The following is a 69,033-nucleotide window of genomic DNA, read 5'->3' on the forward strand; positions in this document are numbered from 1 at the left end:
TGATACTGAAAACCTAAAACAGGGGTAGTCATGAGCCTAGAGGTGTAATGTCTGCTGCTGTCTGGCTAAATATATATACTATGCTTATCAAACTGTCCAGTAAACACTTCTCTTAATATTCATACCCTTATATTAATGCTACTCTCACTTTTGGTAGAGAACCTTCTCTTTTCAGATGGCAGTGACCTTGGAATGACTCAGAAGGTGTCATGGTGCTAGAAAGAAGTGACCAGAGTGCTCAGTACTGTAATATCTCTATCACACCTTCCAAGGCTCAATATCTAATTTGGAAGAGGTGGCAGAAAGAATGTAAGAGCCAATGGAAGGGTAGGACTCCTTACAACGTGCTCCCTGCAGACACAAAATGGTCTGGATATCTATGACTTCTCAGTGCCTGACACTACCTACAGAAGACCATCATAGTAGGAGGAAAAGATCATGACATCAAAATAAAACAGAGACTGATTGAGATGGAGAGGGGGTATGAGGAAGAATGGAGTTTCAAAGGGGAAAGTGGGGGGAGGGAGGCTATTACCATGGAATATTTTTTTTTATAATCATGGATGTTGTTAATAAAAATTAAAAAAAGAATTTGAAAAAAAATCTTGCTGGGATTTTTTTTTTTTCTCAGTGACGAAATCAAACCAGGACCTTGAGCATGCTAGGCAAGCCCTTCAGCACTGAGCCATATCTCTGCTAGGATTTTGATAAGAAGTTTATTAAGCCTTATTAAGCCTACATATCCACTATACCATTTTTACTATCTGGTTCCCAGCAACCATCATTTTTGCAAACTGTGTATCTATTTACTTAGTTTTCTTTGATTCTTTTTTGTTGTTGTTGTTGTTTGCTTTTTGAGGTAGGGTCTCGCTCTAGCCCAGGTTGACTTGGAATTCACTACGTAGTCTCAGGGTGGCCTTGAACTCAAAGGATTCCTCCTAATTTTGCATCCCAAGTGCTAGGATTAAAGGCGTGCCATACCATGCCTGCTGCTGCTGCTTCTTTTATTTCTCCTTCTTCTTCTTCTTCTTCCTCCTCTCCTCGTCTCCTCCTCCTCCTTCTCCTCCTCCTCCTCTCCTTCTTCTTCTTTAAATCAATATTGGGTACATTCTCTCCTTTTTTTTTTTTTGAATAAATGCGTCTTGTGCATGTTTTGTGGGACATATTTCTCTTCTTCTATCCTCCAATGTGTTTTGTACTGCACAAACCCCTCCTACCTCATCTACAGCAACAACAGGTCCCGATACCCCGGGAGGGAAGGTACAGCAGTATTTCTCTCTAATTTACTATTTAAAAAAATATTTTATTTATTAGAGAGAGAGACAAGCAGAGGTGGAGAAAGAGACACACAGAGAGAATGGCACGTCAGCATCTGGCTTACATGGGTCCTAAGAATCAAACCTAGGTCCTTTGGCTATGCAGGCAAGCGCCTTAATGGCTAAGCCATCCTCCCCAGCACTTATTTACTATTTTCACTTAAATTTTCACTTATTTATTTGCAAGTAGAGAGAGAGAGAGAAGAGAGGCAGACAGAATGGGCACAGTAGGGCCTCCAACCGCTGCAAATGAACTCCAGATGCATGCACCACTTTGTGAATCTAGCTTTCCTTGGATACTGGGGAATGGAATTCAACTTGTTAGGCTTCACGGGCAAATGCCTTAATTGCTGAGCCATCTCTCCATCCAGTACCCCCGCTCCCACCTACCAAGTATTCTCTTTGGTAAGAGATTATATGTGTTGTTTCTGGGTGCATGCAGACACACAGGGAGAAGAGAGAGACAGAGAGGGAGAGAGAGAGAGAGAGAGAGAGAGAGAGAGAGAGAGAGAGAGAGATGGATGGATGGAGGGAGGGAGAGACAGAGCAACATCCAAGCGCTGTATCTTCCCTCCTGGGCATTGGGACCTGTTGTTGCTGTAGACGAGGATGGAGGGCTTGGGCAGCACAGAACACGTTGGAGGATGGAAAAAGCACAGTGCCCATGGGTGCTGCGTCTTGTAGCCCGCTTCACATGTGTGTTACCTATGAAAACACTCATTTTCTATATTCTTTGGAAAACCCTTTCCTTTCTTTTTGAAGCAGGGTCTTACTCCAGCCTAGGCTTTCTTGGAAATCACTCTATAGCAGGCTGGCCTCAAACTCATGAGGCTCCTCCTACCTCCACTTTCCAAGTGCTGGGGCCAAAGGCATGAGCCACCACACTCAACATTTTTCTTTAAACCTATACTCTGAAGGTAACTGAATTCTAGACAAATTGCTTGCCTCATAGGAAATCTACAAGACCAACATACCCTGCCGTGAAAATCTAGGAAGAGCACTGCAACAGGCTATGTACAAAGTGAGTGGATCCCTCTCTGCTCTATGCTTGTGGTTTGGGACTTAGCCCAGGACCTCGCACATGCTGTAGAACAAGTGTTCTACTACTGAGCTACTTCCCGGCCTCTTTCTTTCTTTTCTTCTTTTTCTTGTTCTTTTCTTTCTTTTTTTTTTTTTTTTTTGAGATAGGGCCTCGCTCTAGACCAGGCTGACCTGGAATTCACTCTGTGTTCTCAAGGGTGGCCTTGAACTCATGGTGCTCCTCCTCCTACCTCTGCCTTCCAAGTGCTGGGATTAAAGGCGTGTGCCACCATGCCCAGCACCAGCCTCTTATTTCTGATATTTTCCTTAATTTCATGCCCTGAGAAATGATTTCATAATGGCAAGATGGGGATAGAGAGAGGGAAGGAGGGAGAGAGAGAAAGAAGGAAGGAAGGAAGGAAGGGAGGGAGGAGGGGAGGGAGAAAGGCATCTTATTGTGCACATTCAATGGTACCTTTCTCCTCTTATTTACATAAGGGACTTGGTACTTTCGTTTGCACTGCCTTTAATGACATCTGTCTCCTACTATTTGGGTAAGGGACTTGGTATTTCAATTTGCACTGCACAGATACAAGGAGCACCGGCCCTGATCACTATTAAGTTGGCATTCACAGTTTTCTGTCACGAGTTTCTTGAAGATCTCCAAGCTCCCCACCCCAGTTTTCTCATATGCCTGAACGTTGGGTTATAACCTCAGCCCTGGTGAGTATCTTACTACCCACACGAACATTCTCCTGTCTGTGTGTGAACTTGTTTTAGTTGTTCTTAGTTCTTTATATGAAGACTGGAATACCCAAGATAATATGACACAGAAAATCCAAGTAGAAAAATGTGAGTTGGAAATCCGTCATAAACCAGACGTTAGGATTTAACATTATCACCAACATCATTGTCACAGTCCTGTGTTCATCCTGTGAACATCTGGCTCCCTTGACAAAGATTTTTAGGCCTGAATTATGGCAAGAGTTGGAGGTTAAAGGAACCACAAAAACATCCTGAGAGGAGGATGCTCCACAGTTACATGATACCAAGGCCCTGCTGGGATTTGAACCCAGGATCTCCTGTTTACTAGACAGGCGCTTTAACCAGCTAAGCCACAGAGCCCCTGGGGCGGATGGCTGCTTTCCTCTTATCAGAGTATGGGCTCATAGCTCTGCAGAGGCACGTCACAAGTACCTGGGAATTAAATGATGAATGGAGCTTCTCATTTATTCATGATCATCAGGCCACAGTGACAGATGCTGGAACTGCAGACTCAGCGATGATTCCTTCTCTTTTTCTCAGGGTCATATTTTACAAAATACTCTTCCTCACCCATGTACACACATCATGCCAAAGCAGAAGTGGACTTCAGTTGTCAAGGTCATTCATGAGTGACAAATACATTAAGAATCACCAAGTCCTGAGTTGAATCTCCAATACTGGGGCTAGGAGAGGGAGAAAGAGAAGGGGGGGGAGGGGGGGGAAATTACAGTTATGAATTCAATACGAAACAAAGCTAGAGTATTCTTAGGTGAAGATTTGAACTCCAACATGCCACTGGCTATCAATGATATCACACTAAGATTGTCATGCTATTAGCTCGATAATATTCCCAGCCCACAGCAGAATAATCTTTCTTCACATGGATTTAAATAAAAGCATGCACTTTGCCAAGACCCAGATTCAAACCAGAGACCTTTAGAGCCTAAATCTCATCCTCTCCTAGCTGAGGTGGGTCAGCCATGCAGGGTGGGGCTCTCTTCCAGTTCAGTATCACGTTGTTCAATATCTCCATTGTTTTCATCACTTTTTTCTTTTTTTAGAATGGTTCAGGGTTCATAGATGTGGTTGATTGTCCAATGCAGACACTCTCTTGGAAGGTTCTGGAGTCCCATTCTCTCCCATGCTGCGGGCTCCATCCAGTTCTGGCTGTGTGGACGGACGGACGGATGGATGGATGGATGGATGGATGGACGGACGGACACAGGGAGGGAAGAAAAGTGACATTAGTACCAAAGGCTTTTCTGATCTTCCATATCTTGGTGAGTGATCTAAGCACAGCTCCTAAAATTAAGGAAACTAAAGAAAAAAACTTCTGGAGTCACTTATTTCTCTTATATTCTAAGTACTGAGTCCTCCAGCATCTTCAAAAATGCTGAGAACTCAATGGCTGGATAACTTTGCTAAAATAATACAAAATAGGCAAACATTACTAGTTTAAATATTCATCCCCATGCCCCTAATTACAAGAAGACAGCTGTCATTAAAAAAATTAGAAAATTAGGGCTGGGGAGGTAGCTTAGCAGTTAAGGCACTTGCCTGCAAAGCCAAGGACATCGGCTCCCCAGGACCCATGTAAGCCAGATGCACAAGGTGGCACATGCATCTGGAATTCATTTGCAGTGGCTGGAGGCCCTGGAGCACCCATTCTCTCTCTCTCTCTCTATCTCATCCCTCCCCTTCTCTCAAATAAATCTTGGTGGTACATACTTTTAATCCCAGCACTTGGAAGACAGAGGTAGGAGGATTGCCATGAGTTCACCACATAGTGAGTTTCTGGTCAGCCTGGGCCAGTATGAAACCCTACCAAAAATTAAGTAAGTAAATATAGAAAATTAGCCAAAGGCAGGTGAGAAGTACTTACACTTTGGTGTCTAGACACAAAGTGGCCCTGGTTTTCATGGTCTCACAGTGGCTGACGGCACTTACACAAGACCTGCATAACAGGCTGGAAGAAAAATGATGACATCCTACAGAACAGAGACCAGTTGGAAAGAAGGGATTCAGTGGAGGAGGGATTTGAAGTGGGAAAGGGGAGGGTGGTAGGAAGGGATTATGATCATAGTACATTGCCTATATGTAGGGAAGATGTCAAGAAAAAGAAAAAAATAGAAAATTAAAAATGATCGTTCTGGGGCTGGAGAGATGGCTTAGTGGTTAAGTGCTTGCTTGTGAAGCCTAAGGACCCAGGTTCTATTCCCCAGGACCCACGTAATCCAGATGCACAAGGTGGCGCATGCATCTGGAGTTTCTTTGCAGTGGCTGGAGGCCCTGGTGTACCTATTCTCTCTCTCTCCATCTGCCTCCTTCTCTTTCTGTCTGTCTGTCGCTCTCAAATAAATAAAAAAAAATAATGATCTTTCTCATTGCAAAAGGACTGCTTCATAAAATGGTTTTTCATGAAAACAAGACTGCAACCAAATTACTCTCTGGTTGGCTTATTTGGCCTAACCTTTAAGTCTTACTCCACCCCGTGTCCAGGAGCAGTCTGGACCATAGATTTTTTTTTTTTTTTTGTGACAGTACTTCCTGCAATATTTCCTCTGGTGGATCACCATAGTTATTACCTATCATACCCAAGTTGTGTCTTAAATTTTCAGGCACCATGAATTCGTGAAGTTCAAAATCAAATGAGCACACCCCCCCCCCCTTAGGTTGCCATCTGACAGAAGCAAAAATCCAAGTCCATTCACCACTGGCAGGACTACACGCTCCTCTTTCAGTAGCTGGGTGAAAAGCAACCTCATCCGGACAAGATAAACAGAGTCTTCCTGTGGGACCTGCTTGTCGGGGAAGCATGGAGCCTGACTATGGTGGTGGTGGAACAGGGCAGAGATGAACCCTCATCCAATGCTGTCAGGTAACTTCTCATGGAAACCTTCCCTCAGCAGCCGTGCCCTTGCTGGCATCTTCTGCCTTCTCTCCATCCCCGCCTGCCTTGCCGTCCCCACCGCTTTCCCAGTCATCCCTCTCCTGGTATCTAAGCCCTCAGATGTTACACCAGACGAAACGGCACCGTCAAAGCCACACACGTTCCTCTTGCAAGGCACAGTCCCCAGCACAGGTGTCTGAGCAGCCGAGTGAAGGTGGAAACGTTTAGGTCTGGAGTCCAGCAACACAGGGACACAGAGGGCCGCTCAGACAAAGGGGCTCTTGTGCAAGGTGGGGCGATTCCAGTTAGGCTCAATAGTTTTCTTCTTTTTCTTATTATTTATTTATTTTTTTCTATAGTTTTCTTCTTTTGTGTTCACTTTGTTCTGGAAGGATTCGGTTTGCAAAAGGCTCTGAGTGGCCGCGAGCAGCTGCTGGATCCCCAGGGCTCAGAGAACAGTGGTCAGTCTTTGGGACAGTCTTGATTTCCCCCACCAAAACCCACCTGTTTTCATCTCTCCAAGAACCAGGGTTAGCGCCCCCCCCCCCCCCCCCCCCACACACACACACACTGCCTCTTAGGTATTCTGCAGACACCAGGGAAGGCGATGATGGAGCAGGACACTCCACCCTGCTGCCCTGGTGGGAAGGTGGCCTGCAGCAGCCTAGGCAGGTCCCACATGCTGAGGACCCCAGCAGTAAGGACGGGAGCTTTTGGACCAGCAGGCAACACCAGGGTTTCAGAAGTAGCAGAGTGAAGAGCAGACACTGTCAGGTTCCCTGGAGTCTTGGTGAGCAGTGAGGGCAGCGTCAGGTTCTGTTAGAAGAGGAGGTAAAGTCACAGAGGGGGTGTAGCTCAGTGGTAGAGCGCGTGCTTAGCATGCACGAGGCCCTGGGTTCGATCCCCAGCACCTCCAGTTGGGAGTTGATCTTATCTTTTAGCTCTGCCAGATATAGGAAAAACACTCTTCAGGTACAGTGGGAGATTAGCCTCCTGGGATCAATTCTCTTATACTTCCCCCAACCCCAGACATGTTCGGGCCAAAAGAATTGTCATACTGATGTCATTTGCATAACTCTCTGTTATCGTCTTGGTAGTTCCGGTCTTGTGAGAAAGGGAGAAAGGGAGGGAAGGAGGGAGGGAGGAAAGGAGGGAGGGAGGGAGGGAGGGAGGGAGGAAACCACTGCAGGCCATTCAAGTGACCTGAGCTTCTCTTCAGCCACTGCGAGCCTTCCTTGTTGACCGAGGCTCACGGTACTCTGGATTTATGAAGTGACTGACAGTGGGGAAGAGGGAGCAATAATAATCTACTACGAAGAGAACCTACTACATAGAAAACCGCTCAGACGGTTCCTAACACAAAACTGTGCTGAACCATCAGGAGGCCTGAGTCAAGGACTGAAACACAAGGGTAGAACTGTCTTTAAATGGTTTCCTGCAACTTATAGATCGGGTTTAAGAAGCCACCGATTTTCTTGACAAACAGGTAAGAACGGTTTCCAGTTTTGTTAGAAGACCACTTAGGAGCAGTGGGGGTGTAGCTCAGTGGTAGAGCGCGTGCTTAGCATGCACGAGGCCCTGGGTTCGATCCCCAGCACCTCCAAGTGTATCTTTCTTGATGTTACCTTTTTGTTCTGTGGGTTCAACCCAAGAGAGGAAATAAGATAAGGCCTATAACACCTGCAAGTGTGATGGAGAAGGTGCAGAGCCCCCATAACATAACTGTTAGATCCCCTGCCAGGTATGCTCATTCAAAATAAAGTAATAGTAGTGGTGTAACTTGCACAGCTCTCTGTTCTGTATTTTCTCAGTAGTTCAGGTTTTGGTTAAAAGGAAGGATTACATTTCAGGTGGTTGAAATGACCTCAGTGTCCACTCAACCAGACCCAGCCTCATTTAATAAGCAATTGAACAAGGCTAACAATATGAGGGACATTTGACAAAAAAAATATTATCACAGCTGCAAAAAGGTAACAATAATATTTCATAATACAATTCTGATAAAAGTATGTTATCCAAACACACTTGCACCCACACCCACACCCACAACTCTCTTACAAATTTAACAATAAGGAGGCAGAGGTAGGAGGATCACTGAGTTTGAGTTCACCCTGAGACTACATAATGAATTCCAGGTCTGCCTGGGGAACCCCCCCATGAAAAAAAAAGAAAAAAGCAATAAGAAGATAAGACAACCTAATTACTGTACGGGCAAATGATCTGGATTCTCCTGACAGATTTCCCTGAAACAACGCTAGGTAGGTTACACGCCTACCAACAGCCAAGACCCAACACACGGGCAACACCCACTGCTGGTGAGGCAGGTGTGGAACCGCGGAGTTCTCATTCTCCTGTTGGGACGGACAATGGTGCCAACACCTTGAAAGGAAATGTAGCAGTTTTTCTTTAAAAACTAAACATGTTCTCAACACATGACCCAGCAATTGAGGTCATTAGTTTGTACCCAAATAAGACAAGCACTTTTTTTTTTGGTGTTTAAAAAAAAACTTACCAATGACCTCCATACATGCAGACAATATGCTATGATCATAATTCCCTCTCACCACCCTTTTCCCCTTCCTTAGCCCCCCTCCAGTGAATCCCCCGTCCCAACTAGTCTCTCTCTTTTTTTTCTGTTACATAGGTCTTGTGTAGGTAGTGTCAGTCCCTGTAAGGTCATGAATGCTGTGGCCGCTTTGTGTCTTGAAGACAGTGTTGCAAAGCACTCCTCCGCTTCCTTTGGCGCTAGGACCGCATGGCATGAGCAGAGGCTGGACAGATATTACTTTCTCTGGAGTCTTGGCAAGCAAGTGAGAGTGGCACCCAGTTAGCCAGGAGCAGCAGTGGCTGTTACGGGGGTGTAGCTCAATGGTAGAGCGCGTGCTTTGCATGCACGAGGCCCTGGGTTCGATCCCCAGCACCTCCATAGGGTAGGAAGTTCTCACATAAACAAGAGAGTTCTTTTATCTTTATTCATTAATGGGAAGAGAGAGGGAGGGAGAGAGAAAAAATGAGTGCACTAGGGTCTCTTGCAGTCACAGATAAACTGCATGCACCACTTTATGCATCCGGCTTTACAAGGCCACTAGTGAATTGAACCCAGGATGTCAGGCTTTGTAAACAAGCACCTTTAACTTCTGAGTCTTCTCTCTAGCTCCCCAATTTAACTCAGTGAACTATTTTTTTTTCTTTGTTTCCTTTTGCCACTCTGTAGCCCAGGCTGCCTCCAAACTCAGCAATTCTCTTGCTTCGGCTTCCAGAAACAGCCTATCACTGTGCTAAACTATACTAGCCAAGTCTTTTTTTTTTTTAATTAATACTAGCCAACTCTTAAAAGAAAAAAAAAAAAACCGCAGATAACTAACAACAGTATTTTAAAAAGAAAGCTCCTACCCTTCAGTTATCTGTGGCTCAGTGGCAGGGTTCCTATTCCATACCTGCCGCGTCCCGGTTTCAATTGCAGCCCTTTCTAGGTGGGCGTTTTACCAGCACCGCCGCGCGCACTTTTTCACGGCTCATTCCCACCCCCGGAGGCTCAGCGGGTCCCAGAAGGACGTGCCGGTTAGCTCATCCCAGCCCCAAGACCCAGCGTGTTCTTGGGTCCCCAGCTTTCTCCTTCTCTGCCTATAAAGCTGCCTAAACCGAGACAAGGGTGACGTGGAGTGACGCACAGAAGATGAGATAAATGAGGCCTGGAGTGTTGCAGGTCCTTTGCAGGAGAAGAAACGGTCCAGGCAGAAATACTTAGGAAACACGCAGAGCCACCGCGCGGGCGGAGCAGGCCTCGGGCCGCCGGCTGCGGCTTCCCCGTCCTCCCCTCAACTGCCCCCCACTCCTCCTTCCTCCTTCTCCCCTTACTCTTCCTCCTCCTCCTTCCCTCCTCCATCCTCCTCCAACCCCCTCAACCTCCATATCCCCCTCCCTTCGTTTTCCCCCTCCCCTCTCCCTCCTTCCCTTTCTCCCCTCCTCCTCCCCTTCCCTCCTCGTCCATCCTCTTCCTCCCCCTCCCTTCCCCCTCCTCCCCTGCTCGCCCTCCTCCCCTCTTCCCCGTCCGCCTCCCAGTTGAAAGACCCAGAGGTGTGTAGCACCGAGCGCAGAGACCCCCACGCTTTCTTCGGAAGTCACTATTCTGTGTGACATCACCCCAAGTAGGGGTCTAGCGGCGGGAGGATGAGGCTTGGTATTTAGAAATCTCCCCCGGTGGAGCCTCGACACCTGGTGCGGACCGCAGGGAAGACTTCCCTCCCCCCATTGGCCGCAGGCCGGGTTGGGCGGGCTCGGGCTCCGGCGCGGGTCGGGCTCGCAGCCCCGCGGGGAAAGGCTGGCGGAGCGCTTGGCAGCCCCGGGAAGGCCCGTGCGTGCCGCCGGGTCCCGGGCTCCGCGCGGCGGCCACGTGTCTGGTGGTCAGCCCGTGCTGTGGTGATGGTCAGGCACAAGGAGGACGCGAAGGGCTTTCGTCAACAACCCTTGCTTAAAGGACAGACGATTAACAAAAAGAAGATCAAATGTCACCCTTTACCTAGCCTGTCACAGGGGGTCGCGACAGGGAGCCCGGATAGCTCAGTCGGTAGAGCATCAGACTTTTAATCTGAGGGTCCAGGGTTCAAGTCCCTGTTCGGGCGTTCCACGTCCCTTTTGTCTTCTCCTTTACAAACGAGGGGACAGGTCTACAAGTCTGCAGGCATTTTGTTTCATGAGCAGAAAAGAGATACGGGGCCAGGTGCAGGCGCATCCAGTCACGGTAAGAGGGGTTGTCTTCTGCGCGATGGAAGGCTCTCTTTGCTCTGTGGTTCCAATTGCAAAACTTAGAGCCTTATGGGAAAGTAGGATGACCTGGGACTTTCTCAAAATTTCCAGGAAGCGCTCAGATATCCAGGAAAGGTTATTGCGGTTTCCCTTTGGCCCATATGAAGCTTGTTCACGTTCTTAGCTTTTGACTGGATCAAGCCGCCATCCAAGTGGGCTCTTGAACTTTCCTTATATGAAGCCTCAGCCCTCCCTAAGATGGTCTGCACTCGGCAAGACCTCTAAGGGTCTTTCAGGATCTTACCAGCTGCTAGAAGAGACCTCTTCCCTTCCCGTTTGACCAGGGATCAAATCTTTTCCTCACCGAAGCATCGCGAAACGCAGGTTATGTATGGTTCTCAGTTCTCTCCCACCAACTGTCTTTTTTCTACCATCTTTTATTATTATTATTATTTGTTGTTGTTGTTTTTGGAGGTAGGGTCTTGCTCTAGGCCAGGCTGACCGGGAATTCACTATGTAATCTGCTCTCAGGCTGGCCTGGACCTCATGGCGATCCTCCTACCTCTGCTTCCTGAGTGCTGGGATTCAAGGCGTGTGCCACCATGCCGAGACTCTGCCATCTTTTAATTTTTATTATTAATTAGAGAGATTGAGAGAGAAGTGAGAGAGAGCATGAGGTAGGGCCCTTGCACAAAATGTTTAGGGCTCTGAGTTTGTCACGTGCGCGCACACATGCACATGCACACATCTGTGAAGAAGCAAAAAAGCATTCCACTAAAATCACTTAATTATTCTTCGAGTGGGCAGGCCTGAAGCTTGGTCCTGGATGATGGCTGCTCTCTGAGACTGTAGCCCTCTGAAAAACCAGGTTCTAACTGGGCCTGGTGGCTTGTGTCTGCCATTCCAGCACTTGAGAGACTGAGGCAGGAGGATTGCTGAGAGTTCAAGGCCAGCCTGGGCTAGAGAGTGAGACCCTGTCTCCACATAGAAATATCAATGCATAACTTCATTAACAAATAAAATAAATTCTGAGCAGCAGTTAAGCCCCTTGAGGTCTCTCATGCTTTCTGTGAGGAGACCGCAGCACCATCTGGGCAACCCCAGGGTTTGGTTGCGGTGCGGGACGGAGACTTTGCTGGCCTTAGATCTGCGGTCTGTGGCTGGTCTTGTCATCCCCATGAGTGTCTCTAGAGCCTTCTCTTTCATTTTAATCAAGCCCATCCTGCTGGTCACTGCTTTCCTGCTCCTGTGTTTTCTGACATTTCTGTATTTGCAGAGCGTCTGGGCCTGGCCGATCCTGCTCAGGTGGCCAAGCCTTTATCTGTGGGCCTTGCCTGGATGGAAGCTGCTCAGGTGGGGCCAGTCGAGGCTGTGGGTGGAATTCCTCCTGACATCACCACTCCAGGGCTGGACACACACGCGACTGAAAGGCTGTTAAAAGAACATGATTTCTGCCCAGCTCATGTGGTGTACTGGGGGATGTAGCTCAGTGGTAGAGCGCATGCTTCGCATGTATGAGGCCCCGGGTTCGATCCCCGGCATCTCCAATGTTGCTTTTTCCTTTGTGGCTCAATTCAGTCTTTGATCTAGAATTACCAACTGTTTTGCCTTTTCTTGCTTTTCTCATGATCACTTCCTTTGAATCAAGCTTTTTTTCTTTTTCTTGTGTTTTTGTATTTCTTTTCCCTCTGGTTAATTAACCACCTCTGTCTTGCCTGCTTCCTGGGAGGTTCCCCAGTCTCGTCTGGGGTAACTTCAGACTGTAAGCACATCAGGGGGAAAGGGACAGAGTGGCAGGTGAAAGGATTTAACCTCTGTCAAAGGAGCTGTGAGCCAGCCCCACTCTGCAGGTGGAAACAATCAGGAAACATACTTCTTTGTGTATGTAAATGGATGAGGTGGGGGAGGTGTGGTGGGGCTGGGGGAGTGTGCATTGTACACACTGAGGTTGACATTGCACATCTGTCTTCAGGACGCCCCTCAGTAGAAGAATCTCTCATGTGTTGTGGTCATTACCCCAGCTACTGTTTTTTTCTTTTTTTTAAATTTGTGCATATTTGGTCCTACTCAAGATTTCTGGGTAGGAGAACCTGCCATACCTGTTGTGAGAGCTTTGGGAAAGTTGTGAAGGTGAAAAAGAGCCAGGGGAACCCAGTCTGACGTCCCAGCTCCTCCCGGCAGAGGCATGAGGGTCCCAAGTTCAAGGTCCACTGAGCAATTTAGGGTAAGAACAGTGCTTGTGTAGCATGTACAATGTTCTGCATCAGTCCCCAGGACCACCCACCACCACCACCATGAAAAGAGCCCGAGGAAATGAAAGCCAAGTTGGAAAACCATTACCTGACAGTCTGAGAACTGAACTAAGTTTGAATTCTGGACATTTTATTTACTTATTAAGTTTCTGCTGGTCAAGAACTTGTGTCCTTCTGCCTCATCCTCCAAAGTGCTGGAAAGGAGCTAAAACTTTAAGATTTCACAGAACTTTCCAGCACTATTGTCTCACATTGGAAATTATATCTTAGGAAATTTCATTTGAATTCCTGGTTCCGGGGCTGACGGTGTGCATGGTGGTAGAACAGTGACTTAGCACAGGAGAAGTTGTGGGTTCAATTTCAAAATGATTCAAATGAAGTTAAGTTTTCCATAATTTCTTACGATGTTGTTAATGACATAAATGACACACATAGTTTTAAAATAAAATTTCCATTTCTGCTGGGTGTGGTGGCACACACCTTTAAATATCAGCACTGGGGAGGCAGAGGTAGGACTTTCTGTTTTGTGTGTTCATTTTTGGCTTATTTTGAGACAAAGTTTTGATATGTATTTCAGGTCGGCTTGAACTCATTATGTAGCTAGGTTCTCCACGAACTTGTGGCAATCCTCCTGCCTCAGTCTCCGAGGGCTGACGTTGCAGGTGAGACTCACCATGCAGCAGCCTATGACATCTTAACCGCCAGTGGGGTCACAGCCCTATCATTGAGACAGCCTCGGGGCAGAAGGAAAAGAAAAGCCCGACTTTCATTTAGGGAACTTACTGGTACAAACCCGGTACTGCTGAATTAGGATGCCCTCCCCCAGGAGAGGGCGAGAAAGATTGTCATCTTGTCAAGCTACCTTTTCTCAGTCCCATTCCCCTCTCCTGCCATCCTCTGCCTGTGTTGGCCTCAGCCCTGCCTCAGTTTACCCTGAGCTGCCCAGTAGGGATAAGATCCAATTCTGAGAAGTGGGAAAGGGGCCCGGATGCTCAGAGAGGTGCCGCCAGCCATCAGCAGGGAGCCGGGCTGGCTTCAGAGGCAGAGCAAGGTGCAGCGGCTCCTCATTCCCAGGGTTTGGTTGACATGCTCTGAGTAAAATGTAGATGAGGAGGTGGCGGGAAATAGTCCCGACATCTTGACCCTTTAACTAATTCTCCCCTGGGCTGCGACAGGGGAATTACATTCCGAGCCCTGTCCTCCACTGGCCTCTGGATCCCCGAGCAGGACTCGGAGAAGGTATCGTTGGTCCTTTGGCAAAGCATTTACTCTGTTTCCTTTGCCTTATGGTATTTTTGGAAGAAAGGGGCTCAGGAAGGGAGGAGGATCCGGGAGACTTTCTTGCTAGATTTACCACCGACCCCAGGCTGTTTGCGGCTGGGTCAAAATCCCTTCGTGACAGAAGGGAGGAAGATGGAAATTAAAATAATAATTTTACATTTCATGGGGATGAGTTAAAATCGAGAGTTCTGCGTGGTGGGGGATGTAGCTCAGTGGTAGAGCGCATGCTTAGCATGCATGAGGTCCCGGGTTCGATCCCCAGCATCTCCATCTTTTTGCCTTTCCCTATCTTCACTGTGGGACCCCTCTTCTATTGCATCCTGAGACCCGGGTGCTTACATCTTGCTCTTCTTGATTTTAGAACGGCACTCTTCTCCGTCTTCAGCAGCGTCTACCCGGGCCGATGGGACAAAGGGGCGTCGAGATGCTGCGGGGAAGTGACCCTCGCGGTGCGCACGCCGCGTTGGCCGGCGGGGGACGAGCGGTCGGCCGCCTGGTTTGGGGCCCGCGAGCTCCGGGGCGGGGAGCCGCCGCCCCCTGCCGGTGGCTCGGCGAACTGCGCGTCGCTGTGACGCTGGGCTCTCTGCACCCCAAAACTGCTCGCTGCAGGACTCTGCCTCCTCTGTCCCCCGCGACTTCCTCCCCTATTCCCGGCACCCTCCTCAAAAAACAACAACAACAAAAACAAAAACAAAACCCATCGCTTTTTCAAGCTAGTGCTTTTGTATCACTCCAGTGAGAAGCTTTTTTTTTTAAGCCATTTCAGTGTGGCATCTCTCCGTCTTGGAGCTTTTGTCTCGATTTCCACCTGGTGACGTTGTGTCTTAGCAAATAAAGAGAGTTTAGAAGAGAGTTTTCCTGTGAGGGGGGAAAAAGAAGGAAGCCTGTCGAGTGCCAATATTCGTCTTTTTCTATCTTTTCCTGACCACTGATGAAATATGACCAGCCACCTCACACTCCCATGCCTTCCCGGCCATGGGGCGCTGTCCCTGTAACTGCTGGCCAAACTCTTCCTTAATTTGCTTTTGGCAGATATTGTGAGAAAAGTACTTTTCTTGTCATGTGACCAACATCCCTGGCTTAGACAAGTTAAGGTTGGAAAGATTGATTTTGGTTCTTAGTTCAAGGGGGTGGGGCATCGAGGAGGGGGTGCCAGCACTCAGCTGGCTTTCTCTGCTCTCTCCTCTCCCTCTCTCCCTCGTTTTTCCTGATAAGGTCTCAGACTGGCCCAGGCTGACATGGAGCTCACAGTGATCCTCCTACCTTAGCCTACTGGGGCTTAAGGTGTGCACCACTATGCCAGGCTTACCGGCAATCTCGGGATGATTTCAAGCTCGCTGGAGGTTGTGTGTAGATACATAAAAAAACACTATTTATATATCTTGAATCTTGAGTATCCATGGATTTGGTGTCCAAGGCGTCCTGGACCCAATTTCCCTGTGAACGGGGGTTGGCTGCACCTACCTCCTCCAAGCAAGGGTCCACGGGGAGTACCCGAGAAAAAGAACGCCAAAGCAGAGGGCAGGAAGGTGGATTTCTCAAGGTTGTTGCATCTCCCCAAGGTCTGTGGGTTTTGGCTCTCTTGTCTGAGCACTTTTCTAAGACCTTAGGGGACAGGAAAGGAAGGGCTCTGTAGGTTTGAGTCCTAGGACTGGGGAGCGAGCCAGCCCTAGCAAAGCAGCCTTCCTTCCTGCCCTCTCTTGTCTTCTAAATAAGAAAGGTCTGGTTGTTTAGAGACGGGAAGCTTTAGGAGATTCTTGGTTCTCAGTTCATCTCAATTTATGTGATGCTTTCCATAAACAGCCTTTTATTCCGCTTGAAGAGCAGACACTTGGTGGCTTGGAATTTCCTGGACCTGACAGACTGTGGCGTCCTGCCCCGCCTCTACTAGAGCAGTGAGCTCGGAGGTCCCCTGCCCATCCATAACTTTATCTGCCCTCCGGGACTTGCCCACTGCATTCCCCCATGTCTGAGTGTGAGTGAAGGGAGTGATCTTTGTCCTCACTCCAGAATGAATCCATAGAGCCGTAAACAATCCAGCTTGTCAAGTACGGCTTGACCAGAAAACAGGCAGAGGACTAGGAGTGGATCTGCGTGGCTCCGCTGGCTAAAGTGCCCACCTTGTAAACGGGTCTGAATCTCAATGGAGGGTTGATACTGACTTTTGAGACTGGGGCCTTGATTTTGGTGATTTCAAACAATGTTTTCGCCTGAAGGGTTTATAGTTGTGGTTGTTGTTGCTGTTTCTCGAGGTAGAGGACTTCACAATGCAGTCTCAGGCTGACCTCAAACTCCGAGCAATTCTCCTACCTCTGCCTCCCGAGAGTACCGGAGCGTGAGCCACCCCAGCTGGCTTTGAAATTATCTTTAATAATGATCCAAGGCCACTACTTAATTGAAGGTTTAATCTCTCATTCCTGCCTTTCAAATACTTCCATGTTCTCTAGGAATAGCATATGGTCACTACAGGCACTTAACCAACCCTATTATATTTTTATAAATGTCAATTGAAAGAACCAGCAGGATAAACTCATCAGAAATGGTAAGGGACAAGAGAACCCCTTTCTTCATATGTGGGGATATAGCTCAGTGGTAGAGCGCATGCTTTGCATGTATGAGGTCCCGGGTTCGATCCCCGGTGTCTCCACTTTCAGATGGGAATATTTTGGGATTAGGTTCATGTAATTTAATTACTCAGAGTGTCTTAATATTTCTAACTTCATCTCATCATACTCAATAAAGTCTTGATAAGACTGGGAGTTACTATTTTGTCACGCAAAACAAAAATCACAGGAAACCATTTAAAGATCTAGCTGGCCCACACCTTTAATCCCAGCACTTGGGAGGCAGAGGTAGGAGGATTGCAGTGAGTTCAAGGCCACCTTGAGACTACATAGTGAATTCCTGGTCAGTCTGAGCTAGAGTGAGACCCTACCTCAAACCCCCCACCCCCCCCCCAAAAAAAGAAAAAAAAGACAGTCTACCCTTGTGTTTCAGTCCTTGACTCAGACAGGTACTCTGATGGTTCAGCACAGTTTTGGGTTAGGAACCGTTTGAGCGATTCTCTTCGTAGTAGATTATTATTGCTTCCTCTTCCCCACTGTCAGTGACTTCATAGATCCAAAGTACCTTGAGCCTTGGTCAACAAGGAAGGCTTGTGGAAGGCTCGCAGTGGCTGAAGAGAAGCTCAGGTCACTTGAATGGCCTGTAGTGGTATCCTCCCTCCCTCCCTCCTTCCCTCCCTCCCTCCCTCCCTCCCTCCCTTTCTCCCTTTCTCACAAGACCGGAACTACCAAGCCGATAACAGAGAGCTATGCAAATGACATCAGTATGACAATTCTTTTGGCCCGAAAATGTCTGGGGTTGGGGGGAGTATAAGAAAATTGATCCTAATAAGCTAATCTCCCTCTGTACCTGAAGAGAGTGTTTTCCCTTTATCTGACAGAGCTAAAAGGTAATATTAACTCCCAACTGGAGGTGCTGGGGATCGAACCCAGGGCCTCGTGCATGCTAAGCACGCGCTCTACCACTGAGCTACACCCCCTTTGTGGCCTTACTTCCTCTTCTAACAGAACCTGAAGCCGCTCTCACGTGCTCACCAAGACTCCAGGGAATCTGACAGTGTCTGCTCTTCACTCTGCTACTTCTGAAACCCTGATGTTGCCTGCTGGTCCAAAAGCTCCCGTCCTTACTGCTGGGGTCCTCAGCATGTGGGGCCTGCCCAGGCTGCTGCAGGCCACCTTCCCAGCAGGGCCGCAGGGTGGAGTGTCCTGCTCCACCGTCGCCTTCCCTGGTGTCTGCAGAATACCTAAGAGGCAGTGTGGGGGACCCCAACACTTGTTCTGGGAGAGTTGCAGAGGAAAGGTGGGTCTGTAGGGGTGGCGTGGAGAGGCGACACTGATGTGGAAAGAACCCACAGCGCAGGTGTGTTATGAAGTCACAGCTGCCCACAGGCTGTGACCCGAGTTCTTGTCTGGAAACAGGACGTGGCTTGGTGCCCAGGGCTGCTGCTCTGCTTTGAAAGTGGCTTGTCCTGGGCGTGGGGGGGTGGGGTGGGGTGGGGGGCAGGGAGCAGGGGAAGGCTGGTGCTTTGCTAAACCTTCAGGGATTTGCTAATTACAGCTCAAGTTTTCCCAGCCACTTACTGATGTCCACCTCTATGGGTTGCCTCAAACACACACACACACACACACACACACACACACACACACACACACAGATTAATGAGTTCCAGGTATTTAAAAGGCACTTTATATGGTTCCTTGATCCTACAGGGTATGACTTGTTAGTTCAAGAAAATTAAACAATTGAAAATTAATCTCACTGGATACTTCAATATGTTCTTTTATTTAAAAACATCTAATTTTCACTCACTCATTCAAGGATCATTATTTATACCAACTAAATCCTAACATATTGAATTTTTTAAAAAAGTGGTCTTTCCTCTCTAATTGGAGAAAAAACAAATTGCCTTTGTGGAGAAAAATTTGTCTAACAAAGCGATTGTCTAACAGGGGAGACACCCTTGACGGCTCACAAATACAGTCCCTTTGTAACACTGAGGTGGACTTCTGGACCTCCTTCTTTCACTGGGCTACACTTCCAGCTCCAGAAATGGCCTTGAGGTCACCAGTTTTAAGGACAGAGGAGCAAAAGAAAGAAATCAGAGTGGTTTGACAATGGACAAGTGTCCTAACTCAAGCCTTCTGGAAACTTGACAGTAACAGACTTCATTCAAAAGAATGCACAGAACTGTCAACTGGCTGAATGGATAAGCCCTTAGCCCCCTAAAACAGGGACAGGATGGCACCCCATCATGAGACGTACTTATGTTGAATCTGTGATAATCAATGAAAGCATGCAAGGTAGAGATTTCATTTCATCCCAAGGAAGAAACAATGGCACGTTAGTTAAGAATAAAGTTCTGTAGTTCCTCTTTCCTTTTCCGAAATTAATAAAGTCTCTCTAAACCTTAAACAACAACAGAAAAAAAAAATGCTGCAATTTCAGACCAGTGGGTATCAGAGAATCAAACTCAAGTTTTTAGACTTTACACTGAGGCATTTCCCCAGATCCAAATAGAACTTCCTTCCCTCCTAGTGACAATGACCTTCCAAGCCATGGGCTTTTGGAAGAGGTTGTCTGAAGCTGACAGGAATAAGGGATGCCTGTCACATGTGGACAGGAAGGATGTTGGGCAGGAGGACGGTGTGCAATCATCTCAGGCTGAGAACAGAGGCAACCACATCAGGCATGTGTGTTTTGTTGTTTTTGTTTCTGCTCTTCCATTTTCATCTGCTGCACACATATGCATAACGCAGAAGGATGGCGTCCAATCCCCAGTCAAGGAGCAAGATGTCTCCTAGCTAAGCAAGGACAAGGGGACCTCGGGGTGGGGGCTTCGGAAACTTCCCAGAAAGCAGGAATTCTGGGGTAAGTTGTCGTTGGGAGGAACTGATTGTGGTGAGGATTGAGATAACCTCACCACCTGCATGTGTGACGAGGTGGCCGAGTGGTTAAGGCGATGGACTGCTAATCCATTGTGCTCTGCACGCGTGGGTTCGAATCCCACCCTCGTCGTTTGTATTTTTTCTGCTTTTTAAGAGCTAAATTGACAAATGTGTCCTCACTCACCTCTACCGCAGTACGATTTCCCTATGTCTTCCTATCTTCCTTTCTTGGATTGTTTGAATGTTTTTCCTCTTTGAGGACAGAAGACATGATGTCTTTTCCAGAGTTTTTTTTTTTTTGAGAGAAGGTTTCACTCTGTAAACCAAAGTTGACTCAGGACTCACTGTGTAGTACTGGCTTGCTCTGAATTTGAGGCAATCCTCTCTCCTCAGCATCCTTAGTGCTGGGATTATAGACATGCAGCATCAAACCTGGCTAGAGTCTCTTGGATAAATGAGGAAGTTGTTGGAAACCCTAGCCTGGCAGACTTAAAACAAGTAGTGGAATCACCCACAGGGATGTGTACAAATCAGCAATCTTGCAGGTTATTTTCAGCCTAATTTTAAGCTTCCTGCATTCACCATCTTTGCTAACCTCAAGCCCTCCTCTAATAAAATACTTTTACTTTTATCACTGGTGTTGAAGAGGAGGAGCTCTTCTGCTTGCAGACTTAAGACTGAAAAACACACTCTATTCAATGGTCTCAGTTAAATCCAAGGAGTCCCTTTGTGATCTATGACTTCCTTTTGTAGAGCCTTTGTGGGTAATTCCTCCTTCCCTCCCTCCCCCCACTTTCATTTATTTTTTATTTCTTTTTATTTGTTTTTGTTTTTCAAGGTAGGATCTTGCTTGCCCTAGTCCAGGCTGACCTGGAATTCACTACATATGTATGCACGAGAGTTGCCTCAAATTCAAAGCGATTCTCCTGCCTCTGCCTCCTGAGGGTCTTTCTTGTTTTTGAATAAGCGTTGCATTCACATGGCTCCAAAAGCATAAAAATGTATACAAACATCTTGTACCCATCCTTATTCCTTAGCCACCTAGCCACATTTCCCAGAGATAGCCGAGACTATCCATGATTCTCCAGAATCATATTATTCATGCTTTAACATACATGACATAAGACAGATGTTTCTATTTCGGTCTCATGAGTACATGACACAGTTGGGTGTGGCGGTGCGTGGCCGCCTTCCTAGTATTTGGGATGTGGAGGCAGGAGGATCGGGAGATCAAAGTCACCCTTAGCTACACAGTGAGCTCTGGGCTAGCCCCAGCTACATGAGACCTCACCTCAAAACACAAAAGAAAAGGAATAACACAAATAACATATTTTTTCCCTAACCAGTACACTTTGCCCAGTGGCCTTCCGAATGGTCTTCACCTGCAGTCTCAACCAGCAACGACTGAAGCCCTTGTTCTACTCACCCTGGTGGCTGCAGGAATGTCTGGGGTTATAAGCAGCTTGCATAGCTGTCAGGCCATTCAGAAAAGAATGAGGTCTCAGCACGATACCATGGGCAAGGTGCAGGAAGACAGGATTACCTCAGCTAGGGCAATACCACCAGAGAGAAATTATGCTCTTCTGTAATTAAACCAGCACCACCCTACACCATGCAAATGAGTACAACACCATGGGACTTTGAATAATGTTTTCATAAGATTAACAAATTTGTAAGTTTTCACAAGCTTGATTTGTTACAGTTTCTCTGTGTAACCAATGTTAATTCATAATATGACCTAGAAGTATTGATGGCCCATAGCTACTGGAGAGTAGGCATTGACTTGTTTTCCTGCACATGAGAAAATTAAATATCAAAGTTAAGAAGCTTCTCATGTAGGAGGCAGTGGCATCCTCACACAACTACTGAGTTTCATGCCAATCTGGACTATATGAGACCCTCCAAAAAATCCCAAACAACACACACACACACCCAGAGTCAGGGGGCCAGGGCAAGTGGGACAGCTGAGGTGCATCAGCCTGATTCTCCGAGTGTCTTGGAATTCTGTTCACTTTGAAAGGCAGACAGAGCTGAGGAACGAGTTTTTCTGCATTCAAATGTCAAGCCAGAAATTATAAAAGATATCTCCTCCAGAGGTCCCACCGAGATTCGAACTCGGATTGCTGGATTCAAAGTCCAGAGTGCTAACCATTACACCATGGGACCAATGACATGAGCAGAATATGTATTTACGTTGTAGTTTAATACAATGTCAGTAACGAACTCGGTGGTAACCGAAACTTTGGAAGAGCTGGGTCAAAAAGAAGAGGCTAACCTACACAATATAACTCAGAGATTGCGGCACTCACTTTTGTGCGTAAATTAGCTTTGGGAAGACAGAAGGCAGATCTAGATTTTATGAGGCCTCTTTTAAGTGGCCTCTTGCACTGCAAATGAACTTCAGCTGCATGTGTCTCTTTGTGCACCTGGCTTTATGTGGGAACTGGGGAGCCCAGCCCAGCTGTCAGGCTTTGCACACAGGAGCCTTTCACTGCTGGCTCATCTCCCCAGTCCTTCCCAAGCCTTATCATTTTTTGTGGTGCATTTTACTGTGTTTAAATTATACCCCAATAAAGTTGATTTTAAAAACGAATGAGAGTTGATCATGCTGGCTCACGCCTGCAATCCCTGAACTCAGGAGTTCAAGGTAAGGAGGATTGCTGCTGAAGTGGACGGCCAGGCAGACCAAGAGGTGCTCAGTACGAAGGTTAGCTCTGCAGTCATGCCAACTGAGACATGAAAAATCAGACCATCTTTTAAAACCTTGGATCCACTTACTTGCTGGGGGTGGGAGGACAGTCCAATAATGGACTTTTTTTTTTTTTAAATAAGTTTACCAAAGAAATGCCACACTCGACAAGGATGGGATTCGAACCCACGCGTGCAGAGCACAATGGATTAGCAGTCCATCGCCTTAACCACTCGGCCACCTTGTCATATAATAATGTTTACTGTTTTCTTTCTAGTATACTGAGTTTTGCAATCTGCATTACCTGGGTTGGGGTGGTGGAGGTGGTTGGGGGTGCACAGCTGTCAGAAATGCTTAATCTCTCTTCCTGAGGTGGGATTACTCTGCCTCATTCTGTAGAAATTACATTGGGCCTGTTAGATGCCTTCTAGGACAATGCAGTGTGAACAGATACTATTTTTGGTTTTGTGACTTTTTATCCTCCTTGTTAATGAATCTGGGATCAACTGAAAGTTTCTGCTTTGTGTGTGTACGTTTGGTAGACAATTTATTTTAGACTCTGCCCCTAGTTCTGAGAATATGCCTTTCCCATGTGTTAGCTGACCACTGGGACAGGAAGAATGGAGGGGGCATTTTTAAAATCTCTTTTGGGTGGGGTGGGGTTTCGAGGTAGGGTCTCACTGTAGCTCAGGCTGACCTAGAATTCACTATGTAGTCTCAGGCTAGCCTTGAACTCACAGAGATCCTCCTACCTCTGTCTCTCGAGTGCTGGGATTAAAGGTGTGTGCCACCATGGCCTGGCTTGGAGGGGGGATTTTTTTAAATGAAAAGATATATTAGGATTTAGATAAGCAATCAGCAACATTTCCCCAAATTTTTTTTTTTAAAAAATGATAAGTTGGGTGTGGTGGCTCACTCCTGCAATCACAGGCCACCTTTGCTTAAACAAAACAGACAAATATAAAGTTTGGCCAACAGCTTTATTCAAGGAAAGAGGGTGGGCACCGAGAGAAAGAGAATGTGTCTCTCTCACAGATGCCCACACATTTCTGGCCCCCAAAACTCCCTGTCAAGGATTCAGAACTCAGAGGGAGTTATCCTGGGCTGTGGTTTGTACTCCTCACAACTCAACATCATGGCTCTGGGTCTGATGGGACAGGAGCTAAGCGTTTCTGTGGAGAGACAGCTTTTTTGTTCTTTTCAGGATCTTTCCATGTGGTCCAAGCATGCGAATTGGAATCAATACTTTTTAAAAAATCATAAAAATACATTTAAAAAAAAAAAAAAATCACATGGACATTAGGATTCCAGTAAAAGTTATTTTGCTGAGGCAGCTAAAGCATCTGGCTCCATGGCTTAGTTGGTTAAAGCGCCTGTCTTGTAAACAGGAGATCCTGGGTTCGAATCCCAGTGGGGCCTGTGGATTAGTTTTGGTCGAAAGTTCTACCGGCACTGACCAGTGTCTCTCCACGTCCCTTCTTGAACCACACTTGGGAAATGAGTGAGTTAGTGAATGTCTCTCTTACAGACTTGGTCTCTTTTTCTCTCTCCTCTCTCCCTCTCTTCATTCTCCTTCAGCTTGTTTCCCCAGGTTGGGTTTGGATCTGAAACTTGGGTTAGGAGTTTGATTCTTTTTTTGGGGGGTGGCCTAGATCAGAAGGACTTGGGCCACCATGATTTTTTTTTTGTTTTTCGAGGTAGGGTCTCACTCTAGTCCAGGCTGACCTGGAATTCACTTTGTAGTCTCAGGTTGCCCTCGAACCCCCATGATTCTTAAGATTATGCAATCCTGAGCTTCTTCCTTCCTGCTTGCTTGCTTGCTTTCTTTTCTTTTCTTTTCTTCCTTCCTTCCTTCCCTCCCTCCTTCCTTCCTTCCTTCCTTCCTTCCTTCCTTCCTTCCTTCCTTCCTTCCTTCCTTCCTCTTTCTTTCTTTCTTTCTTTCTCTTTCTTTCTTTCTTTCTTTCTTTCTTTCTTTCTTTCTTTCTTTCTTTCTTTCTTTCTTTCTTTCTTTCTTTCTTTATTTATTTATTTATTTATTTATTTATTTATTTATTTATTTTAGCCTGTTTTTGTTACTGATAGTCGTTGACTGACAAGCTAGTCCGGGTTGCAAACTCCACCTTTGAAAACCTCGGGCTCCCTGGGCCCGCCTCCCCCGCTCACCGTTGGCCTGCTCTTCGGGACCCGCAGAGCGCTGCGCAGTCCCTAGCCGTCTCACAGAGCCGCACACCTACTTTCCCCTTAAGTATGGGCGTTTCCTCTTTAAATAACAATTCATCATTAAGAAGCAATAACCTAGCATCACAGAAAGCACATAATGCTTCTCTCTCTCTCTCTCTCTCTCTCTCTCTCTCTCTCTCTCAATGAAATGCCGAATGAAGAACAGCAGCTCATAGAATAGCTTCGTAATCTGACATGACTTCATTTCTGTACGTTTGGAGACAGGATTTTCTGTCGTCTGTGGATGCTCGTATTTGCAGAAGGCCGAAGGCGGGGACAAGCAGGGCTCACCGCGAAGCCGCGGCTGCGGGGTGAGCGACGGGCCCGGGCGGAGGACGAGCCCTGGCCGCTCTGGGCAGGTTTTCTGACCGCAAGGACCCACGCACGCAGCCCGTGAGCGGACTCGGGGCTTTGACGAGACGAAAGGAATGGCTCTCAAGCCGCTCTCCCCGGGGAAGTGCAGGCCTCGGTGGAGGTGCTCCGGGTGCCGTGCGTGGACCGAGCTTGGTGGGAACGCTCTCGGGCCCGGCTGAGCCCACAGTGGCGCGGTATGGCTCGACCTTGAGGCGGGGAGGTGTCAGCCCGAGCGAGAGCGTGCGAGGGCCGCGCGGAACAACCTGACAGCCTTGCCCAGGGCATGAAGCAGACTCCTCATGTGCTCAGTCCTAAGCAGCTGCGAGGGCATCGCATTGGTGGTTCAGTGGTAGAATTCTCGCCTGCCACGCGGGAGGCCCGGGTTCGATTCCCGGCCAATGCATCTTTTCTTTATCACTGTGCATAGTTTCAGTGAAAGCTTAAAATGCTACTTAAAAGAAAGAAAGAAAGGAAAAAAAAAAAAAGAAAAAGACAAAGCCTCCATATTTAAAAAAAAGAGATTAAAAAAGTTAAAATGCTGCTATTATTTTTTTTTTTATTTTAACTTTCTTGAGGAAGGTTTCACCCTATCCCAGGCATTCACTATATAGTCCTAGGGTTGGCCTCCTACCTTTGGAGGCCAAAAAGGTGTGCTTAGGCCTTTGGCTTTGCAGGGCAAGTGCCTTAACCGCTAAGCCATCTCTCCTGTTTGTTGGTTTTCACTCTGGTTTTTCAGGTCTGAATAAGTTTGGACCCTGGGTGTTGCCTGAGCCTCTGGGTAAAGGGACACTAAGTGGCTTCGGGAGGGAATCTCCAGGTGCTTCCTGGAGGGCAGGAGAGAGGCCATCGTCCTCAGGATGCCGTGTCTACTTAGCGGAGTTTCCAAAAAGTAATTCTGCAGCGCCTCCACACTTTGGGGTAAAGAGCCCCCACGCGCAGCAGGCTCGCGGAGGATGCGCGCCTAAGCAGTAAGCGCGGCTGCCGGCCCCGCGGTGGCCGCCGGTGCAGGGACCCCGGTGTTGGGGTGGGGGGCACGGAGGGAGGTCGGAGCACGCCCCGCGCCGCCGCCGCCGTGATCGCAGCTCGCTCCTCCATCGGCTCCCCTCCCAGCCGCACCCAGCCTCGGCCAGCGGATGGCACCCGTTCCTGGACGTCCGAAGGATGCCCAGGGCACCGCGCGCTGGACGCGGGCATCACTACGAAGGTGTCCGCGTGGGGGTCCACACCCCGCGGTCTCCAGGCGCAGGGCCGGGTCCTCCTTGGGTGCTGGGCGCCGGGGTCACAGGAAGGAAAGGTCTTCCTTGTCCACCCCGTGGGTCTTGACCCCCTTGTTGCTGTGCGCCATTGATTGGAGAAGCGACTGGGCGTTGGTATGGAGGCGGCACCTTCGAAATTCAGTAAACATCAAAGGTCGTGCCATTCGGTTAAAACCGCGCCAAGCATTTAAACGGTTCAGCTTCTAGGTACATGGGAGACTTTTCGGTGCTTCAGGGCTGTGGGACCACGTGGCCTAATGGATAAGGCGTCTGACTTCGGATCAGAAGATTGAGGGTTCGAATCCCTTCGTGGTTGGCCTGTTTTCTTTATTTTCCTCTCTCAAGTCTCAAGCTGCATCTTCGCAGACTTTCAGGTTGTGAAAACTTGGATTCTCCCTGCCGGTCCTTCGTGGCGTCTCCTGCCGCTTTTCTTCTGTAACCAGAAGAATTTAACAAGTGTCAGGACAGCTTTGTTTTTTGACGTGTGCATACATAGCTCTTCAGAACTGAAGACATTCTGTTTGAGACTGGTAGCAAACAGATCAGGGATGCCAGCACTTATTTCCGTTCAAGATTACATTATCTGAGCAGGACGGTGCACACCTGTAACTCCGGCCCTGGAGAGGCGGCTGTAGGAATATGGGGAGTTGAAGGCTGGTTTGGTCTACATATGCAGTTCAAAGCCAGCCTGAGCTACGTGAAACACTGTCTCAAATAAAATAATAAAATTGCAGGGCGTGGTGGCGCACGCCTTTAATCCCAGCACTCGGGAGGCAGAGGTAGGAGGATCGCTGTGAATTCGAGGCCACCCTGAGACTACATAGTGAATTCCAGGTCAGCCTGGGCCAGAGTGAGACCCTACCTCGAAAAAAACAAAGTAACAAATAATAACAATAAAATAACGATAATAATTGCAAACTGGTCGTGGTGATGCACGCCTTTAATCCCAGCATTCGGGAGGCTGAAGTAGGAGGATTTCTCAGTTCGAGGCCAGCCTGAGATTAATTCCAGGTCAGTCTGGGCTACAGCAAGACACTACCTCAAAAAAAAAAAAAATAAAATAAAATAAAATAAATAAAAAATAACTAAATAAAAAATTCTGAATAGCAGCTATAGTTCACCTTGATAAATAAATTTTCCAGTTTTTTAAAATTAAAAATATTTATTTGCAAGCAGAGAGAGAGAGAGAAAGAGAGAAATAGAAGGCACACACAGAGAACGGGTGCTCCAGGGCCTCCAGCCACTGCAAACGAACTTCAATCCACTGTGCAGCTGGCTTTACCTGGGTACTGGGGAATCGAACCAGATTCCGTTAGCCTTTATAGGCAAATGCCTTAACTGCTAAGCCGTCTCTCCAGCCCTAAATAATTTTATTATTTTATTTATTTTGAGACAGAGTCTTACTCTGTAGAACAAGGTGTCTGTCCTCAAATTCATCATGACCCTTAGGTCCCAGCCTCAATTGCTGGGATTTCAGTCGTGAGGCACCGCCGCGGCCTCGCTGTTATTTCCTATTCATCCAAGTTGGTCTGCGAGTCACGTTCAGAAACAGAATTTACTAGGTAGGCAGCTCTGGCTGGCCCCGGTGGACGGAAACGCGCCCAGCTGGGAGAGAACCCGCCGGGCAGAGGATGTCTAACCTAGGGTTAACCTTGGGTTAAGCCGGAGAGCTGGAAACCTGCGTTTCTGGATGTCTCAGATAATACCTGAGGCCTGGTGAGCTGAGTGGCCACCACGCAGGTTTCCTGCTCAGTTGCAGGGCTGCAACGAACCAATTTCTTCCCCAAGACTTCATCTTCGTGCTTCCAGCCACAACTACGGGCATCAGGGCCTTGTTAGGGGTCATAAGGCTTCTCAGGGAAGCCCAGGAGAATGAAAAAGAGGAGATAAAGACAGAGGGGGCTGACTACCCATCAAACTGCCCTCCAAAACATATATATCTATATCTCTCTATATGAAAACATATGACATATATAGATAGATAGATATATAGTATATATATATAATATATATAGATATATATATAGATATATATATGCATATATATAACACATATATATAGATATACATGTATATATATAACATATATATAGATATATGTGTGTATATATATATACACATACATATACACACATATGTAGAGAGGTATAGAGGTACACAGGTTTTTTTTTTTCTTCGAAGTAGGGTCTCGCTATAGCGCAGGCTGACCTGGACTTCACTATGTAATCTCAGGCTGGTCTCGAATTCACGGTGATCCTCCTACCAAAAGTGCTAGGATTAAGGATGTGCACCACCACACCAGGCTTTCAGTATTTTTTTAAATTATTATTTAATTAATTTATTTATTTGCAAGCAGAGACAGAGAATGGGTGTGCCAGGGCTCTAGCCACTGCGCCCCCTTGCACATCTGCCTTATGTGGGTACTGGGGAGTTGAACCTGGGTGCTTTAGCTTTGCAGGCAAGTGCCTAAACCTCTAAGCCATCCCTCTAGCCCCCAGGAATTTTTTTTCATGAACCTGAATTTTACACCTGAGATTAAGCTAATCATGTTTCTTTCAGAACTGAATAATGTTTAAAAACTGTTTTTAAAAATCGTGAAGCCGGCCTTTAGTCCCATAACTTGGGAGACAGAGGTAGGAGGATTGCCGTGAGTTCGAGGCCACCTTGAGACTACATAGTGAATTCCAGGTCAGCCTGGGCTAGACGGAGACCCTACCTTGAAAAAAAACAAAACAAAACAAAACAAAACAAAATAATCGTGAAGCCGGCAATCACCATAATCTTAAATTCTGCAGTAGAAAAATTGCTCCAGGTGAGGCTCGAACTCACAACCTCGGCATGGCTCACCACGTACTGTCGTATAAGTACCGCGCGCTAACCGATTGCGCCACTGGAGCTGCAGGAAACGGGCGTGGGAAACATCGGTGGAGATAGTTTCTGATTAATGCAGTTCTTGATGTAGGTTAATCACAATACGAACTAAAGGCACCAAGCACCGAACGTATCACGGAGGGCAACCTGGAGGCAGCGCGGCAGTCACCGCAGCCTTCATTTCCCCGCATTTCAACCCCGCTTTTAAATTCCTCCAATGTTACCGGGAAATATTTGCGTGAAGCCACGCGTGTCGGATGCCGCATCCCCTTTCCGTCGCTGTCCCCACCCCGCAGCTGCTCTGCGCCGCTCAGCGGGCTCCGGCCCACCACGCAGCTCTCCTCCAGCGCTCATAGTCTAACCTAAGACGAGAGAGAGAGAGAGAGAGAGAGAGAGAGAGAGAGAGAGAGAGAGAGAGAGAGAGAGAGGGGGAGAGAGAGAGTGTTAACTCCCCCGTGCCGTCATAACAATGAATGATTTTTAATAAAAAAAAAATAGATGCAACCCAGGCCAAGTAAATGCAGAAAATCAATAATTTTCTTTTGAAAAGTGTATACAGGGCCTCAGTCTGCTGTAGTCCAGGCTAGCCCTGCACTCACTGTGTAGGCCAGGCTGGTCTATAACTCACATCAAGGCTCGGCACTAGGATTACCGTTACGCACCACCATAGCTACACTTCTTTCGACATAGGGTCTCGCTCTAGCCCAGGCTGACCTGGGATTCACTCTAGTCTCACGGTGATCCTCCTACCTCTGCCTCCCAAATGCTGGGATTAAAAATGTGCGCCACTACGCTGGGCTTCAAAGGCTACCCTTTTTACAGATAAAGATCAAACCGACCTCTCAGTAGGGCCTTCCTTTTTTTTTGAGGTAGGGTCTCACTCTAGCCCAGGCTGACCTGGAATTCACTATGTAGTGTCAGAGTGGCCTAGAACTCACAGTGATCCTCCTACCTCTCCCTCACGAGTGCTGGGGTTAAAAGGCGTGCACCACCACGCCCGACTAGGGTATTACTTTGGCTTTTTAAAAAAAAATATTTTATTTTTTCGAGGTAGTGTTTCACTCTGGGTGAGACCCTACCTTAAAAAAAAAAACACCCAAATAATAAATAAATAGAATACTAAGGGCATTACCTCAGGACAGCACTGGGAGCTGGAGCTCTAGTTGATGTGTATATTGAATTTGACCGTCATCCCATTCACAGACTAGAACATATAGCGTGAGATGCACACTTTACCAGAAGAGATGACTGGGTGGCAGCCTGGACACCAGCGGGTGCCTCAGGTGTCCCTGGAGCTGCGATGGGCCTTTGGAGCTGTCCTGAGCTGAACAGGCAAGGTCAAGTCTTTATGCCCCTCACAGACCCCTTCATTGGTTACCCCAAAGGAGAAACGTAGCCTAAGGCAGTTCCTGAATGCAGGTGTCAAAAGCCTGCAAGTGACAACTTGCCAGGCATCTGGGGGGTATGTCCCATCTGAGGAGGTGTGGCACTTTGCTCCGCTCAGGAAATGGGAGGCTGGGTGGCTTCAGTGTAAAATGATGATGGTGGTTTGAATCATGTCCCCTCTGGACGCACGCCTTTAATCCCAGCACTCGGCAGGCAGAGGTAGGAGGATCACTAACTTCAAAGCCACCCTGAAGGTACATAGTGAATTCCAGGTCAGCCTGGGCTGGAGTGAGACCCTACCTTGAAAAATAAATAAATAAATAAAAATAAATAAATAATAAAATAGATGAACCACACCTTCCCCCCCCCCCTGCACATAGACTCGTGTGTTTTGAATGATTGTCCGTAGCTAGTGGCAATTTGAGAGGTGCAGCCTTGCTGGAGGAAGTGTGCTGTTGGGGGCGGTTTAGGGGTGTTATAGCCAGCTCCCCCTCGTCAGAGCTCAGCTCACTCTCCTGCTGCCATCTTCCACCTGCCTTGGCAAGATGGATGCCCAGCCTCCGCTCCGCCATCACGAAGCGTCCCCTCGAGATCGCAGGCTCAAGCTAACTCTCCTCCCATGAGCCGCGTCAGCTCCAGTGTGTTGGGCCAGCAAGGGGAAGGTTAGCTGAGATGAGAAAGACACCACAGAGGGGCTGGAGAGGTGGCTTAGCAGTTACACGCTTTCCTGGGAAGCCTGAGGACCCCAATTTGAGGCCCCATTCTCCAGGACCCCTGTGAGCCAGATGCACAAGGTGGTGCATGCATCTGGAGTTCGTCTGTGGTGGCTGGAGGCCCTGGTGCACTCATTCTTTCTCTACCCCCCCTTTCTCTCTGTCTGTCTCTTTCAAATAAATAAAAATTCAACAACAATTAGAAAAGAAAGACACCACAGAGATCTTCAATGTGCGGGAAACATTTTATTGGGAACAACAGGGCTGGTTCTGAAGGTGAGGAATCTTGGGGACAATTTTGTCTTCCAACAGCTAAAAGGCACGCCTACCCAGAAGTGAGAATCTGAGCACACTAAAGACCAGACAAAGCCATGCTTTTGTGGGATGAAAAGAAACCTCTCGGGTCCTGGCAGCATGGAGGCGCCTCCCTGTCTGTGACTCAAGCTCCTGCCCCAGCTCTCTCTGGGCAAGGGGAGGTGGGGAAGGCCTTTCCAGGTGAAGGCTGAATTAAATAAGGAGCTGGGAATGAACAACACCGATTTACCTTACGGGTCAAAAGTGTGAGGAGGTGGAAACCTAGAGGGTATGACTATTTTTTTTTAAATTTATTTTCAAGGGAAGAGGGAGAGAGCGAGCAAGAAGGAAATGGACACACCAGAGCCTCCTGCCACTACAAATTAACTCCAGATGCATGCATCACTTTGTGCATCTTGGCTTTAGGTCGGGTACTGGGGAACCGAATCCAAGCCGTTAGGCATTGCAATCAAGTAGCTTTAACCTCTGCACCATCTCTCCAGCCCCTGGTATGATTATTTCTACACCTTCAGGGTGGAAGTGAGACAGTCTAAGGAGGGTCTTCTTCCAGACATGTGAGTGGACTGAGCTATTCACATATATGAGCGATTCAATCTTCTTTTTTGGGTTTTGAGGTAGGGTCTCACTCTAGCCCAGGCTGACCTGGAATTCACTCTGTAGTCTCAGGGTGGCCTTGAACTCAAGGCAATCCTCCTACCTCTACCTCCCAAGTGCTGGGATTAAAGGTGTGCCTCACCACGCCTGGCTTGATTCAATCTTTTGTTGTTGTTTGTTTATTTTATTTATTTATTTATTTATATTTTAATACATTTTAATTTATTTTGAGACTATTCTCATGTAGCCCAGACTGGCCTGGAACTCCTGATTCTCCTGCCTCTGCCTCCCAAGTGCTGGATTACAGGGATACACTACTGAGCCAGCAAGTGATTTGATTTGTAACAGGAGGATTTAGGTTTTTCATTCTTTTGCTATTCACCCATCTATTTTTTTCCAGGAAAAATGGTGGTAGCCTTCCAAATATAAATCTACTTGGTACAGCGTTGGGAGTTTTGGCAGCATGGAGGTGACTCTTAGGCAAGAAGAATCTATTCATTAGTAAAGGCGTGACGAGAAAGTGGACTTTATTTTTATTTTTAAAGAACAGGTCTTTAGGTGAGAAGCCGGAAGCTGTCAGCTCACAGCTCAGCCGACCTACATTGTCTGGAGGTGCTCCAAGTAAGCCAGGATGTCGGCCCTGACGGCGCTCACCGGCACTTGGTGGGCCCAGCGCATCAGGGGGACTCCATCGGGCCCCACCAGGAACTTCTCGAAGTTCCAGCGGATGTCGTGGACCCGGACGGGCTCCCAAGACACTCGTTTGAGTGAGTCTGCCACGGTCTCGGAGGGGTGAGGGCAGGCGCGCTGCGGAGAGGAGAGGTGACATTTCTGCCCCGATGATCTGGGCTCAGCGCAGGTAACCACTCCCTCCCAGTCCTGGACATTTGAGCCTCCGGTGATAACTAGTAAACCCTTCAAGTTTCCCGAATCATCACCCTCGTTCCCACTGGCGGGAAAGCTGCTGATAGTATAGCCAATGTGTGCTCCTCTTTCTCCCTCTTGCCCTAGGGCCCTGGCACACAGTCACTGGTCATGTGAGATGCGTCACCTCTCAAGCTTTTCTTCCCCTTATGCAAAATGAATGAATTGGATTAGACTGTCATTTCTCAGGTCGAGGGTCCCATAGGCCAGGAGAGTCTCAATAAATACCTTCTGGGAACAACTTAGAAGCCATTAACACGTCATCAAATAAGAAAAAAAAATAATTATTTTCTGTGTGTATGTGGGGGTTACACATGTGTGTTCCTGTGTGTGTGTGTAACCCAGAGGTTGGTGTGGGGATCTCTTCTTTCACTCACTTTCCACTTTGTTGACTGAGGCACGGTCTCTCACTAAGCCCAGAGCTCGCTGATTCTGCCAGTCTAAGTAGCCAGTTGTCCAGGAGATCCACCTGTCTCCCCTCCTACAGGTGAGCATCACCACACCTGGCGTCTACATGGGTTCTGGGAATTCTGGGGATCTGAACTCAGGCCCTCTCACTTATACAGCCAGCACTTCACACAATGAGCCATCTTCCCACCCCTCAGCTAAAAAAATGCTGGGGGCTGGGCGTGGTGGTGCAAGCCTTTAATCCCAGCACTCAGGAGGCAGAAGTAGGAGGATCGCTGTGAGTTCGAGGCCACCCTGAGACTCCATAGTGAATTCCAGGTCAGCCTGGGCTAGAGTGAGACCCTACCTTGAGAAACAAAACAAAATAAAAATGCTGGGATTAAAGGCATGCGCCACCATGCCCAGCTTCAGTTAAAAATTTAAAACAACATTGTAATGGGGCTGGAGAGATGGCTTAGCGATTAAGGGGCTTGCCTGTGAAGCCTAAGGACCTAGGTTCGACTCCCTAGCACCTATATAAGCCAGATGCACAAGGTGCATGCATTTATCTGTCTCTAATAAATAAAATACTTAAAAAGGCATTGTAAGAATACATTACATGCCCTTTGAATAAAGGACAGTCCTATAAATTAGGTGAGTAGAATTTGTGAATCCTCTTCACATCTACTTTCTTCAGTTTACTGAAGCTACAAAATAATCATTTTTTTTTCCGGTTCCTACATAATAATCTTAACCTGAACTAGGCATGGCATGTAGGAGCCATTCACCCCAGTGATTTTTAGGGTCCTAACAGCTCTGGCATTATCTGTGTGTGAACATCAGTGCTTCAGGGGCTGGGAAGATGGCTTGAGAAGTCTGCTGTCCCAGATTTAGTTCCCAGGCCACCCACAAAAACTAGGTGCACAAAGTGGCACAAGTGTCTGGTGTTCATTTGAAATGGCAAGAGGTCCTGGTGTGCACCCCCTCCCACACACATGCAAATAAATAAATTCTTTCTTCCTCTTCTTTTTTTTTTAATCAGTGTTTCTGGCTGGGGAGATGGCTCAGCAGTTAAATGCACTTGCATGCATAGCTGGCTGGCCTGGGTTCAATTCCCCAGTACTCATGTAAGGCTAGATTCACAAATGTGTCTGAAGTTCATTCATAGTAGCACACACATTCTCTCTCTCCCTCTTTTTCTTCTAGGTAGAGTCTTACTGGTCCAGACTGACCTAGAACTCACTTTTTAGTCTCAGGCTGGCTTCGAATTCACAGTGATCATCCTACCTCTGACTCCCTGGTGCTAGGATTAAAGGCTGGCTTCTAGCTTTCAAAATATAATCTCATCGAAGGGAGAAGGTATGTTTTATTCTTCTCCATGTCCTTATTCTTAGGTGGTAGATGCTCACTAGGAAAAGAGGATCTTGAAGGAATGAGTACCCGTGCGCCCAGGTAAAAGCTGTCACAGCTCACAGCTTTGCCAACTGCGCCCACTCGGCAGATGCTAACAGGTTATCCCACGTCCCTGTGCTCAGCTGAAGGCTAATTACATCCAGAAAGGTCATTCAAGCATGATCCATTTCCTCCACACCACAGCACGGAAATTCTAACCCCCCAACTCTACACTAGGGGCATCAGGGGAAGTGTGGTGAGGCGGGAAGATGAGGGAGACGAGATGGCGCTCACTCACCTTTAAAAAGGTGAAGAGGCCTTGCTCTTTTTCACCATTCACATCCCCTTTCGCAAAAAGCTGGAAATTAGGGACATAGTCTTCTCCAGGGCGGACATACCTGCAACAAGCGACAGGTTCTCAGGAAGCTCCAGGGTGTGAGGGAGAAGGTTTTGATGGAATGCCAGGGGAGAAGGAGGCAGAGGTGAGGCAGACGGAAACAGGGAGATCAGTTTTTTAACTTTTTTTTTTTTTTTGGTTGTTCAAGTTAGAATCTCGCTCTAGCCCAAAGTGTCCTGGAATTCACTATGTAGTCTCAGGCTGGGCTTGAACTCCTGGCCATCCTCCTACTTCTGCCTCCCAAGTGCTGGGATTAAAGGTGTGTGCCACCATGCCCAGCTAGATTTGAATTCTGCTCTTCCCACTTCACTTGATTTTTCTCTATTCTAGTCTGTCTCTACCCCTCTCGTTGATTCTGGGCAAGGCAATGTCTGCTCCTTCCACAGTCCACACAGTGAGGTGTGCAGAGTCATGGTTACTGTGAGCCGCTCACCTGTTCACATCGGTTTGTAAGCAGATGCCCCCCCTGCCCCCCCCCCCCCCCCCAGCCTGTGAATGCGCCACCCAGGCAGCGCTGAGGCGGAGAAAGGTAACAGCCGCCTCCCGGCTTCAGGCAGGTACTCACTTGAGCCCGGGAAGAATCTCCGAGTTTTCTCCAGGTTCTTGCTTTCCAAACTGATTGCAAGGAAAGCCCAGCACAACGAAGCTGAAGACCTTCAGCTCTTCCTGCAGTGTGTTCAGATCTGCGGGTAGAAGAGGGACGGCGTGGTGACCGTCTGGAGTCCCGAGCGGTGGGACATCCCTGGGAGGAGGACACTCAGCATCAGACAGGCTGTGAGTGGCCTGTGTGAAGGTAGACACCAGATCCTCCACATGTGCTCTCAACTGCCATTCCCGCATCTCCTGGGGTCCTTCATTAAAACTGGGGTGCCCTCCAACCCTTTCAGAGAAGTTTCTCATTCCATTCTTCTTAGGTGAGGTCCAGTCACCTTCACTACTCAAAACCCAGAGGATTTTACACTAAGTCACATAGGAGCAACACTGCCCATCACCTAGGTCTTCATAGTTGTTAATCAGTAGATTGTGTCCTTCTTTTTCTAATGGGAAAGGCGTGAGCAATGAGGACGGAGCTTCTCTCTCAGGCCGAGCAGGGTGCAGGTAAATCTGACAGAAGCAACAGAACTAAAAATGAATAAATCAATAAAAACCTTCCAGTTAAGCCTCTCGATACAGAGTGAGAATAATTTCTACCTAAAGATCCTGAGGAATGAGCCAGAGCTGAAGCCTGAGTGGCTTCATCCTCTGCGGGGAAGTGTCCCTGTGGAGTCTCTCTCTGCGAGCCCTTTCTGGGCCCCATGCCTTCAGTCCTGTGACAACTGCAAGCCCACCCCACTCGGATTCTAATCAGCCAGCTGTCATCTTTTGGTTCTTTCCCTCCTTCCTTCCTTCCTTCCTTCCTTCCTTCCTTCCTTCTCTCTCTCTCTCTTTCTCTCCTCTCCTCTTCTTTCTTGCTCTCTTTAAAAAATTTTTCAAGGTAGGGTCTCGCACTAGCCCAGGCTGACCTGGAACTCACTCTGTAAACCCCAGGCTGGCTTTGAACTCACAGCAATCCTCGTACCTCTCCCCTCTGAGTGCTGGAACTAAAGGCATGTGGCACCATGCCCAACTTTATTCATTATTTTAAAAATTGGCTGGGCGTGGTAGCGCACGCCTTTAATCCCAGCACTCGGGAGGCAGAGGTAGGAGGGGTGCTGTGAGTTTGAGGCCACTCTGAGACTACACAGTGAATTCCAGGTCAGCCCTGTGCCACAGTGAGACCCCCACTTCAAAAAAACAAAAACCCAAACAAAACAAAACAAAAAACCCAACTCTAAAATATAAGATGAAATTCTCCCCTCACTAAAGAACAAAGATGCACACCAGATGGCACACACATCTGAAGTGGAATTGCAGTGGTTGGAGGCCCAGCATACAAATTCTCTCTCTCTCTCATTAAAAAAAAAAGTTACTGCTGTAGTTTTGCTAGATGGATATGTTGTACCAGTCAAATTGCCCTCTAAATATTTATGTTTACTTTATGCCCACAGATGAATGGTGCTGTCAGCTTTGGTCAGGGAAGCTTCATTTTGCAGAGGTTATTGTAGAGATTCATGGTTGATCACAGTGCTGAGATGGGATATCACTCCAAGGCTCAAAGGCTATGGTAGTTTGAATGGACGTCTCCCAACAGAATCAGGAGTTTATTAAAGCTTTAGATCTCCAGCTGCCTGGCTGGAGGAGGTGTCCCTGTGGGTGGACCGTAGGATCCAGCTCTAAGGTGTGTTTGGGGCAGGTCTGGAATTCCAGCCTGAACAGGTGCAGAGTGCTTGAGCTCTCCCAGTGGTTTCCTGAGCGTGGCTGTTTGTGGCGCTGGTGGTGGTTTCTCTCTCTGCTTGGGTCTGTGTAAAGGGGGCCAGCTTCTTCTGCCATTATGGAACTTCCCCTGGATCTCTAAACATCAACAAGTCCATTCCTCCCATAGCCTGTGCCTGGTTTGGAGGTTCATACCAGCCACATGAAGCTGACTGCGACAGAGCCCAACATGGAAGAGAAGGCAGAATGAATGTAAGAGCTGGTGGAAGAAGTGAAAAGCTGTGGAATTCTGTCTTCCAGGCACTACATGGCTGATGCACCTTTACACGCTCAACAGTTGTGATTACCCGCTTAAGACTTGCACAAGATTGGGCCCACCAACATTTCATCACGGAAGGGGGTTGGGGGTCCTCAGTGCTGCCTTCCAGGAGGGTCTAAAGGCAGTTAATGGTTGCTGGGGAGAAAGAGACATCTCCTTCAATGGTGTAGCCACTGGTAAGTTTTCCCACGCTCCTGTAAATAACCCTACACCCATGCTTCTGCAAGCAACCTTGACTAAACTCATTGTGTTATCAAAGGGGAAAAAAGGCATGCAAGCAGAAGGGGAACTGGTTGAATAGTGTGAGAATGAGCAAGGGACAAGAGAAGGGAGTGGAGGCAAATATGATCAACATATATCATTTAAATGTATGAGCATGTACAACAAAACCCATTGTTACTATTATTAATTATTTTTGGTCTTTCAAGGTAGGGTCTCACTCTAGCCCAGGCTGACCTGGAACTCACTCAGTAATCCCAGGCTGGTCTCAAACTCACAGTGATCCTTCTACCTCTGCCTCCCAAGTGCTGGGATTAAAGATGTGTGAGACCATGCCCAGCCTCATTATTATTTATAATTAATAGATTCTAACAAAGAGCATTAGTAGCTGAATGGTAAATGTTTCAGCTTTGCAGATCCCATGGTCTTCATCACCAGAACTCACTGCACCACTGACTTCTGCCTTCTGATATGAAAGGAGCCACAGATCAGCCTGGCTGGGTTCCAGTAAAACTGTTTTCTGATCAAGCTGGCCAGGTTTGGCCTGCAGGCCATTGTTTGCTGACCTCAGAAACAAGAAACTTAAGTCACTTAATTATTTTGGTACATAATCAGAATTAGAATATAGTTCCAAGTGTGATTTAAAATAGCAGGATCCAGGCATGGTGGTACACACCTTTAATCCTAGCACTTGGAAGGCAAAGGTATGGGGATCACTGTGAGTTTGAGGCCAGCCTGGAAGTACAGAGTGAGTTCTAGGTCAGCTTGGACTAGAGTGAGACTCTACCTTGAGAAACCAAATACAGGCTAGACGAGATGGCACACGCCTTTAATCCCAGCCCTCGGGAGGCAGAAGTAGGAAGATGGCAAGACCCTACCTCAAAACAAAACAAATAAACATACATACATATACATGCATGTGTGTATGTATCCATACATATATATATGAAAATTCTGTCTCAAAAACATAGTGCTATGGGCACTTACCAAGGTACTGAGCTGTGAGATCACAGTAGGTGGCCACATTGACGAAAAGGATGAATTTGCCAGTGAACTGCTTGAACTGAATGCGCTCCTTCCCATCCAGAGAGATGGCCTCATAGTCATAGATGGTGCCCTTCACATCTTTGTAGCACTCCATCTGCAAGTTTTTTTTTTTAAGTGATAGTAGAGTAATCAATCATAAATCCCCATGTGTGATCTTTCAAAGTGCTCAGAGAATAGTGTAGGTGTTAACTGAGAAAAGAAAGAGTGATGAGGAGACTGAAAACTGGATCTCACTGTGTAGGACAGGCTGGCCTCAAACTCATAGCATTCCTCCTGCCTCGGCCTCCTGAGCACTTAACTGCAGGCGCCAGCCCCCATGTCTGGATATTCTAGTTAATTCCAGATGTTTGTTACTTTTCCAGATGTATTTCAGTCTGCCTGATCTATATATCACAACACCTCCACGCATGGCTCTTATCAATTGCAGAGTGAGGTGACTGTTCTCACCAGACCTTTTTTTTAAAAACTTATTTATTAATTAATTTGTGCCAGACATGGTGGTACACACCTTTAATTCTAGCATTCGGGAGGCAGAGGTAGCTGGATCACCGTGAATTCAAGGCCACCCTGAGACTACATAGTGAATTCCAGGTCAGCCTGGACTAGAGTGAAACCTTACCTCAAAAAACAAAAAAATTATTTGTATGCAGAGAGACAGAAGAGAGAGAAAGACATAGAAAGAAAGAAAGAGAGACAGAGAGGGAGCAAGGGAGAGGGAGAGAGAATAGGTTCACCAGAACCTTCAGCCACCACAAACAAACTCCAGATGCATGCACCAGATTGTACATCTGGCTTTACATGGGTACTGACTGAGGAATTGAACCCTGGTCATTAGGTTTTGCAGGAAAGCTCCTTAACCACTGAGCCATCTCTTTATCCCCTATTTATTTATTTTGAGAGAGAGAGAGAGAAGCGGATAGAGTGAGGGAATGGGCACACCAGGGCCTCTAGCCACTGCAAACCAACTACAGATACATGCGACACCTTGTGCATCTGACTTACAAGGGTCCTGTACAATTGAACCTGGGTCCTTAGGCTTCACAGATTTTAACTGCTAAGCCATCTCCAGCCCCTCACCAGACCTTTTTGTAGAACACACTATATGCATAATTGTTGCTCACTTACCCAAAAGCTGGTGTAGCCCATACATTACTGTGGGAAGCCATGCTGGCTTTATCAGGCTTTGCTGTGTCAGCTACTGTGGGAAGCCTTGCTGGCTTTATCAGGCTTTGCTGTGTCAGCTTGTTTACTGCTTTTGTATCCTAATTGTCTGTGCATGAGCACATGATGTTATCCTAACATGGCTGCTCACCTATCCCGATTGGGTGATGCATAGTCAGCTGATGAGACTTAAGCCAATCAGACGACACTGCACAATCATCTGACCACTAGTATATAAGCTTGGGGCTCTGTAGGGTCAGGGTCCTTCTCTCTTTCAGTCTGGAGCTCCCAATAAAGTGTGCTTGAGAAGAATCCTGTTGTTGTTGTTCTTCCTGCTGGCGGGAGGGGCGCAACACATTACCACTGGATAAGTTCATATCCCAGAAGTGATAACCCAGTGTGTGAGGGAATGTTTGATCACCTCTGACATCACACTCATTACTTCCTGTGGGCTGCCCCTTCTACTGCCACAGGGACACATTTCACAGCCAGGCAGCTAGACCATAAGCTGAGAGGAGGGCTGGGACCAGGTTTAGACACCTTGGATTCCAAATCCACTGGTTCTTGGCCTCTGACTAGTTTCTTCTATGTGTTTTCTGCTCATCTGATAACTACATGACTTTGTTCATAAATTGTTTACAAATCAGTTGGCAAGTTATTTGGGCTCACACCCCCCCCCCCCACCGCCCAACAAGAAGCCTTTCCTGGATGGAGTAGTTTTCCCATCAGCTGAGGAGTTATAATGGAGACCCACATGAAAGAAAAGAATGCTGCTTAATTATATACTTACCAAAACTCTCAATGAAATCTCATGGGAAGGGGTGTGAATTCATTCACAAGTAGAGCTCTTGCAGGGGGAAGGGAGCGGGGTTATAATGCCCTCGAGCCTGGGTTCTGAGTACTGGCATGTAAGGTTTCAGATGTCCGGGCTTCGGTCTACGGCAGTTGAGTTCCAAACGGGATAATCCCACCTGTTAGAGTGTGATGAGTTTAACAGACTGCTTGAAATGTCTAGTTTTTGAATAATTGCTGTACTGCGGAAAAATAGAGGACTCAGTTAGATAGTGACAGTGGGAATTAAAGTTCTTGCAAAAAAAGTGTTTTCAAATTTAAAACTCAGCTAGGCCGGGTGTGGTGGTGCAATTCTTTAATTCCAGCATTTGGAAGGCAGAGGTAGGAGGATCATGGAGTTTGAGACTACATAGTGAATTCCAGGTCAGCAAGATAATTTTCTAGATCTTCAGAGTTTGAGGCCAGGGGTTGAGGCTCCCAACACTTGGTAGGCCGAGGCAGGAAGGTGACCCTGAGTTTGAGGCCAGCTGGGATACATAGTAATTAACAAGTCAGCCACAGACACATAGCAAGATCTTGTCTCTAAATTAAAATAAAATTAAGTAGTAAATATAAAATAGTTGGAGGGGTGAAGAGATAGCTTAGTGGTTAAGGAGCTTGCCTACGAAGCCTAAGGACCCAGGTTCGATTCTCCAGGTCCCATGTAAGCCAAAAGCAAATGGTGGTGCATGCATCTGGAGTTCCTTTGCAGTGGCTAGAGGCCCTGGTGCACCCATTCTCACTCTTTCTCTCTCTCTCTCTCTCTCCCCCTCTCTCTGTCTCTAATAAATAAATAAAAAATAAATAAATCTAAAGAAAAGTTTGAAGAGGCAAGAGATGTTTACTTGGAGTTAAAGGCCTTGAGTTTTAGATATCAAAAATAGATTAAAGGTGGTGCACATCTTTAATCCCAGCACTCAGGAGGCAGAGGTAGGAGGATTGCCCTGAGTTTGAGGTGACCCTGAAACTACATAGTGAATTCCAGGTCAACGTAGACTAGAGTGAGACCCTACTTCGAAAACACAAAACAAAAAGATTTGGAGGCCGGGTGTGTTGGTGCATGTCTATAATCCCAGCTCTTGTGGGGCCAAGGTAGAAGGATTGATGTAGGTTTGAGATCATCCTGGGACTATATAGTGAATTCCAGGTCAGCCTGGACTAGAGTAACACCCCACCTTGAAAGACCAAAAAAAAAAAAAGAAAGATTCAGGGTGGGGGCTGGGCTGGAGAGATGGATAAGGCACTTGGCTGCAGAGCCTGAGGACCAGAGAGAGCTCAGTTCCCCAGGACCCACATAAAGACAGACTCACAAAGCAGTGCATGTGTCTGGAGTTTGTTTTCACACACACACTCAAACAAGTAAAATTAAAAAATAGATTCTGGAGCTGGGTGAGGTGGCGCATGCCTTTAACCCCAGCACTCAGGAGGCAGAGGTAGGAGGATCACCATGAGGTCACCCTGAGACAACATAGTAAATTCCAGGTCAGCCTGGGCTAATTTTTGACCCTATCTCAAAAAACAACAACAACAAAAAAAAATTTTTAAAAATAAACAAACAAAAAAAGATTTTGGAGTTATCAACATATAGAGAAGAGATAAAGACTCCCAGGAAGGAAACCACCAAGAGAAGTACATAAGACATGAGGAAGCTGCTTCAGTAAACTGTAGTGATTATTAACAAAACTTGAATGTATTTATTACAAGTGTTGCATACAAAAGTACACGGTAGCTGGGCATGGTGGTGCACGCCTTTAATCCCAGCACTCAGGAGGCAGAGGTAGGAGGATCAACATCAGTCTGAGGCCACCCTAAGACTACATAGTGAATTCTAGGTCAGCCTGGGCTAGAGTGAAACCCTCCAAAAACCAAAAAAGAAAAAAAAAAAAGACATTATGAGGCTAGAGAGATTGCTCAGTGGTTAAAGTCACTTGCTTGTGCTTGGAGGAGCAGAGAAAGGACCTCGCAAAGGGGCCTTTCCCCACCCAAATTCACCTGCAGGTTATGCAGTGAAGAACCGCCAAGGAGGAAGGAGGAGGACTTAGGGGAGTCCAGAAGGAAGACAGGGGAGGCAGGAATCCCCGAAGGGCTGGAGGGCAGGACTTCGAGCAGGGCACACGGGTGCTCAGGTCAGCCCCGCTGCGTCCTCTCTGGAGCTCACTTACCTTCGTCTTCTCTGGCTTGACCCCGGCCCGCACAGGGCTGGCTAGAAGAAGCCACAGGAGACAGGAGACTCTTGCCTGTGCTGTCATGACTGGTGGTGCCATAGGTCACTGGTTTGATGTCCTCAGGTCTGTGCCTCTCCACAGTCTGTTAAAACCTTGGCAGAAACTAACTCATGCCCACCTGGTCCAATCCCCGGGCTGCAAAAATTCCTGCCCAGTGACAATCAGAAGAGCCACATTCTTCGCCTACCTGTGTGGCCGTGAGCACTCAGTGTTCACCAGGGTGGCGAGGACCTGGAACTCAAGTGGCAGCATTACCAGAAAGGCGGTAGCAAGCATTGGTTGGTTCTTGGAGACTTACCTGTTTTCCCTGGGTGAGTGGGAATATCTACATGCAGAAGGTCTGGAGGACTTTGCAAGGTCAACAGGGCTGACATGACAGTCCAAACACTATTTCCATGTAGCTCCGTGGTGGAGCATGTACTTAGCATGCTTAAGGCCCTGAGTTCAAAGCATGACAACAAACAAAACATAAAGTGCTATGCTTAATAATTTTAGTTTAGTGGTTTGTTTTTTTTTTCCGAGGCAGGATCTCACTCTAGCACAGGTTGACCTGGAATTCACTTTGTAGTCGCAGGGTGGCCTTGAACTCACAGTGATCCTCTTACCTCTACTCTGCTGGGATTAAAGGCGTGCACCTCCATTCCCGGTTTAGTTTAGCTTTTGAAAAACAAAGGCCACCCTGGCTAGAGTGAAACCCTACCTCAAAAAACAAAACAAACAAAGGCTAGCCAGGCATGTTGGTGCACACCTTTAATCCCAGCACTTGGGAGGTAGAGGTAAGTGGATGGTCATGAGTTTGAGGCCACCCTGAGACTGCTAGTGAGTTCCAGGTCAGCCTGGGCTAGAGAGACACCTTACCCTGAGAAAAACAAAACAAACAAAAAGGGTAGGGGAGATGGCTTAGGGGTTAAAGACACTTGCTTGTAAAGCCTGACATCCTGGGTTCAATTCCCCAGTACCCATGTAAAACCAGATGCACACAGTAGTTTGTTTGCTGTAGCAGGAGACCTTGGTGTGCCCTTACTCACACACTCTCTTATAAACAAACAAAAACCACCAAAGGCCAAAGGATAGATGTGCTGATTTGTTTAAGGAAGCTGGGAGGTAAAAGGGGCAAAAATTCAAACTGTGTCACAGTACATATGCTTGTTATACAAATGTTTTCAGAGACTATGAAAAAAAGTCATCTCAAGAGAAAACTTAATGGTATCTGTCCGAGGATACAATGTTCTCTCTCAACAGTAATCAAAGAATATGGATAAGAAAAGGTACACCAGTATTTATCAGATTGGCAGAAGTTAAAAGCAGTGCCTGGGTATAGTTTGGCATTGGGGGCTCTTGCACAGTAGGTGGGGAATGGAGAAGCATGAACACTGCCAACAATTTTTTAGAACAGTCTTTTCTGAATGCAGTGCTTTTTATTTTGATTAATTAATTAATTTTGTTTTTTATTTAAAAACCAGCATACAAAATAATGTATTTCATTATTGCTAGATTTTTTGAGAGAGAGAGAAAATTGGTGCACCAGAGCCTCAGCCACTGAAATTGAACTCCACTGGTTATTTAGAGATTTTTTGCGCCACCTAGTGGACATGTGCAACCTTGTGCTTGTCTCACCTTTGTGCGTCTGGCTAACGTGGGATCTAGAGAGTCGAACATGGGTCCTTAGGCTTTGCAGGCAAGACCCTTAACCACTCATCTCTCCAGCTCCAGTTTGTTTTGTTTTGTTTTTGTAAGGTAGGGTTTCATTCTAGCCCAGGCTGACCTGGAATTCACTATGTAATCTCAGGGTGGCCTTGAACTCATGGCGATCCTCCTACCTCTGCCTCCTGAGTGCTGGGGTTAAAGGAGTGCTTTTCTTTTTATATTTTAATTTTTTTATTTGCAAGTAGAGAGAGAGAATGAGAATAAACGATAAGGCCTCTTGCTATTGCAAACTCCGGATGCATGTGCCACCGTTGTGCATCTGGCTTTAAGTGGGTAGTAAGGACTTGAACCTGGCCCATAGGCTTTGCAAGCAAGCGCCAGTTTCAGACAGATGTTGAGAAGTATCTGGACTAGTTTAGTATGAGCGTGTTCCTCTCTACCAGACTCAAGTCCCTCCTCCAGGGATTTGTGCGGCCAGCTCACCTCTGCTGAGCACTCAAATTTACCAAGATGAGAAAACCGGCCTCTCCTGCTTTAACTTCCTTCGGGAACAGCCTGCCCCCAACAGCCTTCCTGTAGCGGACGCAGACGCTAAGCCGCCTTTCCCTCCTCCAAACTGACATCCGAGTGCAGATTATTCTTCCTGCTGGCGGAGCCTCAGCATTTGTGAGCAGTCTTGGGAAACAGAAGCTTTCTGTCTTCCCACATGTCTGATCTCTTCTTAGGGGCCTCTAATCTGGGAACAGGGGAGGAGAGAGCCTGGGGACAAGGACAGGCTGACCCAGCCACAAAGCTCTGTGGGAGTCCTGTGTGGCAGTGAGACAGGTTCCCGCCCCTTCTCTCCATCTCAGCTCGGATAATTGTGTAGATTAAAAAACAAAAGTCACAATGCGCTTTTGTGTTTCTGACTGTGTATTTTCGAATCCACCATCCATCCCACACACTGCGACTTTGGGTTAGTTGTTTTCTATGCCTCTGGGTCTCATCTGTTGGATTGTGAGAATAATACAAACCTTGTAGGGCTCATTTAACAAAAAGAGAGAGAGAGAGAGAAAGAGAGAGAAAGAGAGAGACATACATTTTTTTTAAACTCCTAGGACAGGATCTGTCCTGAATTAAACATGTTTATGAGTTAGTTGTTACTTCAATAGACAAAGAAATTAATGCACACCCAGAAAAAAATGATTTGGCCAAAATCGTGGCTTCTTCTGTGGAGGCAAGTAACTTTTCTTGGGTGTACAGGAGATCTTTCTCTATTTTTATTTTTATTTATTTATTTATTTATTTTGAGGTAGGGTCTCACTCTAGCCCAGGCTGACCTGCAATTCACTATGTAGTATCAGGGTGGTCTCAAACTCATGGTGATCCTTCTACCTCTAAATGCTGGGATTAAAGGTATATACCACCATGCATAGCCCAATATTTTTATTTATTTGAGAGAGAGAAAGAGGGAGAGGCAGACAGACATTAGGGCCTCTCGCCACTGCAAACTAACTTAAGATGCATGTGCTACCTTGAGCGTCTGGCTTTACATGGGTCCTAGGAAGCCATCCTGGGACTTCAGGCTTGGCAAGCAAGCCCTTTAACTGCTGAGCCCCCCCCCCCCAGCCACTTTACTTATGATTATTTTTAATCCTTCTTCTGTCCTACTCTCACTGCAATCTCTAAATAACCAGATGATGATAACCTCGATTGGCACACAGCCAGTCACGCCAGCTGGCTCATTCTGTCTTCAGACCCGGAACACCCAGCATGGCACTCAAGGCTCTCTTCATGGGCTAGTCTCTTCATCTCCTTCCCAGGAAGGCCTCAGACTACATAAATTATTATTATTTTTTCCAAAAAGTGATTTTGGGGACTGGAGAGGTGGCTTAGAGGTTTAGGCACTTGCCTGCAAAGCATAAGGACTCAGGTTTGGTTACCCAGTACCTGCGTAAGCCAGAGGCATGGGGTGGCGCATACATCTGGAGTTCATTTGCAGTGCCTGGAGGCCCTGGTGCACCCATTCTCTCTGTCTAATAAATAAATTTTTAAAAAAAGAAATATTTTTATTGGCCAAATGAGCCAATGGATGCAATAGTGGCACATCTGTTATGGGGGAAACCAGCTGTCTTCTAATTGGACTGGAGGCCTGCTCCATGGGAGGGAATACATCCCTGATACTGAAAACTTAAAACAGGGGTAGTCATGAGCCCTGGGGGTGTAACGCCTGCTGCTGTCTGGCCAAATGTATATACTATGCTTATCAAACTGCCCAGAAAGCACTTCTGTTAATGTTCATACCCTTATATTAATGCTACTCTCACATTTGGTAGAGAATCTTATCTTTTCAGATGGCAGTGACTTTGGGACAATTCAGAAGGTATCATGGTGGTGGAAAGAAATGACCACAGTGCTCAGTACTGCAATATCTCTATCACACCTTCCAAGGTTCAGGGTCCAATGCGGAAGAGGTGGTGGAAAGAATGTAAGAGCCAAAGGAAGGGCAGGACTCCATACAACATGCTCCCTCCATACACAAAATTGCCTGGATATCCATGACCTCACAGTGCCTGACATTACCTGCATAAGACCATCATAAGAGGAGGAAAAGATCAAGACATCAAAAGTAAAAGAGAGACTGATTGATATGGGGAGGAAGTATGATGGAGAGTACAGTTTCAAAGGGGTAACTGGAGGGAGGGAGGGTATTACCATGGGGTATTTTTTATAATCATGGGAGTTGTTAATGAAAAAATAAAAAAATTAAATAAAAAATGTATAAAATAAATATATTTTTATTTATTGGCACAATTGTGTGGGGGAGGAGAAGGGTGCCAGGGCTTCTTCACATGAACACCAGATGTATGTACCACTTTTTGCATCTGGCTGGCTTGGGAATTGAACCTTAGGCCACCAGGCTTTGCAAGCAAGCACCTTTAATCCCTTTAACCACTGAGCCATCTTCCAAGCCCAGAGATGAATTATTATTATTATTATTATTATTGTTTGTTTTCAAGGTAGGGTTTCACTCTAGCTCAGGCTGACCTGGAATTCACTATGTAGTCTCAGGGTGGCCTCGAACTCACAGTGATCCTCCTACCTCTGCCTCCCAAGTGCTGGGATTAAAGGCATGCACCATCATGCCTGGTTTTGGAATCTTTTAACATGCTCTTTTGGACGAAGAGCACTGGTCATGAAAGTCAGTTGTGCTGAGAACTCTGAGGTCCCACCTCCCCTAACTCAGGTAATGCACACACAGATTCAAGTACTGCTTAATGACAGGAATACATTCTGAGAAATTTTGCCATCCTATGAATATCTTCGAGCATGTTTACATAAAGAGAGCAATGTGCCAGGCATGGTGGTATACACCTTTAATTCCAGCACTTGGGAGGCAGAGGTAGGAAGATCGCTGTGAGTTCAGGGCCACTCTGAGACTACATAGTGAATTCCAGGTCAGCCTGGGCTACAGTGAGACCCTACCTAAAAAAAAAAAGAGAGAGATTAAGAGATATTATCAGGTGATAAAATATCATGGGACCACTATATTGAGGGAGATGTACAAGTGTTAAACACTGTTAAACAACCTTCATTTTGTTCATTTTGTTGTTGACAGCTTCCATACGCATGGGGAGATCTGTGGTTCTCCAGAGCTCTCAGCCCGCCTTGGTAAGGCACTGCTGATATTCACAGCAACCGTTTCACGGAGCTTGCGCAGTTAACCAGTTACAGACAGGACAGGCAGCAGCCGCTCAGATTTACAGTGGAAAAGTGAGCTCACAAATTCTCACAATAGATGTAGACCACAGAGTTGAGGGTTTTTAATTTTTATTTTCTTGGTTTTTGGAGGTAGGGGTTCACTATGTAGAGTCTCGCTCTAGCTCAGGCTGACCTGGAATTCACTATGTAGTCTCAGCGTGGCCTCGAACTCACAGCGATCCTCCTACCTCTGCCTCCCAAACTCTGGGATTAAAGGTGTGCAGTCACCACATCCAGTTGAGTTTTTAATTCAAATTCACGTGTCTCCCCCCCCACACACCTCTACACCCCACCTCCACTAGTCATAACGCATGTTTGGAAATGCAAGAATTTCAGTAACTGTTCTTTTGTATCTTTCTCACCCTCATGCGTCCTTAACTTTCTGACCTCTTTTCTCTAGGCATGCTAGAGTTTGGGGCTCCATGCTGGCTGAGGTCTCTGGAACAGCTGGCCCAGGGCACAGACTTCTTGATGGGTCTGTCACTTATGCCAAGTACATTTAGCCACTGAGCCATCCTTCCAGCCCAGTAAATTCATTTTCTCTCACACACATACACACACACATTATGAATGTTATGAAAATACATTAAGTAAATATCTTTACTTCCTTTGAAAACTCTGTACTATGTGTGATGGTTGGAATGTAAAATGTCCCCCACAGCCTTGTGTATTTGTGATTAAGCCTCTGCTTAATCCTCAGCACTGACAAGGCCTTTGTGAGGTGGAGTTGTGCCAGAGAAAGCCTTTCGCTGGAGGCCGGCCTTGGGATGTCACAGCCCAGCCTCAGCGCATGTACTCGGCTCATTGCCTCACCTCTCCCTGCTGCAGCGGAGATGAGAGGCCCCGCCATCTGCTCCTGCCGTGCTCTCTCCCTCCCCTTGAACCTGTTAACCGGGGGCTTGACACTCTCTCAGGAAGTGGGCAGCCTTGAGGCATAACTGTGTAACCTGTAGGGTCTGAGACAAACTAAGCTGGTATCTGGAGAATCACAGACCCTCCCTTAGCTACAGGAGACCTTGATATCAGAAGTTTAACAGAGCTCCCATCTGGCACTTGCTGTGAAGGGGTTCAGCACCAGGTTCAAGTCCTTGTACCTCAGTCTTTGTCAGAGCCTTGTCTGTGTCCTCTCTGGACCACAGCTGGGGTAAGAAAAGGGAGTAGGGGCAGATGTTTATACTTATATTTATATTTTATTTATTTATTTATTTACTTGAGAGTGAGAGTGAGTGAGAGAGAGAGAGAGCATGGGCACGCCAGGGCCTCCAGCCACTGCAAAGGAACTCCAGACGCATGCGCCCCCTGGTGCAGCTGGCTTACGTGGGGTCCTGGGGAATTGAACCTGGGTCCTTTGGCTTTGCAGGCAAGCACCTTAAAGGGGATTTGGTCCAAAATAGGATTAGAAAGAGAAGAAATAGGAAAGCCATAAAAGGAAAGAACAAGAGAAGGAGAGAAGGAAGCTGGACAGGCAAGAACAGGGGAAATGACATGCTGATTCATACTAACTTCATTTTCACAGTTTCAGGTATAGTCCTGACAGATATTCCCATTGAATCACTACTAAAACAAGAAGATGAGTCGTGTGACCGTTTTCATAATGACATTCACAGTACATTTATGTCACCAAAACTCATTTCAGTGTTATCATCCAACACCCACACCCCTTCTTCTCTGCAGGTTCCCACAGATACCAAATTTTTAAAAAAAATTTATTAGCATTTTCCATAATTATAAAAAACTATCCCATGGTAATCCCCCCCACACACACTTTCTCCTTTGAAATTCCATTCTCCATCATATTACCTCCCCATCTCAATCCTTGTACTTATATATATACAATACCAACCTATTAAGTACCCTCCTCCCTTCCTTTCTCTTCCCTTTATGTCTCCTTTTTAACTTACTGGCCTCTGCTACTAAGTATTTTCATTCTCATGCAGAAGCCCAATCATCTGTACCTAGGATCCACATATGAGAGAGAACATGTGGCACTTGGCTTTCTGGGCCTGGGTTACCTCACTTAGTATAATCCTTTCCAGATCCATCCATTTTCCTGCAAATTTCATAACTTCATTTTTCTTTACCGCTGAGTAGAACTCCATTGTATAAATGTGCCACATCTTCATTATCCACTCATCAGTTGAGGGACATCTAGGCTGGTTCCATTTCCCAGCTATTATAAATTGAGCAGCAATAAACATGGTTGAGCATGTACTTCTAAGGAAATGAGATGATTCCTTCGGATATATGCCTAGGAGTGCTATAGCTGGGTCATGTGGTAGATCAATCTCTAGCTGTTTTAGGAACCTCCACACTGTTTTCCACAATGGCTGGACCAGATTGCATTCCCACCAGCAGTGTAGAAGCATTCCTCTTTTTCCACATCCCCGCCAACATTTATGATCATTTGTTTTCATGATGGTGGCCAATCTGACAGGAGTGAGATGGAATCTCAATGTAGTTTTAATCTGCATTTTCCTGATGACTAGTGATGTAGAAGATACCAAGTTTTATACTCTGGAACCGGTAAGCATTCTTGCAGGGCAGGTTGTTTTTTTTGTTGTTGTCGTTGTGGGTTTTTTTGCATATGTGATTAGCATCAGGATTTTGTGAGTGAGGGATTATCTTGGACTATCTGAGTGGGCCCTAAGTGCAGCCACATGTACCCTTCCAAGAGAGAAGCAGAGGGAGAGGACTTCCTGTCGGGCACTATGGGAGGCCGCAGGCACCCCTAGTTTGTATTCCCACCAACAGTGTGCCGCGGCTCTCCTTTCCCCACATCTTCCTATGTCTACTGTCCTCAGTCTTCTTTGGATAACTTTTGATGAGAGAGAGAGAAGGGGAAGGGGAGAGAACTGGTACACCAGGGCCTCTAGCCACCGAAATTGAACCCAGATGCGTATGCCGCCTTGTGTGAACTTGTGCACTTGCATCACCTTTGTGTGTCTGGTTTATGTGGGACCTGGAGAGCCAAACATGAGTCTGTAGGGTGTGCAGGCAAGCGCCTTAACCACTAAGCAATCTCTCCAGCCTTTTTTTGGTTATTTATTTATCTGAGACAAGACCAACAGATTGGCTTTTTTTGTTGTTGTTGGTTTTTTGAGGTAGGGTCACACTCTAGCCCAGGATAACCTCTAATTCACTATGTAGTCTCAGGGTGGCCTAGTGCTTAGTGATCCTCCTACCCGTGCCTCCTGAGTGCTAGGATTAAAGGCGTGTGCCACCACACCCGGCTTTAAAAAAAAATTATTTACTTTTTATTAACAACTTCCATGATTGTAAACAATATCCCATGGTAATGCCCTCCCTCCCCCTACTCCCCCCCTTTGTTAAATGTGTGTGTGAGGTAGGTAGATAGAGAATTGGTGCGCCAGGGCTTGCAGCCACTGCAATCCAATTCGACGCATGCGCCCCCTGTGCACATGTGCAACATTGCATGCTTGTGTGTCTGGCTTATGTGGGTCCTGGAGAATCAAACATGAGTCCTTAGGCTTCACAGGCAAACACCTTAACCACTAAGCCATCTCTCCAGCCTGTTTTATTTATTTGTTTTGGTTATTTTTGAGGTAGAGTCTTGATCTAGCCCAGGCTAACCTGGAATTCACTATGTAGTCTCAGGCTGGCCTTGAACTCAAGGTGCTCCTCCAACCTCTGCCTCCCAAGTGAGTGCTGGGATTAAAGATGTGTGCCACCATATCTGGTGACCTCAAAATCTTCTCAGCTCCTGCCTATTTTTCTATTCCAAAGTGTAGCAGTTATCTTCTCATTGTTGGGATGCAAGACCCAACCAGAAGTAGCTTATGGGAGGGAAAGAATTTACTTTGGGCTTACAGTTTGCAGGGGAAGCTTCATCATGGACGAGAGAGCGTACAGCAAGCAGGGACTGGCTCTGAACACACAGGGCGCTGGACTCCTCAACTTCCAGGGCCCACGCCCAGCAATCCCCTCCACGAGCCTCCACCTCTCAAGTGCTCCATTAGCTGAGGGCCAGGCAGGAAGCTTAATCACAAACACCTGAGAGGGTAGGGACATTTCCATCCAGACCATGACACAAAGACACTTTATTTATTACGTCCTTGTTACACCAGTACCTCACTTTCATGTCATGACTTAAAAATGAAATTAGGAGAGGTGAGGTGTGGTGGCGCGTGGTGGTGCACACCTTTAATCCCAGCACTCGGGAGGCAGAGGTAGGAGGTTCACTGTGAGTTCAAGGCCACCCTGAGACTACATAGTGAATTCCAGGTCAGCTTGAGCTAGAGTGAGACCCTACCTCAAAAAACGAAATGAAATTAGGGGCCAGAGAACTGGCTCAGAGGTTAAAGGTGCTTGCTTGCAAGGCCTGCCAGCCTAGGGTTGGATTTCCCAGTACCCAGGAAAAGCCAGGTGCACAAAGTGTGGCATGTATCTGGAGCTCATTTGCAGTGGCATGAGGCCCTGTGGCACCCCCTTCTTTTCTTTCTCTCTCTAAAATAAATAAATATTAAAAAAAAAAAAGGAAATTCTACACCTTTGATCCCAGTACTCAGGAGGCAGAGGTAGGTGGATCACCATGAGTTCAAGGCCACCTTGAGACTACATAGTGAATTCCAGGTCAGCCTGAGCTAGAGTGAGACTCCACCTCAAAAAAAGCCAAATAAATAAATAAATAAATAAATTCTGTCCAGCTCTTGGGAGGTTGCGGTGGGAAGGCGGATCAAAACACGTTTGAGGCCATTCTGGTCTACCCGGCAAGTTCTGGGTCAGCCAGGACTACAGAGTGAAACCCTGTCTAAAAATACCAAAATAATAATAATAATTAAATAATAATAATTTAAGATAATGATATTATTAGATGATAAATCGCAAAAAAAGAAAATGAGAACTAGCAAATGCAGCATGTATAGTTTGAGCATATGAAGAAACCAACAGAAATTAAAGAAAAAAAAAACAGAAAAAAAGTCAAGTGAATTTATGGCCACATTTATAAGTTCGGAAGATGTATTGAAATGTTCAGGTGAAGGGTGAGGTGCTTAGCCCTCGGCCGGAAGACTTCTGCATGGCTGCCCCTGAGGCCTGGGAACTCCCTCTCTGGATCAGGTGTTCCCAGTTATCTTCTCAGATCTCTAAGAGGAGCTCAGAAATCTGCGATAATAAAAGACCTTTCTGCTCAAAGGTTCCCAAGAATTCAATCCCACACAGACTTCCAGAAGCAGAGAAGGACTTTGTTCTAATTGGAAGGGGCTGGCCAGGTGGAGAGGGTGTAAGACAAATGGCTTAGAGGGGAAGAGGAGCCACCACTAATCTCTCCAGTTAACAGGAGACTTTCATGACCGGCAGGGCTGAGCTCCATCCAGGCGGGCAGAGGAGGGCCAGAGAGGAAGTGGTTGGGGATAAGATTCTGTCCCACCTCAACAACTCTGTGGTTGTCATCTGGTGGTTAGAACTTTACAGTAAATAAGCCGGGTGTGGTGGTGCATGCATTTTAACCCCAGCACTGGGGAGGCAGAGGTAGCAGGATTGCTATTAGTTCCTGGCCAGCATGAGACTGCATAGTGAATTCCAGGTCAGCCTGGGCTTTAGCGAAACTCTACCTTGAAAAATGAAAATAAAATAAAATAACATAAAAAAAAGTAAAATAACAAAAAAGAATTTTTAGCCGGACGTGGTGGCTCACGCTTTAATCCCAGCACTTGGGAAGCAGAGGTAGGAGGATCACAGTGAGTTCGAGGCCAGCCTGAGACTACAGAGTGAATTCCAGGTCAGCCTGAGCTAGAGTGGAACCCTACCTCGAAAAACAAACAAACAAACAAACAAAAAAACAACAAAAAAAGAACTTTACAGTAAATAGGTTTATGGTGTAAGCAGAACAGATCATGTTACAATCATGAAGATGAAGTGCAAACCAAGGGCGACTTTTTTTTTTAAGGTAGGGTCTCACTCTAGCCTAGGCTGACCTGGAACTCACTATGTAGGCTCAGGGTGGCCTTGAACTCACAGCAATCCTCCTACCTCTGTCTCCTTAGTGCTGGGATTAAAGGTGTGTGCCTCCATGCCCAGCTTCTTTTATTTATTTATTTATTTATTTTAGAGAGAGGGAGAGAGAGAGATGGAGCTGAAGAGATGGTTCAGTGGTTAAAGACACTTGTTTGCAAAAACTGCCAGCCTGGGTTCAATTCCCCAGGGCCCATGTAAAGCCAGAGGGGGAGAGAGAGAGAGAGAGAGAGAGAGAGAGAGAGAGGGGGGGGGGGGGAGAATATTGGTACAACAGGGTCTCAGCCACTGCAATCAAATTCCAAATGCACACACCACCTAGTGGGCATGTGCGACCTTGTGCTTGCCTCACCTTTGTGTGTCTGACTTACATGGGATCTGGACAGTTGAACATGGGTCCTTTGTCTTTGCAGGCAAGTGCCTTAACTGCTACACCACCTCTCCAACACCAACTTCTTCACTCATGGGCTAAAGCTTTCTGCTTGGTAACATTTCAAGGCCACCCTGAAACTACATAGTGAATTCCAGGTCAGCTTGAGCTCAAGTGAGACCCTTCCTCAAAAAAACAATAATAATGATAATAATTAATAATAATAAAATCCTTTTCTAGAGCTAGAAAGCTGGCTTAGCAGTTAAGGTGCTTGCCTACAAAGCCAAAGGACTCAGGTTCAGTTCCCCAGGACCCATGTAAGCCAAATGCACAAGGGGGCACATCCACCTGAAGCTTGTTTTCAGAGGCTAGAGGCGCTGGTGCACACATCCTCTCTCTCCCTCCCTTCCTTCCTCTTTCTCTCTGTTAAATAAATAAATAAATAAGTAAAGAGAAACCCTTTTCCAGCAGACAAAGTGGCTGACAAGCTTGTGACGCTCAGCCCCACAGCAGGACTTCATAATTAGAAAACAAGATGTCCTGTTGTTGAAGTGGTTGCTGAGAGTTTGAGGGGCTAGGGACGGGAGGAGAGGCAGGGGTGGACAAAAGATAGCTATCTGTGGTGATGCTATTCAAACTTTATTTATTTTTTTAGTATTTATTTGAGAGAGAGAGAGCGAGAGAAACACCTGCCACTGCAAATGAACTCTAGACACATGCACCACTTTGTATGTCTGGTTTTACATGGGTACTGGGGAATTGAATGTGACCCCTTAGACTTTATAAGCAAGTGCCTTTAGCCACTGAGCCATCTTTCCGGCTCCCTTTTTTCCAGCTTTCATTTGCAGACAAATCTCACGAGTACTTTGTTGGAAAACAGAGTTCTGGTTGCAGAGCCCCAAGGAACCGATGCCAGTCACTTGGAGAGAGGAAAGATGGTGTCTCAGGTTCCAGAGAGGAAGGCTTCCACCTACACCTGCCTGAACAGGTGCCTGTCTGTGTGTCTCCTGTCCCAGGTGGGGAGGAGGGAAGGAGGGAGGGAGCCTGTGAGGGCTGCTCTGTGATTGGATGGTGCCCATTTAAGCTGGTACCTCTTGGAGGATCAAAAGGGGTCAAGATCCCTGGAGACCTCAGACTCACCCAGTCCTCCTGGCACCAGCGATGTTCCAGCAGTTCTGCGCCTCCTGTCTTTTCCCACTGTTCCTGGCTGGCTTAGCTCAGGAGACCCTGAAGCCACAAAAGATGAAGGTGAGCATCCCACAGGGGATGTGAGCAGATTTCTGCACCTGACAGTGGCTTGACCACCAGAGATGCAGGGGCTCAGGCCGCCTGCCAGCCTTGCTTTGCAGACTTCTGTTCCCGAGGCTCTCTGCTGCAGCCGCTCTCTTGCCGTGATGGACCATCTGCCATGCATCTTCTCTAGTGGTTCTGATGTGTGTGTGTGTGTGTGTGTGTGTGTGTGTGAGAGAGAGAGAGAGAGAGAGAGACAGAGTAGGGGGAACCCCTGGTGCCTGCTTGACAACCCAGCCCTATTCTGTTCCATGCTGGTCTGGAACTTGGGGGAGCCCCGTGGGTCCTGGAAAATGAGCAGTAAGGTAGCAAATGGATAGAGAGGAAGATGAACTTGGTTGCTCCTGGGCAGGGTGTTTGGCCCACAGACACAGGAAATGGGTAGAGACGCTGGCATTAGAATAGGTTCCAGGAGTCTCAGGGTGAGGAAAAGAGATTTCTTCAGTGAATCATAAAACAGGCCACCAAGGCTGTTCATTTTAGGAAAGGTGATGTGGTGAGGAGGAGGTGAAGTTAGACTTTTTGAGTTAGAACCACACTCAGGGTCTGGAAGCAACGCACGGGAGGAGGGGCTTCTTGGGAGTGTAGCACTTTGTCTCATTCAGGGGTAACCTCCTCCATCTCTTCATCGGGTCTGTAGGTGAGGGATGGTCTGGGACAGGTGAGTGATTGACAGGCTCCCAGGACCAGGCCATTTTGTTTCTGGTCAGAAACAAGTGGTTCTTCTCTTTCTCATGTAACCAGGCAAACAGAAGGTGGGGGTCCTTCCTTCAAAGACCGCTAAGCCTAGGTCCGCCCAATGTTCCCCCCACCATCAAGAGCAAAGACCCTAAAATCATTTAGGAGATGGGCAGCAGGTCCAGGCTGAAGTAGGGCATAGAGGATTAGGGTCTTCACTCTTGTGACTTTCAGGACTCGGGAGGATGACAGTAGGGGACCTGGTAGATGGAGTTAGTTGTTGCAGGACCACGTGAGGAGATCAAGTCCCACGAAGGTGAACAGGACAGCTGGGACGGACACCACAGCCTTTCAATCTATGTTCCCTCGGGCCTAACTACCCACAAAAGGAGCCTGCCTCGACTAACTGTTTAACATCATTGAAAACCTTCACGTCACTGTGGCTTTAGGCCAGTTACACATCTTCTGTGGGTTTCTTTCTTGTCTAAAAGATGGGGAGCCATTCCTATCACCCAGTGCAGTGATCTCTAGACCTGAGTTCACCTGAGAATCACCCACAGATTCTTTTTTTTTCTCCTTTTTTTGGTTTTTTGAGGTAGGGTCTCACTCTGGTCCAGGCTGACCTGGGATTTACTATGTAGTCTCAGGGTGACCTCAAACTCACGGTGATCCTTCTACCTCTGCCTCCCAAATGCTGGGATTAAAGGTGTGCGCCACCATGCCTAGCCACCCACAGATTCTTTAGACCTGATCTTTGAGGCTTTTTTCATCATCATCATTATTATTTTTAAATAATATATATGTATATATTTGTTGTTGTTTTTTTATAAGATCACATCACTATAGGTTCTTCTGTGATATTCCAGGTGGACTGCAACGCAGGAGTGACTGGCACCATCTACGAGTACGGCGCCCTCACCCTGAGCAGCGAGGAGTACATCCAGTTCAAGCAGTATGCCGGCAAGCACGTCCTCTTCGTCAACGTGGCCACCTACTGAGGCCTGACGGCCCAGTATCCTGGTAAGCCCTCAAGCTGCAGTTCTGTCAGAGCTGGCTCTGTCAGATAGCCACGTTTGAATTCTGGGTTTCACTCGTGCTCTTGCTGGGGCCTGGCGATGGGGTGAGTGAAGACACGGCCGTTCCCCTGATTCTTATTCCCATCTCGCTACTCATCCGCCAGGAGAATTATCTCCAGGTGCTAAGACTTTCTCAAAGAGTTGGTGAAGACCACTGGGAACATGTTTGTGGCTGAACAAAGCTAATCTGTTGCCCATTCCCTGCGGGAAAATAAATACCGTTGATCCAAGGGCTTCTGAGAAAGTCCTGGAAGGAGCTAGGAAGACACACAGCATCTGAACTTGCAGTAGGTGGCTTGGGGAAGGACTCAAGGAATTATAACGCTTCAGGAAAGGAGAAAATGGGGCAATTCTATGATGACACATCTCGATAAATCATATCTACGTGGTGAAAGAAACTTTCATATCATATGTGTTCTATTACCCTTCTCCATTGAAGTCTTTTTTTTCGGGGGTGGGGGAGGCTTTTCGAGGCAGGGTCTCACTCTAGCTCAGGCTGACCTGGAATTCTCTCTGAATTCTCAAGGAGGCCTCGAACTCACAGCAATCCTCCTACCTCTGCCTCCCTAGTGCTAGGATTAAAGGCGTGTGCCACAACGCCCAGCTCACTGAAGTCTTTTTTTCCCATCTCAAGGGCCCCTTTCTAGTTTTCTGGCATCTACACACACACACATACACACACACACACACACACACACACACACCCCAACATAAGCATACATATATATAAAAATTTGAGGGCTGGAGAGATGGCTTAGCAGCTAAGGCGCTTGCCTGCAAAGCCAAAGGACCCAGGTTCAACTCCCTGGGACCCACGTAAGCCAGATGGTGGTACATGTGTGTTGGAGTTCATTTGCAGTGGCTGGAGGCCCTGACACACCCATTCTCTCTCTCTGGCTATTTTTCTCTCTCTCCCTCTCTTTTTCAAATAAATAAATATAAATAAAATATTAAAATCCTTTGAGTCAGGCATGGTGGCACACACCTTTAATCCCAGCACTTGGGAGGCAGAGGTAGGAGGATTGCCATGAGTTCGAGGCCACTCTGAGACTACATAGTGAATTCCAGGTCAGCCTGGGATAGAGTGAGACCCTACCTTGAGAAAAATGTTGTTTTGTTGTTGTTGTTTTGTTTTTTTTTTTAATTCCATCATTTCTTTTTATTTTTCTTTTTAGTTTTTCGAGGTTAGGGTCTTACTCGAGCCCAGGCTGACCTGGAATTTACTATGTAGTTTCAGGGCGGTCTCAAATTCACAGTGATCTTCCTACCTCTGCCTCTCAAGTGCTGGAATTTAAGGCATGTGCCACCACACCCTAAGGAAGGACCTCTAACCACTGAACCGTCTCCCCAGCCCACCAGCAGTCATGGGGATGCTTCTGATTGCTCTGCCTGCTTGGTCTGTTCTCAGGACCTCAGTGCGCTCCTGTGACAGGGGTAGGCCCGGGGTCTTCATGTGTGGAGGACAGCATCTGCTCCCGCTCGTCTCTCTTCTCCCCACAGAACTGAATGCACTACAGGAGGAGCTGAGGCCTTTTGGTGTGGTAGTGTTGGGTTTCCCTTGTAACCAGTTTGGAAAACAAGAACCAGGAAAGAACTCAGAGATCCTCTCTGGGCTCAAGTGAGTGCCTGCAAGGGGCTCTGCAGAGGCCACCACGATTCCCTTTCTTTCTCTGCCTGTAGGCCCTCTCATTCTGGAAACTTCTAGGGTAGGTGATAGATCAGTAAGTTGAAGAATGTTCTCATGACGTATTGAATTAAGCTGACCTCTGCTTAGGTATTCTTCTCTCTTCCTTTGAGTCCTTGATGGTGGGAGTAAGGGAAGCTATTATGGAGAAGAAATCCCAGGGAAAGGAGTGGGCCTAGGAAATGGAAATAGCTCAGGAAGTCTCAAGTGGAAATATCCCCATCCTGCTTCCTTGGAATTCTCTCTGGGTGCCGTGACACTCTGGTCCCTGAGCTTTCTTTCCTTATCTCCTTTGTACAGCTTCTCTGTCTTTATCTCTTCTGGCCTTTTGTGGGGTGGCCATTCCATCTCTCCTTGACTTAATTTGGGTCTCTTGGGAACACTGTTTCACTGCAGATATGTACGTCCAGGTGGCGGCTTTGTCCCCAATTTCCAGCTCTTTGAGAAAGGGGATGTGAATGGAGACAAAGAACAGAAAGTCTTCACCTTCCTAAAGGTGAGTGAAGAAAAACCTGGCATGGATGGGTGAAACTGAGAAGGTCTGGCATGGATGGGTGAGAGTTTATCTTGGAGAAAAAAAAAAAAAAGATTTAGGGGCTGGAGAGATGACTTGGTGGTTAAGGTGTTTGTCTGTGAAGCCAATAGACCTAGGTTCAATTCCCCAGGACCCACATAAGCCAGATGCACGAGGTGATGCATGCATCTGGAGTTCATTTACATTGGCTGAAGGCCCTGGCGTGACCATTCTCTCTCTCTCTCTCTCTCTCAAGTAAAAAAAGTGGGGCTGGAGAAATAACTTAGCGGTTAAGGGGGTTACCTGCAAAGCCAAAGGACCTTGGCTCAATTCCCCAGGACCCACGTAAGCCAGATGCACAAGAGGGCTCCCCAGGACCCACATAAGGACCTGAATGTGTCTAGAGTTCATTTGCAGTGGCTGGAGGCCCTGGTGCACCCATTCTCTCTCTGCCTCTCTCTTTCTCTCCCAAACAAATAAATGAAAATAAAGTTTAAAAAAAAAAAAGAAAAACAAAAAAGGAATAAAAACATTTAAATTTATGGTTATTATAGAGTTTCGATTTTTTTGTTTTTGGTTTTTTGAGGTGGGGTCTTGCTCTAGCCCAGGCTGACCTGGAATTCACTCTGTATTCTCAGGGTGGCCTTGAACTCATGGGGATCCTCCTACCTCACCTCCTGAGTGCTGGGATTAAAGGCATGCACCACCACACTCAGCTGATTTTTACTTTTTCTTATTGTCAAAGTAGTTATTGAACTTCTGTGGCTTATGAAGCCCTAAATTCTGGACAACTACCACTTTAAAACCAATCCATTATTTTTCACCTAAGGAAACAGAAGACTCTCTTACTGAGGCATCATGATTAAAATCAGGCGAAAACGGGAGGGCAGGCAGGGAGGACAGGATTCTTTCTGTTGACTGCTACACGTTATAACATCTGTAGACTGGCAGTTGGTGTGCTGGTGGTGATGCCTTGCAGGGTCTGTGGTGGGCTTGCAGCGCATCACTCAGTTAACACAGTAAAACACTGGGGCTGGAGAGACTGCTCGGTTGATAAAGGTATTTGTTGCTAAGCTTGTTGGACTGGGGTTCAATTCCCCAGTACCCGTGTAAATCTAGACTCATATAAGTGGGGCATGGAGTTCACTTACAGGGGCAAGAGCATCCATTCTTATTCTTTCCCACTTTAAAAAAAAAGGAGCCGGGCATGGTGTCGCACGCCTTTAATCCCAGCACTCGGGAGGCAGAGGTAGGAGGATTGCCATGAGTTCAAGGTCACCCTGAGATGACAGAGTTAATTCCAGGTCAGCCTGGACCAGAGTGAGACCCTACCTCGAAAAACCAAAAAAAAAAAAAAAAAAAAAAGGGGGGGGCTGGAGAGATGGCTTAGCGGTTAAGCGCTTGCCTGTGAAGCCTAAGGACTGCGGTTCGAGGCTCGGTTCCCCAGGTCCCACGTTAGCCAGATGCACAAGGGGGCACCCGCGTCTGGAGTTCGTTTGCAGTGGCTGGAAGCCCTGGCGCGCCCATTCTCACTCTCTGCCTCTGTCCCTCTCAAATAAATAAATAAATAAATAATATATATAATTATAATATAAATATAAATATTATATATATATATAATTTATTTATTTATTTATTTGAGAGAGAGAAGAGGCAGAGAGTGAAAGAATGGGCAGACCTCCAGCCACTGCAAAGGAACTCCAGATGCATGCACCCCCTTGGGCATCTGGCTTACTTGTATCCTAGAGAATTGAACTGGGATCCTCTGATTTGCAGGCAAACACCTTAACCGCTAAGCCATCTCTCTAGCCCCTCTTTCCCTCTTAAATAAATAAATTTTTTAATAAGCCAGCATGGTGGCACACACCTTTAATCCCAGCACTGGATAGGCAGAGAGGTAGAAGGGTCGCTATGAGTTTGGGCCAGCCTGAGACTACATAGTGAATTCCAGGTCAGCCTGAGATACAGTGAGACCCTACCTTGAAAAACAAAGACAAAACAAATGTTTAATAAAACAGTAAAGCATTAAGGATGTATAAGGGTGGGTGGACCCTCTAGAGATAAGGAGACTGGACCACACAGAAGCAGAAATTATCTTTCTGTTTTCCACCTCTCTGTTCAGAACGCCTGCCCTCCGACCTCTGAACTTGTGGGCTCTCCAAAACAACTGTTCTGGGAGCCCATCAAGACTCACGACATCCGCTGGAACTTCGAGAAGTTCCTGGTGGGGCCCGATGGGGTCCCCGTCATGCGCTGGTTCCACCAGACTCCCGTGAGCACCGTCAAGGCCGACATCCTGGAGTACCTACAGCAGTCCCGAGCCCAGTAGGCCGCCTCCCGCAGGGACCGCACCGCCGAGCTCTGACCCGCATCCTGCATCCTGCATCCTGCATCCTGCATCCTGCATCCTGCATCCTGCATCCTGCATCCTGCATCCGCCCCTCCCGGCCCGCCCCTGACCCAGCCGTCCCCAAGGCTGCTGATGCCTGCGTGAGCCACTGTGTGTGAACACATGTGCAGGAGTGTACTCGTGATACATCAAAATGAAGACAAAGAAAACGAATGTATCTGCCCAAATCTCAGATGCTGAAATGTCAAGTTTACCCCCATCTGTTTCTAAAAAAAAAAAAAAAAAAGTTTTAGAGAAAGTAATTCAGACTGTCCCATGAATCTAAGAAAGCAGCGCCCAGAGTTCTCAGTCTGTTGTCTGTCCTGATGGTTCAAAGCAGGAGTTAGTGTTCCCTCTTGACTTCCTCTCTCCCCAAACTCGCCAAGTGAGGGACGTCTCCATGATGGCGGGTCCCCAAACCCCTCGGGGTAGGGTCCTGCCAGAGCCTTCCCTGGCGCCGGGTCCCTTCGTGCATTCAGGACGTGGCGCCTGGGCAGGGATGTTCCTTCATTCTGACTGATGTGCTTTGCCCTCACCCTGAGTCTCATCAGCTTTAGACTTCTTAATCACTGCCTCAAAAATAAAATAAAATAAATAAAAAGAATCTGCAGCAACTGGGCTCCAGTGCGTGACGTTTTTCAGTTTCATACTGTGTGGTAGCCATAGTTCCTTCTCATTCTCTCTATGCTTTCTTTTGTTAAAAATTACTTGAGGGATGGAGAGACGGCTTAGTAGTCAAGGTGCTTGTCTGCCAAGACTAAAGAACCAGGTTTGATTCTCCAGGACTCATATAAACCAGATGCACAAGGTGACACATGCATCTGGAATTCGTTTTCAGGCCCTGGCATGCCCATTCTGTTTCTCTCTGTCTACCTCTTCCTCTCTCTCTCTCTCTCTCTCTCAAATAAATGTGAATAAAACTTTAACATATTTTTATTTATTTATTATTTATTTAAGAGAGACAGAGAAGGAGAGAAAGAGGCAGATAGAGAATGGGCGCCAAGGGCCTCCAGCCACTGCAAAAGAACTCTAGATGCATATGACCCCTTGTGCATCTGGCTTATGTGAGTCCTGGAGAGTTGAACCTGGGTCCTTTGGCTTTGCAGGCAAAGACCTTAACGGCTAAGCCATCTCTCCAGCCCTGAATTAAAAAAATTAAAAATAATTATTTATTTGAGCTGGGTGTGGTGGCGAACACCTTTAATCCCAGTACTCGGGAAGCAGAGGCACTGTGAGTTTGAGGCTACCCTGTGACTGCACAGTGAATTCCAGGTCAGTCTGGGCTAGAGTGAGAGCCTACCTCCAAAACAAAAAAAACCCCTAACATAGATGAACTTGGGCCAAGAGGCTTTGCAAGCAAGTACCTTGAACCCGTGAGCCCTGCTTCAGTCTTCGGCATTTTGTTTTTCTCATTGTAGTGGGGTCCTGTGTCACACGGGTAAGACCACTGACGCACAAAGCGCTGGGTGTGAAGCCACACATGTGGTGCAGTCCCGAACCACTCCACTCGGAATGTCAGCTTTTATTGGAAAAAAGCTACAAATTGTTAATTGTAAAAACAGGATGAGAGTTAAACCGTAAATCACAACTCACATGTTACAGTTACAGCCATAAAAGTAATTTTAAACATAAAGGGGAATTCATGCATTACAGCAGGGACATTCTATTCTTAGATTATAGGGAAGAAAAAACAAAACGAACAGGAAGCTTCTAGGGGGGTATGAGGTAGGTCTGCGACCAAGACCAAGAGTCGCCCAGTGTCTGGTTTACCTGCCCTTAAGGATGTTGTTCAACAATGCAGGCCCGGGTAATGCCATTCACGCCAGCAGGGCATCCTGTTTATCTACCATCCCCATCTGCTTAAGCAAGTGTTTCATTCCACTCTTTTATGAGCTCCTACAAGGAAGTGACTTCTACTTTTCTCTAAGCTTGATATCAAAATGTAGAGAAATATAATATTTTGCTCTCTTTAGACTCATAAGTTCTCTAGAACCTTCCTTTGTACATCTAAAGCGTGTCAGGTGGAACTGAAGGCATTTTCTACTGTAATCTAAAACACAGACCTAAGTATGTAGACTGGCCATGAATTTCCATTCCTCCTGCCTCAGCCTCCCAAGTAGCTGGGATTACAGGAGTGTGCCACCATTCTTGGCTCCCAGACCTTTGAAAGTCAGGCCTCTCTGTACCTCCCATTCTGAACTTTTGGCCAAGCTCCTATCTGGAAGTAGTTCTTGCTCCCCCTTCACTCCTTTCCCATATACATTTGTATTTACAAAATTAAATCATGCTCACTATCAGAATCTGAAATCAACATGTTTATCGCACTCTCTAAGGCTCAGGGGCCATTGTGGAAGAGGTGTCAGAAGGAGTGCTAAGTGCCAGAGGAAGGGGAGGACTACTTTACAATGCTGTCTTCCACACACAAAGTGGCCCTGGCATTCATGACCTCACAGTGGCTGACGCTACCTATACAAGTCCTGCACAATAGGACGGGCAAAAAAAAAATGATGGCATCAAAATAAAACAGGGACTAATTGGAAAGAAGAAGGGATTCAGTGGAGGGGGGATAGGAGAGTGGGAACAGAGAAGGGTGGTGGGGGCTGGAGTGATGGCCTGCAAAGCCAAAGGACCTAGGTTTGATTCCCCAGGACCCGTGTAAGCCAGATGCACAAGATGGCGCATGCATCTGGAGTTCATTTGCAGTGGCTGGAGGCCCTGGCACACTCATTCTCTCTCTCTCTCTCTCTCTCTCTCTCTTCTCTGACTCTGTCTCTTTCAATAAATAAAAATAAAATTTTAAAAAAGAAGGGTAGTGGGAAGGGATTTTGAATGATCATGGTATATTCTTTATTATGTATGGAGGTTGTCAATAAAATGTTCAAAGACATCCGTAATCACATAAAAGCAGAAAACACACACAGCTGCTTACAGCTGCATTAGCCGCCGCCCAGGTGGCATAGGATGCTACAGCACATTAAAAGACAATACAAGATGAGTAATAAAAGCTCCTGGCCAGAGGTGCAGGAGAGCTGCTGGGAAACCCTGCTGTTGCCAGTCAGCTGGCTGGCACGCTTTTCCTCTACTCCACCGGAAATCTGGAGCTGGGGAGAGTAGCTCTTTGGGCATCCTGGGTTCTGAGTGCCAAAAGCTTTCGATCTGGGCTGACAGACTTAGGGACTCAGATCCACAAATGCCTCGGAGTAGAGGCTTAAGACTCCAGGCTCAGGCCCCGTGTGGTGGTGCACGCCCTCAATCCCAGCACTCAGGAGGCAGAGGTAGAAGGATCACCGTGAGTTTGACGCCACCCTGGGATTCCATAGTGAATTCCAGGTCAGTCTGGGCTAGGGCGAGACCCTGCCTTGAAAAAAAAAGAAAAAAAAAAAAAAAAAAAGGAAAGAAAGAAAGACTGTAGGTTGTAAAGTCCAGATACTTATGATTACATGTCACCTTCACGTCGCTGGGACACAGCACCTGGCCAAAGGCAGCTGATGGGAAGAAAGAGTTTATTTTGGCTTATACTCTTAAAGGGAAGCTTCATGATGGCAGGGAAGGAATGGTAGAACAGGGGCTGAGCACCACATCTGGCCACAGCAGCTGGCAGGAAGCAGCAGCTAGTAACAGCTAGTGTTGCAGTTCCCAAGCCTTAGATACCGGGACCCAGAGCCAGAGTGAAGTCCAGACCCTTCCTTCTTACCAGGTTTTGCTTCCCTTCTTTCTTTCTTCTTCTTCTTCTTCTTCTTTTTTTTCTTTTTTGGAATGGTCTCACTCTAGCTTAGGCTGACCTGCAATTTACCATGTCATCTCAGGGTGGCCTAGAACTCACTGCAATTCTCCCACCTCTGTCTCCTGAGCGCTGGGATTAAATGCTGCACCACAATGCCCAACTTGAGCCTAAAAACTTGGGACTCAATCTCCTTACGGCTTTGAGACTCTGTGGAATTCCAGAGACCAGGACACTCACCTTTGGCTCCTCACAGCCTTCTGGCTTCATTAGTCTTGGCTCTCTGCCTTCTTTATAGCCTCCCTGCTCTCCAACATTGCCACAGTCCTCCAGCATCCTCCCTGTCCCCCAGCATCCTCTTTGTCCCCCAGCCTCTCAACTGTCCTCCAGCATCCTCCCCATCCTCCAGCATCCTCCCTGCCCTCCAGCATCTTCCCCGTCTTCCAGAATCCTTCCTGTCTCCCAGCATCCTCCCTGTCCCCCAGCATCCTCCCTGTCCCCCAGCATCCTCCCTGTCCCCCAGCATCTGCCCTATCCTCCAACATCCTCCCTGTCCCCCAGCACCCCACTGTCCCCCAGCATCCTCCCTGCCCCCCAGCATCTGCCCTATCCTCCAGCATCCTCCCTGTCCCCCAGCATCCCCACTGTCCCCCAGCATCCTCCCTGTCTTCCAGAATCCTCTCTGTCCCCCAGCATCTGCCCTGTCCTCTAGCATCCTCCCGGTCCCCCAGCATCCTTGGAATGGTCAAAGCACCATGTTGCTTTAGTTACAGTCCTTCCAGTCATTGGAAAGGAGGCTGCTGGTTTTGGTCTTGTTTTCTTTCTGACACCCTAAAATTCATAGGATAAACACATATGAGGGAGAAAACATATTTTCATGTTTTCTCTTCTTGACCTCAAAGTTAGTAAAGAAAGACAGATTTCCTTAAAAAAAAAAAAAATCGAGCCGGTGTGGTGGCACAAGCCTTTAATCCCAGCACTCAGGAGGCAGAAGTGGGAGGATCGCCCCGAGTTCAAGGCCACCCTGAGAATACATAGTGAATCCCAGGTCAGCCTGGGCTAGAGTGAGACCCTACCTTGAAAACAAACAAACAAACAAACAAGATCAGTCCCTCCTTGGCCGGAATAATCTCCAGAAATCTTTTTCTTAGTGTTCTAACAGTAAGCAAATGACTCTAACCACTGAGCCCTCTTCCCTGCTGTGCGTCACGCCTGCTAGCTAGCTGTAAGGCGGGAAGGAGGTGACAGAGCCATGTGGAGTTGAGGAATGAAACTCTGCTTTTGTGCTTTCAGACCTGTGGTTCAGGTCGAGACAAGCAGGTTCCAGAAGGTACATGAGGAGGATGCAGTGACACAACTCTCTCCAAAAAGAAAGGGGTTTGTGGTAAACCAAGAATTTGTACGCGCTGAACGTTCCAGAGAAACGACGCCCCTAGGGGCCCACCGCTTGCGAGCCTCGAGGCCTCAGTGCTGCTGCTGATGCTCGGAAACTCCAAGTTCCGCACTCCTGATGCCCCCCAGTGGCTGTCCTGGAGGAGAAAACACACGCTGTTGCGGAGGATCAAGTATCAGCGACCAGGCTGGCCTTGAACTCAGGTCACTGCTCCGGGTGGGGAGTTAACTTTAAGGCTGTGACTAGAAGACACATTTGTGTCCTGCCCACTGCCCCCCTCTCAGCTGTACCCACTCGGAATTCGGGTCCTGCTTTGGGGACTGAGTTAACCTTTGCTGAGGGTGTTCCAGGGCAGGCCTTCACGCCTAAAATTCAGGACCTATTGATACTTGATGCGAGTTTTCGCATTCATCCTCCACTCAGAAAAAGATGGGTTCAGCTCCTCAACAGCAGGAGCTCGTCCTGAGGGACCCGCTCCCGTGTGCCAGCCCCGGTCCTCCTGCGTCGCAGAGCCCGGGCCGCCGATGCTCCCCGGGCCTTTCGCGGCCCCGCGCGCTGCCCCCGCGGGCGCCCAAGGACCCCGGCAAAGAGGAGAACGCATCGCATCTTCTGCAAGATGGTTTTCAGAACAGCCCGGGGAAAACAAGCCCAGGGGGAGGGAGAAAAAAAAAAAGAGAACAGAACAGAACAGATCAAGAGAACAAAGAAAGGGTGGGAAGAAAGCAGGCCGAGAGCTGGGGTCTCTTGCGCGCGTTTCTGGCGCCCCCCGCCGCCCTCCGAGGGCTCTGCGGAGCGCAGCCTCGCCGGCCTCCTGGGAAGCCTCCTGGGAGCCTCGAGAAGACCGAGGCCGGTGACACCTGTAGCGCACAGCGCCTCGACACCCCGTCCCCAGCTCGGCGGGCAGCTTCCCGCGCGCGCCCCGGGCGGGTTCCTGCGCTGCACACGCGGCCAGCTGTTCTGTCCACGTCCTGGAGGAGTCAGAGGCGCACGTACGCCTGCACGTGCAGAGCCTATCTGCGGGTCTTCCTGCTTCCCGAGGGCGGTCTGTCACTTTGCACAGCCTGCATCTTTTCCGAAATACCTTTCCTTGTGATAAGGGGGGTGGTGGGGCGGATTCTTTTCTCTACCACTGGAATACCTAGTATTTTTCCTCTGGCCGTTATATCTCCAGCCAGAGAAAATATGTCTTTCTGGAACTGATGTATTTTTCCTGAAGACAACAGGCATCGCGGGGTAACAATGGGAATG

At 47.3% G+C, this 69,033-nt stretch overlaps 2 protein-coding genes and 16 non-coding genes across 18 annotated transcripts; 12 read left to right on the plus strand and 6 right to left on the minus strand.

The window, feature by feature from the left end:
* Positions 1–3,387: 3,387 nt before the first annotated feature.
* Trnat-agu lies at positions 3,388–3,461 on the minus strand. Its single transcript has one exon. It is a non-coding gene; the product is annotated as a tRNA-Thr (tRNA).
* Positions 3,462–6,835: 3,374 nt separating this feature from the next.
* Positions 6,836–6,907, plus strand: Trnaa-agc. The gene has a single exon. It is a non-coding gene; the product is annotated as a tRNA-Ala (tRNA).
* Positions 6,908–7,522: 615 nt separating this feature from the next.
* Trnaa-agc lies at positions 7,523–7,594 on the plus strand. Its single transcript has one exon. It is a non-coding gene; the product is annotated as a tRNA-Ala (tRNA).
* Positions 7,595–8,845: 1,251 nt separating this feature from the next.
* Positions 8,846–8,917, plus strand: Trnaa-ugc. Its single transcript has one exon. It is a non-coding gene; the product is annotated as a tRNA-Ala (tRNA).
* A 1,623-nt stretch (positions 8,918–10,540) lies between these two features.
* Trnak-uuu lies at positions 10,541–10,613 on the plus strand. The gene has a single exon. It is a non-coding gene; the product is annotated as a tRNA-Lys (tRNA).
* Positions 10,614–12,212: 1,599 nt separating this feature from the next.
* Positions 12,213–12,284, plus strand: Trnaa-cgc. The gene has a single exon. It is a non-coding gene; the product is annotated as a tRNA-Ala (tRNA).
* Positions 12,285–14,468: 2,184 nt separating this feature from the next.
* Trnaa-agc lies at positions 14,469–14,540 on the plus strand. Its single transcript has one exon. It is a non-coding gene; the product is annotated as a tRNA-Ala (tRNA).
* Positions 14,541–16,845: 2,305 nt separating this feature from the next.
* Positions 16,846–16,917, plus strand: Trnaa-ugc. The gene has a single exon. It is a non-coding gene; the product is annotated as a tRNA-Ala (tRNA).
* An 825-nt stretch (positions 16,918–17,742) lies between these two features.
* On the minus strand, positions 17,743–17,814 carry Trnaa-agc. Its single transcript has one exon. It is a non-coding gene; the product is annotated as a tRNA-Ala (tRNA).
* A 1,954-nt stretch (positions 17,815–19,768) lies between these two features.
* Trnas-gcu lies at positions 19,769–19,850 on the plus strand. The gene has a single exon. It is a non-coding gene; the product is annotated as a tRNA-Ser (tRNA).
* Positions 19,851–21,814: 1,964 nt separating this feature from the next.
* On the minus strand, positions 21,815–21,886 carry Trnaq-uug. Its single transcript has one exon. It is a non-coding gene; the product is annotated as a tRNA-Gln (tRNA).
* A 688-nt stretch (positions 21,887–22,574) lies between these two features.
* On the minus strand, positions 22,575–22,656 carry Trnas-gcu. Its single transcript has one exon. It is a non-coding gene; the product is annotated as a tRNA-Ser (tRNA).
* Positions 22,657–23,754: 1,098 nt separating this feature from the next.
* Trnat-ugu lies at positions 23,755–23,828 on the plus strand. Its single transcript has one exon. It is a non-coding gene; the product is annotated as a tRNA-Thr (tRNA).
* A 1,487-nt stretch (positions 23,829–25,315) lies between these two features.
* Positions 25,316–25,386, plus strand: Trnag-gcc. Its single transcript has one exon. It is a non-coding gene; the product is annotated as a tRNA-Gly (tRNA).
* Positions 25,387–26,482: 1,096 nt separating this feature from the next.
* Trnar-ucg lies at positions 26,483–26,555 on the plus strand. Its single transcript has one exon. It is a non-coding gene; the product is annotated as a tRNA-Arg (tRNA).
* A 2,488-nt stretch (positions 26,556–29,043) lies between these two features.
* Trnai-uau lies at positions 29,044–29,136 on the minus strand. The gene is given in 2 exon segments: positions 29,044–29,079; positions 29,099–29,136. It is a non-coding gene; the product is annotated as a tRNA-Ile (tRNA).
* A 3,579-nt stretch (positions 29,137–32,715) lies between these two features.
* LOC101613219 (epididymal secretory glutathione peroxidase) lies at positions 32,716–43,336 on the minus strand. The gene is made up of 5 exons (XM_004670820.2): positions 43,250–43,336; positions 39,036–39,189; positions 35,784–35,901; positions 35,120–35,219; positions 32,716–32,925 (listed from the first exon to the last, which is right to left on the minus strand). Exons 1-5 carry the CDS (start codon positions 43,334–43,336, stop codon positions 32,716–32,718), a joined length of 669 nt encoding a protein of 222 aa, XP_004670877.2.
* Positions 43,337–56,201: 12,865 nt separating this feature from the next.
* Positions 56,202–62,611, plus strand: Gpx6 (glutathione peroxidase 6). The gene is made up of 5 exons (XM_004670821.2): positions 56,202–56,288; positions 57,875–58,028; positions 59,585–59,702; positions 60,165–60,264; positions 62,405–62,611. Exons 1-5 carry the CDS (start codon positions 56,202–56,204, stop codon positions 62,609–62,611), a joined length of 666 nt encoding a protein of 221 aa, XP_004670878.2.
* The last annotated feature ends 6,422 nt before the right edge of the window (positions 62,612–69,033 follow it).

Source organism: Jaculus jaculus, chromosome 13, assembly GCF_020740685.1.
Source record: "Jaculus jaculus isolate mJacJac1 chromosome 13, mJacJac1.mat.Y.cur, whole genome shotgun sequence".
NCBI lineage: Eukaryota > Metazoa > Chordata > Mammalia > Rodentia > Dipodidae > Jaculus > Jaculus jaculus.

What these genes read in the sequence shown, in the direction of transcription:
- LOC101613219 (XM_004670820.2), bottom strand. Translation starts at nt 43,336, where the DNA reads ATGACAGCACAGGCAAGAGTCTCCTGTCTCCTGTGGCTTCTTCTAGCC. An exon ending in GAGATTCTTCCCGGGCTCAA is followed by an intron (nt 35,220 to 35,783) that starts GTGAGTACCTGC and finishes CGCTTGTTGCAG; the next exon opens with GTATGTCCGCCCTGGAGAAG. An exon ending in GCCTCTTCACCTTTTTAAAG is followed by an intron (nt 32,926 to 35,119) that starts GTGAGTGAGCGC and finishes TCCTCTCCGCAG; the next exon opens with CGCGCCTGCCCTCACCCCTC.